The sequence below is a fragment of the Haemorhous mexicanus genome, chromosome 7, assembly GCF_027477595.1.
Source record: "Haemorhous mexicanus isolate bHaeMex1 chromosome 7, bHaeMex1.pri, whole genome shotgun sequence".
Lineage (NCBI taxonomy): Eukaryota > Metazoa > Chordata > Aves > Passeriformes > Fringillidae > Haemorhous > Haemorhous mexicanus.
In genome coordinates, this window is record NC_082347.1 from 32,834,006 (window position 1) to 32,905,021 (window position 71,016).

The following is a 71,016-nucleotide window of genomic DNA, read 5'->3' on the forward strand; positions in this document are numbered from 1 at the left end:
TGAAGAGTTCCCACTGGTAATTCACAACATTTTGTTCAAAGGGCCTATGACCAGCATTATTTTGTAGGTTTCTTTCATTTGCTGCATCCTGTCCTGCTCTCTTCCAGCAGCTGTGAGCAGATAGCAGGGTTGATCCAAACTACCTCCTCCAGAAGCTCCTCTTTTTATCTATCTGCCCCAGGTTCTTGTGGGAAGACACCTCTAAGCACAGATTAAATCAACATCTGAAGAACATCTGAGTCTTGGGCAGCTGCTTCTCTCTGTTAGAAACTTGGCTGGGGGAGGAACTGAAGGCAGTCAATGAGCAGAACTGACTCTGATCTGGATCCAGGTCATGAAAGCTCTGCCTTTTCTCAAAAGCCCTCTCTTACAAACAAGTAATGGAGAGTCTCTAGGGCAAAAGACAGCATTTCTTTCATTGCTATTAATAGTTGCTCAGAATTTGAAGTCCTGCAGCAATTAGGTGTCTTAATGCTGGACTCATAACTTTCTGGCACCTGCCTCTCTTAGGAGCTGTGTGTCTTCAAAGGCTGAGTAAGTCAGACAGGAGAATAGCTAATTTGGCATGACTAGAAATAACATGAAAAGCTTAGTAAAGGAAATGGCATTCCTCATGGGGATATCCATGAGGCAGCATTGTGAAGGAAGTGGTTGAAAGCCATGAAAGTTGTGTCATGGCAGGCTGAGTTGAGCAAAGCACCGAGGCAGGGAATGGTCATGGACTACTCACAGATGATCCCCCAGGTCCAGTGGCTGGATGGAAAATCTTGGAGCCTCATGAAACCCTCACTTTTTGGTGGCCTGGCAAGACTGGCAAGCAGGGGGGACATTCTTCAAAGTTTGGGTACAGCTAAAGTCTACCACAGGGTGATCCTTCTGGAGTTGTCAGCAGGGATTTCTCCTGCCTCTGCTTCAGTTCAGCTCACTCCCAGGAAGAAGGGTTAGGGTCAGCTGTTAACCTCTGCTGGCCTGCACTCCTCCAGAAGGCTGAGAGGCACAGGCTGCTGTGTATATAAAATTCTCAGTCTCTGAGGAAAAGGCACTGCCCAGACCAACCATTGCAGCTCTCCCACCCCCAGTTATCCCACAGCTTTGTTCCCACGTTGTAGCAGCAGAGAGGAAACAGTGAGCTAGACCAAAGACATTACTGCTACTTAGTCACTTTGGCCACCAAACTCCTCCTTCCAGACTTTTGTGGAAAGGTGGATTTTTCTGTAGGAATCAGCTTTTTGGTTCTCATCTGAGGGAAGCTCACTGGATGTGGGAACTGCCTTTTTGGGTGGATGTGCTCTTTCTTTTATCTACAGGTTAGAGATTCCTTCTAAGATCAGTGCATATAATGAACCAGACAAGCTGTGAGGTTTTTATTAATGAGGGAAGGGAATTTTACCAGAATAATTATACTTCATGTTACACATGTATTTCCACCCTATATGAAAGTTCTTATTTTGAAATAACCGTGTCCAAACAAAACTATACGGGTATTTTTAACATTATAATCATGTTAGTAAGTTCTGAGTGAAGACCAACTTTTAGACACCAGGGTTATTTTGTAGGGTGAAAAGCATTATTACAAATAACCATTATCTTCTGATTGCTAGCAATCCTGTGTAGTCTTATTCTATTACTTTTTTCACAGTATCACTTTTCCAGACTCTTCCAGAGTTATCTTTAATTATTTGAGAACCCAAGAACCTTTTTCTTTGTCTCATATCTGAAATACACAGCTCTCTTTTACAGGCTGAATTTTTTGACAATCACAAGTGCAATCCAAAAACATGACAGTTCTGAAAAGCAAGTGAAGAATTTCATTACACACAAGGCCCTTCAGAGAGGATATACAACATGTAGCTGTCCCCACAAGCCCAGCAGCACCACACTTAATAATTTAGGCTCAGCATTATTGTCAATATATTTTGCAGATGGCAACAGCTTATGCCATGTGAGAGGGAAGGGACATTTTCTAGCAGAGTGCCCTTATGTACAAGCTTAACAGAGTCCTTCCTTTAGAAGGACTCTGTTATTAATTAGAATCACAATTCCCCCCAGGATACTGATGCAGGCTGTGCTTGCAATGTGTGCAAAACCACGACTCTTGGAAATAGGTTTGGTGAAGCAAACAAGGGACACGAGGCATCCTGAAATTCTCCACCTGAGGAAAAATCAATGTTACTTTCCTTAAAGTGCTTACAAACATCAGCACCCAGCAGCCAGGAAACCTTATGAAAGGAAAGAGCAATAATTTAACAGATCATTATCTGTATTCCAGCATGGACAGAAGGTCAGTTTAGGTGGGCAGTGTACACACGGATCAATGCCCAGCAGCACCGGGCCAGGGTACATCTGCACAGACACATTCCCTGCCCAGGCTTAAGTGAAGCTGAGATGGTCCCTGCTGATGCATCCAAATGGCTTCAGGAGCCCAGCAGCCCCCAGCCCTCTGGCAAGGCAGAGGTACCATATGACTGTCTGCATCTGACCATGTAGGCACTTCCTGTGGTATGGAACGGGCTGTGCTGGCATCTGTGTACAGCACAGCCTGTGATGAATGCAGCCAGGAAAGTCAAGCAAAGGATCCTTCTTTTTTAGAGGCAAAGGCTCATGCATAGTCTCAGAGCTGTCTCATTTCCCATCCATTCCCCTTGGTCACTGTGTAGCCCTAAAAGGGAGCCTGGGCTGCACAACCAACTGGTTCCCAGTATGCAGCAATCTCATCCTTGGCATATTTTTAGTGAGAGGAGAGGCAGTTCATAGCAAAGCCACAGGGTCAGTAATCTGATTCTAAAATTCTTCTGAAACAGAGATCTAAAAAAAGTTTCAGTTACCCAAAATTCCCTGCTTTTTTCCCAGTTACATTCAATGGCCTCAAGGAAAGTTTGTTACTTCACTCCAAAATCTGCCTTCCCAAAGGGCAAAGGAAAATCTCCACTCCTCTAAAGAGTATCTACCAAAAGTCCACATTGAACAAATGAGCTTTTTTAAGGGAGTCAGTAGGAAACTTAGAAGAATAATTTTAATTTACCCCATCCTGTGGCCCATGTGGAGCCTGCTGGGCTTTGCAACACTTGAAGGTCAGTGTTAGTGCCATTTCTTTCAAGAGTCTAGCAAAAAACATTTCTTTCCAGCAGAATCCAGGAGACAGGACCCCAGTAAGAAACTGCTGCACACTGGGCTCTTCTCAACAGCAAAGATGCCTTTCTAGAACCCTGACTCATCTGCCCAAGAGCTGTCCCGACCATCAGACTAGAGTCTGTTTTGTGGAAGAAGGGAGTATGCAAGATGTGCTCTTGATCCATCTTGTTTGAGTTGGCCACACTGCAGAAATTAATTCTCCACTGGGCTGGATTTGGGTTTCTGCAGTCCAGTGGCCCAGAGACTTTATGAGGGACAGAGGTGCCAGTTTCAGTAACTGCTTCAGGCCCTTAGAGCTGGGAGAAATGATGGTACTGGAAAAAGAAATCAGATTTTAGCCCAAGTCCATATTGTGAGTGCTGGGGTTCTTTTATTTGGCCCAGTTGCATATCTGCTGAAGTAGAGATGGGTTCAAAGCAAAAGGCAAGAAGAGTTGTTAGGGGAGCCCACCACCTCAGCAATGGAAATGACAATAAACAATGGTTATTTCTTCCCTGTTACAGGTTTTGCAGGATGTCCTAATTACCTTGACATTATTAGTGCGGAAGTTGTGCTCTATCCACCCACTAAGTACAGGAAATATGCCCAGTGTGTAATTCTATCCTTCACCTCGCATGCCTCCGATGGGCTGGAGCCTGAGAGGAAACTGAATAGCCTGGAAAGGTTAGCCAGAGACAGAGAGAAATTAACCCTTTCATTTTCACTGACTGCCCTTTATTTTCTGAAAGTAGAGTTGGTGGGTGGAGCACAGGTGTTGCCTTGGAGAGGATTAGAGAAATCTTGTAGTATTAGATCCACCAATTTCTCATCATCACAAGGGGTGCTTGTTGTGCAGCCTGTGTGTTTCAGATATGTTCAGTAATTGAGGGAAATTTATTATGGTTTATTTCTTACTGGTTATTTACTATCACATCACTAAGGCTGAAATCAAGGCTGGAACTTCACCATGTCAAACTGGGAGCAGAGACACTGCACAGAGCAAAGAGTTTGCAGTCTAATGTATGGCATGTAACAGATGAAAGAGGACGAGCTACAGAAGAGAGGTTGTGGTCATTGTCTTTATTTTTCCCAAATATGCAAATTTAAAAGAAATATTAATAGTCAAAAGAGGCCTTGCAATTGAGGACTAATTATTTCCTCTCCGTGCCCTGGTTGGAATGGGTGCCCAGCAGAGCAGCAGCTCATGGAGCCTCTGATTATTCTGAGTGGATATGTACAAACCCACCTGTGGTTCTGTGTCTGAGCTGCTTAGAAGTATTTGCACATAAAAGGGAGATGCAGGCTGGGTAGTTGGTAAAAGAGCAGACAGGTGGAGAAGGTAATATGGGGAGGCACAGGATAACAACAGGTAAATTCTATTGGTGCAGATGAGTGTTTGAGTTTTGGCGTTGGAAACAGTAGGACTATATTCATTAAGGCAAGAGAGGCCACAGAATAACAAGCAAGAAAACTGTAAGTTAAACACAAAGGCTGAGCTGGTTTGCATGCATTTGAAATGCTGCTTTAATTTGTATCTATAGGACAACAAGGATTAAATGGAGATAATCTCTTTACAATGGTGTAATTGGTATAGGTGAGTCAGTTAGCATCAGGATTGTGTAAGTGTAGAAATAATTGTTTAAGTAAGTCATGGCAAAGGGATTGAAGGAAATACTGGAGAGTAGAGCAAGATGTACTCATAGAAATGTTTATTCCCTATTATAGCCACTTAGAGCAAGTCAGAATAACATTGCACTGTCTTATTTGCACACTGAGTTAAGGAACACAGAGTCTCCACACAAGAAAAAAAGACTTGGCTACGTTTATATTAATAGAGTGAAAAAGAGCTTTGCCTTTCACTGTTCATCCAGCCTTGATTGTCCATGAAGGAAAGGACAGGTCTATAAATTTCATGCATATAGCTATGAAGTGTCATTGCAGTGCTCTGAATTCTCCCATCTGTGAGGGGTCTGCAAGGGCAGGGATGCTTTTCATGGTCCATTTTGAGGACTGCCATAGGATGGACTTGCTATGTAGGAGACTTGGCTTTTGCTCTCATTTGTTCTGTGTGTTTCTCAGTCAGACATAAAAATAATTCTACTTGAAATTACCCATCTGCTCTCTGTGATTCAGGACAAAGCTACTAAAAAATCAATACAGATCTTTCTCCCCGCCTATTCATTACTGTGTACTTGAAAACTACAGTCAGCTCTGGAAGCAGAATTCTATTTGCACTTAAACACTTCCCTGAAATACTTGCTGTAGTAAAGTAGGAAATGAGGGAGGGGGAAAATGCAAAAGTCTGAAAACAGTATGTATCCTGAGAACTTCAGGTCTAGAAGTATTGTAATTGAGTTGTTTGTGGCTTAGAGCTTTCCTCAGCAGTAATTTCACAAAACTAGATATTAGGTTTACATGAAATGCTCACTTTGAAACCATGATTTGGATGACTTGTCATGTTATGATTTGTGGGTGACTTCCTTGTTTATTTGTTTCTTAAGGAAAATAAGTAAGAATTTTTTCTTTATCCCACTTGAAAAGATTCATGTTGAAAAATAAGGAACTTGATAGAAAAAGTGTAACATTTCTGAGCGTACTGAATTCCTCTCTTAAGTTTTCCATACCTCTGCTGCTAATGCAAGTAAGGATGCTTAGACAGGGGGTAGAAGGTGAGAGCTTGGTTGTATTCCTCTTCTCCAACTTTTAAAAATATCCCAGTATTGTTCTGAGAAATCTGCAGACTAAGCATCTTCAGATGATTCAGCTGACAAATTTATTTCCGTTTTCAAATTTGTTACTGTGAAAGGAAACAATGCAATTTTCTGGTTGCAAATTTCTTTTAAAGACAACTGACTCTTGCTTATTTTGTAACATTTGTATTTGCATTTAGGATCAATTGCTCCTGTCATCAGGTGGCTGGCACAACTGGAATAACAGGCTCCTTTCTGCCAGTTCCTTTTACTGATTTGACAGAAAGAGCTGCTGCAAGTAGTTGCAGCAGGTCCTAGAGAAGCACAGGTCACATTTGTTTTCCTGCTCTTCCCTTCCAGCAAAATGGGCATCACGGGAATGAAGGCTGAGGAAGTGGCTTGAGGAGGTGACACGGCAGCTTCTTGATGGCACCGTATGAGTGCCCTGGGATTATCCTCTAATTGAGGCCTCTGGGCTGGCGGAAGATGATGTGGTGCAGGAGCAGGAGCATGAAGGAGGAATGCAAGAGGTTTTGAAGGCTGATAATGTCTTCTGTGAAACCTGGAGAACAAGCGTAATAGGTTTTGACCAGACACCAGGGAAATAATATTTTAAAGCCAAGCAAACAGCTGGCTGACCCAGGAAGGATAATTAGCAAAGCTGAGCAAGAAAAAGGTGCACTAAGGCCCAGCTTGCATTATGCTTTGACAGACTGGGCCTAAATTTTTCCACTGTTTCTGTTCCCCCCTCTTGGCCCTATCTATTGTGGGGCCTGTTTGAGCTGCCAGATCTGAACACAGTCTAGTCAGGACATTTCAGCACAGACCAAATAAAATTCCCTACTTCCCCCTCCCATGACCCTTGCTGTGACATTTACGGCATTGAAGTAAATTGTTATTTTAAGCTGCTTCTGTACTTCCCTGGAACCCAGCAAGGGGAAGGAGCCTCTTTATGATGGCAACAGGGGAGTTAACTTTCCAGTAAAGCCACAGAGATTCAAATAAGTCCAAATTGTTATTAGTCACCTCAGGATCAGATCAGCCAGTGGCCATTTTGGGAATCCACAAGGGATTTTTTTCCAACTCTCTCCCCACTCCAATGGCTAAGTCACAACCTGCTTGAGGCCGTGCTGGCTGTGCACAGTCTGAGCTCAGCACTGGCTCTCAGAGCCTGACACGTAAACAGGAACTACTAGATTTCACTAATTCCTTACAAAAAATAGATTAGCCCATCCCTCTTCATAGCTACCAAGTGCTTGAAAAGATTGGGAAAAAACAAATAAAGTCTTTATTTACTAGCAATTTACTTCCCAGGAAGAGCACTTAACGGGCATGCAGAGAAACTGTGACACTTCTGGCTGGGGGTGAAATTCCCTATTGCTGGATTTTTCTCTCTTCTTTTTGCCATGGCCTCACTCTGGGCCTCTGATGGCCCAGATTCTGCAAAAGGTGGAGAATCCTGTTAAATCAGCACTTGTGTAAAAGTCTGGCCCTGAGCATCATGCAGGGCTGGGAGTACACAGCAGTGAGAAAGCTGTTTTCCCTCTCCTCCCTGGGGACCAGACTGCAGAGCATCCAGTTGGTCTGCACTGCAGTCCAGCAGTGGACTGAAGGGTATGTGGGCTGTGCTGTTTCGAGATGCTTTGAGTTAAACTGAGCCCTGTAGAAACAAAAGCCTTTTACTCCCATCAAACCATGGTCTCACACCTGACACTTGACCTCTGTGACAGTGAACTCCCCAAACCTCCTGGAGCCAGGCTGTCATCTTGGCTGGTCTGCCCACTTACGTCCTTCATTTGCAAGTGGACAGCTGATAGTGGAGTTAACTACATGCTCCTAATTTTCTCATATTAATAAATTCCTGCTTCCTCCCACGTCAGCTTTTCCTTTGCCGTCATCACATTCCCCACTCACTGTCCAGCCTAGTCCCAGCCCTCTGTTTATCAATATTCTGCTATTATTAGCTGGCCCAGAAATGCATGTTATAGCACTGGTGCCACTAGAGCTGCAGGGTGTATTTTTCTGTATTATTGACATCCTTCTCTCTGCTGTGAAAGCATCACCTTCTCTGGCACTTTCAGTCTGTAGTGTTGGTAAGGCAGAAATATCTTTCATCCTGCTTTTGACCAGTCCCCTTTCCCTGCCATTAGGAGAGATGGTGATGGCTTAACAAAGAGTGTGATGGAAGTAGAAGTGGGTTCTCATACCTGGTTTGTGGTGTCTGGGGTAGATAGTCTCAAAACAGGCTGAGCTGGCCACAGAGTGCACTGGCCCCAAAGCTGACTAGAAATAATTGTGTTTGTTCATGCAGGGCATCTTATGCTGACTGCCCTAAAGATGGGCTAATCCCCCAGGGTTCAGGAATGTGGAGAACTGAGAAACCTTTACTTTGTTGCTGAAGTAGGTATTTTCAGTAGTAGTTGTATTTCTTTTCTTATTAAAGGTACATGTAATAACATTACCAGCTTCCTTACTAGTGGTGTTGAGGACAGCTGATCAGAATAATTATTTTTAAGTAGAACATATGGTCACTTTTATGTCTGAGCATGGTTCCATTGCCACTTCTGTTTCATCCACTCTACTGAATTTTGCTCTTGACTTCTCAAACACTTTGCTCTAGCAGTTCTGTAGCTGTTGTTTAGGCAGGTAAATTGTTAAAATCTGCCCTTCTGTAATTTTCTAGCTGGAAAAGTGTCTCTCATGAGTTTTGCCTCTGGAAGCAGGGGCTAGAGGCTGAGACTTCATTGCCTTCACAGGCACTGCCAACCAGGTTTTGATTTTTTTTTTTCTTATGCTATTTTAACCCTGTTCTTTTCTAAACTATACCTATGGGAAAATATTTACACTTGGGGCTTTCCTCAGTAAGGGGTGTTTTTCAGAGCTGGTCATATCTCTGGTAATACCTCTTCTTCAACTGAAAAGGAGAAAATTGCTTTTCAAATGAAAAGTCCACAGGATGTAGCTCCAGAAAGCGGCTTGACAACCTTCACACACTTTATAAAATGTTTCTCAGCAAGATATAAATCTTTCTTCCTTGTTGCTGTTAGACTCCTGCCACAGCCATATGGCACACAGACACTTGGATCCGGTGTTAATCTGTTCTCCCCCGTGCCAGCATTACTCCTGGTGCAGCCCTGGGACTGCGAGGACACAGGGTACCACTGCAGGGAAGGCTGAAGAAGGGAGCCAGGGAGGGGGCAGGCACTGCCTGTCTTGCTCAGATATCTGCAGTTTCAAGTGGCTCTTCCCTCAATGAAGCCTAGAGGTGTGTGGCTCTTGTCATAGTGCAAGGCATTTTAGCAGCTACCCATCACCAGACAGAAAATCTTTTTTCCTCCCACAGTCCTGGTCTTTGTCACCTTTTCCAATCATTTACAACAGCTCCTTGAATGTTTTGAATGAGCTGTTTAAATTGTTATGCTAGAAAATATCTGTTCCTCCCTTTTTATAAATTTTATTTTATTTCACATTTTTCTGATCTTGCAGGGCTAGCAAGCTGGATCAGCTAGGGCATATGGCTGGGCACTGAGAGAGGAGCAGGATCTGTTCTCTTTGGGCTCACCCCACACTGTGGGGCCCCACATGACACTTGTCCCTATGCCTTGGGTGTCTGGTGATGCTATTGCAAGGCTGTGGATCCTTGCATGAGCCAAGCAACAACTGAGGTAAGTGTCCCACCAGGGTTCGGTTCTGCTTTGCAGATCCTCTCTGACAGCAAGGAGCAAATGTAGTGTGTGCTGCTGTCTGCTTCTCCAAGTCTAGGCCCCAGAGAGCTCATGGGCTTACACTGGCCAGTGCCCTGCTCCTTGGAGACCTCAAGGACGGATGCTGGCCAGTGCTCTGCTCTCCAAGAACCTGCTGACACTGCCTTTGGTCATGGTGAATAAGCACTGGCTGTGGCATTGGCACCTTTCCTGTAGACCTGTAAGACTCACATGACACCAAATTAATGCCACTGTTCTCAGATGCTTGTGTTGCACTCATCTCACCTTTCCCTCTGACATCCATTCCTGCAGCTCTCTGGGCACATCTGGCTTCTGCAGTCCTCTGGCCTTTTTCTTTTTTCCTAGTGTAGCCTCAGGATGGGGAGGTGAGCACATTGTGCAGCTCTGTGAGACTCTGCTTGGTGCAGGATCCTCCAATCATGCATGACAGAAATGGAGGACTGTCACTTGATAGCTGCCTGGAGGAACTGGTCTTACTGATCCAGCTGACCGTGCAGCTGGAAGAGGTTAAAAATTAGCTCGGCAGTAATATATGGGAGTATTTGACTTTCTGCTGGTTTTGTAAGTAGAACCAGTGTCATTCCAAGCGACCTGAAGTGGGAAAGGGCAGGGGGAGAGGGAAGAATGGGGTGGAGATGGGCAGGAACTGGAAATATTTGTGGCTTATTATATCAGACAAAGAAAGCCTTTGATTTTTGTAAAGGGAGAGATGCTTTTGTCAAGCTCCTCTGCATGTCTCTCTTGAGAGGGTTTTATGGATGTTTTCCTCCATTGCACCAAAGATATACTTATCCACTTAATTTTTAGTGCCAAGAATGTTGATTCTTCTCTTTACCATTCATGCACTGACACAGTGCATGAATATCCTCAAAGGACACAGACATGAAGAGGGGGCTCTATTGAACATCCCTGCCATGCAGTGACCAGGTGACTTCTCCTTATTTCAAAAACACTTAACATAGTGAGGCATCTTAAGCAAAACTGTCAGAGATAAACACAAAAATCTGTTCCCCCACCACACTTCAATTTTACTCCACAGGTAACCTGGCCCCATGCAGAGACCTGTCTGTATTTCTGTGACCTTGATCATGCTGTACTAATCTCTGTGTGTCTGGTTACAGAGCCTCTGCTGCTCAGAGGCTGTGTGCTTATTTTGCAGCCACTTGGCTATCACACAGGAGCTACAGGAAGTGCATTGGAGAATCACCAGAATTTAAATTATTTTCATTTCATTTTGCTGTCTGTAGTCACAGGGTAAAAGAGGTGAGGTCCAGTCCCAGGTTCTGCATTCTACAGCCAACTAGGTCATCTGGTCTGAACTAGGAGCACACTCTGGCCTGTCATAAATTTCTCTTTTGTGTATGGCAAGAGCCACTGATTTTAATTTGAGTCAGAACATGAGTTAACTGTGCAGTGAAGAAATATCCCCTGAGCAGCTTCTCAGGATGTCATCATAAGTCTACAGTTGTGGGAAACAGGGCAGTAAGACTTGAATTTCTGGTGTTAAAATTGGAGAGGAATGATATTGCAGGTTTGGTTTTGTTTTGTTTTTTTTTTTAATTCATCAAAAAGAAGTCACCTTGAAGGTCACCTTTTAAGAATTCTTTGGCTGTTCCTGACCAGATGATGTGTGAGAAGTAATACTGTTTTCTGTGAAAACAGGAGAGGAGAGGAGAGGAGAGGAGAGGAGAGGAGAGGAGAGGAGAGGAGAGGAGAGGAGAGGAGAGGAGAGGAGAGGAGAGGAGAGGAGAGGAGAGGAGAGGAGAGGAGAGGAGAGGAGAGGAGAGGAGAGGAGAGGAGAGGAGAGGAGAGGAGAGGAGAGGAGAGGAGAGGAGAGGAGAGGAGAGGAGAGGAGAGGAGAGGAGAGGAGAGGAGAGGAGAGGAGAGGAGAGGAGAGGAGAGGAGAGGAGAGGAGAGGAGAGGAGAGGAGAGGAGAGGAGAGGAGAGGAGAGGAGAGGAGAGGAGAGGAGAGGAGAGGAGAGGAGAGGAGAGGAGAGGAGAGGAGAGGAGAGGAGAGGAGAGGAGAGGAGAGGAGAGGAGAGGAGAGGAGAGGAGAGGAGAGGAGAGGAGAGGAGAGGAGAGGAGAGGAGAGGAGAGGAGAGGAGAGGAGAGGAGAGGAGAGGAGAGGAGAGGAGAGGAGAGGAGAGGAGAGGAGAGGAGAGGAGAGGAGAGGAGAGGAGAGGAGAGGAGAGGAGAGGAGAGGAGAGGAGAGGAGAGGAGAGGAGAGGAGAGGAGAGGAGAGGAGAGGAGAGGAGAGGAGAGGAGAGGAGAGGAGAGGAGAGGAGAGGAGAGGAGAGGAGAGGAGAGGAGAGGAGAGGAGAGGAGAGGAGAGGAGAGGAGAGGAGAGGAGAGGAGAGGAGAGGAGAGGAGAGGAGAGGAGAGGAGAGGAGAGGAGAGGAGAGGAGAGGAGAGGAGAGGAGAGGAGAGGAGAGGAGAGGAGAGGAGAGGAGAGGAGAGGAGAGGAGAGGAGAGGAGAGGAGAGGAGAGGAGAGGAGAGGAGAGGAGAGGAGAGGAGAGGAGAGGAGAGGAGAGGAGAGGAGAGGAGAGGAGAGGAGAGGAGAGGAGAGGAGAGGAGAGGAGAGGAGAGGAGAGGAGAGGAGAGGAGAGGAGAGGAGAGGAGAGGAGAGGAGAGGAGAGGAGAGGAGAGGAGAGGAGAGGAGAGGAGAGGAGAGGAGAGGAGAGGAGAGGAGAGGAGAGGAGAGGAGAGGAGAGGAGAGGAGAGGAGAGGAGAGGAGAGGAGAGGAGAGGAGAGGAGAGGAGAGGAGAGGAGAGGAGAGGAGAGGAGAGGAGAGGAGAGGAGAGGAGAGGAGAGGAGAGGAGAGGAGAGGAGAGGAGAGGAGAGGAGAGGAGAGGAGAGGAGAGGAGAGGAGAGGAGAGGAGAGGAGAGGAGAGGAGAGGAGAGGAGAGGAGAGGAGAGGAGAGGAGAGGAGAGGAGAGGAGAGGAGAGGAGAGGAGAGGAGAGGAGAGGAGAGGAGAGGAGAGGAGAGGAGAGGAGAGGAGAGGAGAGGAGAGGAGAGGAGAGGAGAGGAGAGGAGAGGAGAGGAGAGGAGAGGAGAGGAGAGGAGAGGAGAGGAGAGGAGAGGAGAGGAGATACAAGTTGCTGTGCTGAAAGACCTGATTATGCTGGACCAAGCACGAAATCTATTATGGAGGTATTAATTGCTTGCACCATTTATGTAGTCACACATTACACCTGCTCTTTCCTGTGGGAGTCAAACACCAGTAGTGTTTTCCATCCCAAACTGGATGTGATGCCAAAATAACGGAATTTGCAAGGACCAGGACTGAGCTGTGTTAAACCAATGACTTAACATGACTTAAAAAGAAAAAAGCCACACAGGAAAACCAGATTATGAGATTTGCCACCATTCAATTAAAAAGTTATCCTTTCCTGCTGTTCCTTGAGCACAGGGCTTTCCAAGTTCACCATTCTTTCCTGGGACAAGTGACTCATGAACCTGATAGGAAAATGCACCTGTTTTTAGCCAGAGGTTAAAGCAGCTCTCCAGTTACCACAGTAAACAAAGGATTTATTTCTGTCCTTAGCAGTTACCCTGCAAAGTCCAGGAACACAGGAAGGCTGGCAGAAGCCATTAGGTTTGAGCCAAGTTTGCTGAAGTCAGTAGAAGGTTTGTGATGTCTATAGTAAGATGCTCCTAGATGCCAGTGGGATTTAGCCCATGTCTTTTGCTTGATGGGAAATGGGAAAAAAAAGTTGGTGCAGTGATTGTGCTGGCAGCCAAGGACTCCAGGGAGCTTGAGGGTGTCTGCCACGGTGTGGGATGCACATTCCCTTCTCTGGCCCAGAGTTGTCAGTCTGTACTCTTGGCAAAAGAGCATCTGTCAGTCGCAGAGGTGTGATGGGTATCGACACATTTGAGACTCAGACTGATCAGACACTGCAGTAATGGCAATTGTAGAAGTGGCTAAAATATTTGGAAATCAGAGTGTTGGATGTATTGGCATCATGGAAGCTGAAAGGTTTTATGAGCCAGGAGTCACTTATTAATCCCAGCATAAGAAATGGGATGTGTTTGTTCTCCACTATGGAGAGCATTGAAAAATGCAAACACAGCATTAGCTTGTTTCAGGTCAGCACTCAACACAGTATAAAAACAAGATGGATTTTAACCTTTGTTTAACTGGTTTTAATTATATGCATGAGCTTCAAAGTGCCTAAGGCCTAACGGATGGTGACCTAAGGTCTGATTAAAAAAGCAACAACACCCTAAGCCTTAAAGCTTGTTTGTTAGACCATATGGCATGACTGGACCATGCAATGTTACAGGCAGACATGCTAGGAATAAAGCACCCTGTGCATTCAAAGCATTTGCCAAATTTCTACCTTTACTCAGTAGAATCTGAACACTGATCTTGCCTGCCCTCTGTACCAGCATGGCTCAGAGCTTGGCTAGGATGTGACAGTGGTTCCAACCATACTTCCCTGAAAAGTCTGCAGTGACTTGAGAGAGCATGTTGACACTTGGAAAAGAAATTGACCACTTGAATTCTCAGTTTGGGAGATCCATGTGGCTAGGAAATTCCAAATAACCAAATTTCAGGAAAAGAGGCAATCATCAAAGGCTCATTATCTTACTTTATTTTTTATTTAGTATTAGTATGACAGTATTGTGACAGTCATCTATTTGTGTTTCTATTTCTGTGATTGATTTCAGAGAATCCTGTTCTTGGGTCTGGATAAAGCACAAAATCTCTCTTCTTCCTTTGGATAGCACAACACAGCTTTGTGTCATCTGTGTAAAGGACACCAGCCCTTAGCAGCCTCCAGGAATCATCTCAGTGGGCTGACTGATGTCCACCTGCTTGGTCTCTGAACACAGCTCAGAAATGTCACATCCACATCCTCCTTGCCTGCTGAGTGCCACGCAGACACAGTGTGGCGAGGACACCTGATGGGTTGTGCTGGCTCTGTGCTCAGCAGGGTGAGATTTACTGCCTGTTGTGTGCAGCACTGCACCCATTAATGGCTGGTGCACGGTCCTGGGGTGGCTCCAATGCCTTACCATTTTCTGGTAAGGAGACCCAGTCCAAGATCCATTGATGTTGTGTGCTAGGCTGAGATTCCAGCTGGTGGTTTTGCTTTCCACATCCCTTGATCTTGGAAGACCCTCATCAGGCTTCTCCCTGGGGATGCTGGTAGTTCATAACCCTGAGGTGGAGAGTGTCTGGAATGCCAGGCTGTGTGCAGTATGGCCCTTACCCCCAGTGACTTGCTTGGGTCTGCCTTCAGTGCCTCGGCCATGGGATCAGAGAAGGACCAGCACTAACACAAGGAATGGGGCAGGACATCCTGACCAAGTCACAGTGGCCTCAGCCTGGTCCTGTTGAAGGTGTCATGAAACTGCCCTATATGTCTGATCCTCCTTAAAGAGTAATTCAGCATTCCAGAGTGAGCAGCTAAACAACAAATTTAATTTGATTTTCTACTGTGTCCTCTCTCTCATGTGCTCCTATTCGTCCATGGACCCCATTCACTCTCCTCAGCCTCCTGCTTCTGCTGTGGTTGAAAGTGTCCCATCATTCCATTTTATGCTTTTAGCAAGTTGCTTTTCATTTTCTTGCTCTTTATTGTTCTTTCACATCCACTTTATCAGACTGTGTTCTTTTGCATCTTCCTTAACTCCTTATCTTATAAAGAAATTATTTTTAAATCTCAGAAGTGTTACATGGTTCAATCATGTTGGCTTATTTTTTCTTTCTGCTTTGAGTATTTTTTATTTGATGAGGAGTCTGCTGTATAGTGTCCCTAAATAATCTGATGTTATCTAAAAGTGCTTTACTAGTTTTAGCTACTGATTTCAATGAATTTCATCACTTCTATGTGATTTCCCTTTTTAAAGTTAAACATTTAGCTTGATATTCAGTCTTTGTAGTTCTTCTGAGAACCTGAGTCACTTTCATCTTTCTCTCTCTGGCATGAACTGTTCTGACATTTATACTGTCTAAACCTGGTATAATAGTATTTTACCAATTAGCTTTTTCTAGAAAGTTTCTCAGATATATAGATTGCCCATATACTTCTTTGAATTCCAGCATTCCTAGTTCATCATCTCTTATTTTCAGATCACTGCCATTTGTACCAAAATGGTTTTAATGGATGTGATGCCAAAATACCAGGAATTTGCAAGGAGCAGGACTGAGCTGTGTTAAACCAGCAGATTAATTAAAATTAAAATTTGCGGACTAGCAGCAAATTTTTGTGTGCTTTGTGTGTGTGTGTGCATGTGCATATTACTTAATTAGGGCTTCATTTGCAGAGGCCTGTTTTTTCTGTTTCTACTTATCTCCATTACTTTCTGTTCTATCATTTTTCTTAAGAGAGGTTTGAGAGCTTCAACCAAACTGCGAATTCTTCCACCTCTCCCTTACCTGTCTTTAATTTAAAACTCTTTTTTAACTCTGACTCTATTAAGTCCCAGATCCTTTCTGTCTAATTTACATAGATGTCTTTTTTTCTACATATGCTTCACTTTTGTAACTTTCCCCTTTTCTGATAAACCCAGCAATGCCTATAACAATAGCCTTGCAAACTTCAAACGTTTATTTTGCATACATAGAACTATTTAATATCATTTATCATTCATCTCCAGGTTTTGAAGTGCTCCCTCATGCTGCTCACTTGTGCTCTTCCCCTTGCCACAGTTAATAGCACAATCAGTCATGCTGGAAAGTTACACCCAACCAATATTAGGAAATGCTCCCTCCTGCCTTGTAAATCCCTGGTGCCACCAGCAAGAGTGGAGGAGGAGAAGGAGGTGGAGGGGGCGGCATTCCAAGCATGTGGATTCTCAGGCAAGGGAAATGAAGCCGGGTACGTCACACATGCTGCTTGTCATGGTCACATTTACTCATGGTGAAATCTTTCCCACTGAACAACGGCTGGGATTCTCACCATTTGCTGTTCCAGTGGGAATTTCGTGCTCCTTGGAGATTTCACCCTCATGCTGCATTTTCACAGTACCTCTCAGGCAATAGAGCAGCCCCTTCCCTCTGCCCCAGCTGTGCCATTCTTCCTGTCCCTCCTTGGTGCAGGCACAGGTACTCTACGGGCCCAGGAACAGCAAGGAACAAAGTATTACACCAGTGTCTCTGTGTTGTTAAACTGAAGCTCTTCCACACCATGTGAGGTGGGCTCTGCAGCATAGACAGGCTTTGTGTTTACAGCATTCTCCTGTCCTTTAGATGCTTTCCTGCTGTAATGCACAGCACTGATCAAAACTGGGATGCACTGTCTCAGGAACAGGACAAGCACAGGATGAGGGACAGAGATGTGATACACACTCAAGGAGAGCAGGTGTGCCACCACTCCTGTTATCCTCTCTAGGTGCTTCCCAAGGCTCCCACCACGCCAACTTCCCTCTGATCCCTGACCACAACGCTGTGCGTCAGACGTCAGCCCAGAGCAGCACAGCTCTTTCCCAGGAGATAAGTGAGGGGTTTCTTTGACTACACAAGAGCTCTCCTGAGCTTTCCCATGCTGGGAGGGAAGGTGGGAGGGAGGAGATCCGGCTTCCTCCCTGACCAAGTGCCAGCCCCGTGGGCCTGCCACAGCACTGGTGAGAATATCCAGGGGCATTATGCAATTTGCAGAGGCGGTTTTTCATGCAGCCTGGCAAGGCAGCGTCTGATAATGGCTCTCCCTTTGTTTGTAGCACACAATCGAGCTCATGATCTTCTCTCCAGTGCAGGCAGCCCACGGTGTTATGTCCTGTACTGCTGTGATGACGAGAACAGAGTTGTGCCCAGGACAGGGAGCCCTGCAGCGCTTTCATCAGTGAATCACTGTTCCAAGTGCTCATTAGGCACAAATCATTAATGGTCTAAAAGGACTGGAATAATCTAGCTAGGCTCCCGGTGAAAGTGCAGCTTGTCTCTTTTTCAGGAGGCATGGGAAACCCTTCTTACATCTGTTTTTAAACTTTGAATTTGGCTTCTGAGTAATGCCACTGATTTCATTTTTCAAAGGTCACGGGAGAATTCTCTTCTGCTATCTCCAAAGGGCATGACAAATGTTCCTGTAACAAAGTAATGAATTGTTCAACACAGTGCTCTTAGCAATTACCTTGCCATAAAGGTATTTGCAGCAGGTACAGTAAGATAAACCAGTTTGCTTCCTATTGTTTTTCAAAAAGGAAAAAATTGGGGTAAGGCTGTAGCCATTTGGTGGTGAGTTTGAGGAATAAATACAATTTGATGTATTTGCTCAAAGTTTTACTGGGTCTTAAAAGATCCTTTAATAGATTTTAAAGTCTATAAATAGACTATCCCTTTTAGAGGTTGGAAAATGTATTCACTGCTGTATCCTATGTACCTATTTGAGTTGCATCCAAATTTAAAGTTTCCATAACATTAATTTAGCACCTTTTCTGAATGCTTCCTCTCATGTAGTCTTTATTTACAGGATCCTATATTCTTTTCCCCAGTATTAATCTGCCTCCTGCACGAGAGCTCTTTCACATTTTGGACTCAAAGTCCCTTGTAACACGGTGGGCAAAGGAGTCAGCCATGCAAGAAATTAAAAGCAAAGACTACAGTGTGTTACTGAATGCAAATCTGGGTTTGTTTGGCAGGAGGGAAACCAACCGTGCATCACCAGCAGCAGCATGCTGGCCTGTGGTGAGAAGTGTCACTGCAAATCCGGTTATACAAGTGTGCGCCTGCCTCCCTGACCTCTTCCACTTGGCAGTCTTCTCTCTGCATTTTTGTCTGAGAGGCTAATGTGGGAGTGAACAGTGGGAACAAAACTGCCCCTCCAGCCCCAGGCTGTGTCCAGTACATCCCAGTGCACATGCACTGGCTGGTTAGCTGGGTGGGGGCAAAGAGAGATTTCATAGCTCTGGCATGTGGGTAAGTAGAGTCCAATGCAATCAACTGAGTGTTTTTTCACCTGTTTGAAATAAAAATGAGACTAGGGACATGCAGCCACATTTGATGTAAAGGCTTTCTGTAAAGGGCAGATATTCATATCTACTTTTGCTGCAGAAGAGGAAGCAGTGCAACAACTCTCTGCAGGGAGTATCCCAGGAGAACCTATTTTCTTGGGGCTGGGGGTTGAGATGTAGACCCTGGCTGGAGAGAACGTCCATGCTGGATTTCCAGTTTCAGTTTGAAAATCTGGGTGACCTTTAGTGCTCCAGTAATACCTGTGCAAACTGAGCTCCCCACCCTGAACATTGGTTTACACTCAAGTAGTAAAAAGAAAAATACTGTCGTTAAAGCATCAAGAAATAGGTACAAAGAAGAAAAGTGTCTGTAGCTCTGCAACCAAGTTCAGCTGCATATTCTCAGGTTAATATACAGAGTTTATCACCACAGGGCACTTTTTCTCCTACCTGTTTCACAGTGTTGTGTCTGGGCTTTGCAATAACTGTTGTGTGGGGCAAACCATTCCATCTTTGTATTACATGCATTTGTGTCCAGCCTCGAAATGTTATTTCGTTCCCTGAGGTGAATGCTGTTATCAGGAGAATGAAGTGTCCCAGGCCCCTGGTAATTATTCATTAGGTAAGATGTAATGTGTGTGTGCAGGGTTCACAGCTACCAGTGGATCCCACAGGAGAGGTCTGTGAGCCAAGCTTATGTCAGCTTTAGGGTAGGGATGGGTGAGTAACCAGAGAAAAACAACAGAACTAGAAGATCAGGAGCAGTTTGCCCAAAACTTAACCCAAAACCTTTTCTTTTCATCTCAAGGCCAAACTTGCCATTCAGATCAGAAGGCTGGGAAAACTTGAGGTCAATTTGCACCCACATCTAGAACAAATCACAGAGCTGCACTGAGGCAAAGCAATGTTTGGGTCACAAACTTGTGACTGTTTGTTCTACCCATACTTCTTGAGGTCTGAAAAATACTTTAACTTCTTGCCTTTTTTTATACACTTGTTCCCCATCTGACACCAAGATTCCTGTTTTCCTGTTCAGAAGACTGCCTCTGCAATATTTATTGCCTGAAAAAGAATTGTTTGAAGCTTTAGTTGCATGAGTTTTGCATGGAGAATATCTGTTAGTGAATATAGGCACAAGCGAAGGAACAGCACACAAAAGCACAGTGGACATTATGCCAAAGAAATTAAGTAAGTGGGAAGATATTAATTGGCTGGAAGTTAAGAGTGGAGGTTGATGAGACACAAATCTCAGACAAAATCCTGTTTCTCTGGGTGGACTCCCAGAGGAGAGGCCTATGACTGGACTGGTTGATGCAGTAACTTGACACTGGTGGGATAGACTGGACTACAAGGCTTATTTAAAGTTAGTCCAATACAGTACAGGTGCTTGGCAGTTGTGGGGAGCAAACCTTTTCTTGCAGGCTCCAGCAGTGAGGATGTAACAAAGGGAAGAGCACTGGTGATATTAGAACTCTTGGGGCTCTGGACATTCTGCCTGTTTGGCTTTCCTTTTTGGCCATCTTCTGTTCTATCTGTCTGTTATTCACCCACAAAATTACATAATATATCACCAGCTAGAACTGCATCTGCCTGCTTAATGGATGGCTCATTATCTAGGGAGGGAAACAGAGAGGGCAGAAGCTTTTATGTGCCAATAGCACTGCTCAGATGTCCACGTGCTTTACAGGAGAAGGAAAGGGTGTAACACGTCTGTCCTAATTTATAGCCAGATGGCCTGAAAGAGTCAAGGTGTAATGAAGGTCAGCATAGCTGGAAGTGGGGTGGAGGCAGTGGAAGTTACTCTCTTGACATAAAAGCAATTAATTCTCCAACAAAGTCCCTCTCTCATGCAGCAGAACAGAGTGAGGCAGTCCTCTCTATATTTAAAAGTACTCCCACAGCTTTGATCTTTTCCATTTTCTGGAATTGTAAGCTTGCAAAGAGGGTCTGGCCTCATCTGGGATGATGTATTGGGCCATGTGGTGCTGGCCTTGCAGAGCAACATGGGCATGCCTGCTGTTCCCTGTCCTGCGTCATTCTGGAAAGCACTCCAAACACTGGTTAGTGCAGTAAAGGCAACATGCTGCTGCACTGCCCAAGTACCCTGCTTGCCTGGAAATGCCATCACTTCTTCTCAGAACTGTGGGGTTTTCTCCACTATCAGTCACAGAGATGATATTTAGCTATGAATGAAAATGAAAAAGCAAATGAGAGGGAACAGAGTCTCCTAGCAAAACTCCATCTCCATGTACCTTAAGATGTGGAAGGATATAACTGTATGGGATTGAAAGCAACCCTTTAGCCCTGCATACTCTTCAATGTCAGATATATTCCATTTCATAATCAGTAGATTATGGCAATCAAATGTAGGTTTTTCTTTTATTGATTGTTAAAATAAACACTTGTTTTGAGCTCAGGATAGAGCTGTGTTGGCACCAAGTATCAGACCCAGTTTCAGCAGAGCTTGTGGCAGATATGTACTGATTTAACCATATGGTGGGGGGGTTTTGTGCTGCCTGTGCTGGCACGAGACCAGAATACTGCTTTGGGTTCCCCCAGACATAAAAACCCATCAAGTTTGGCAGCTGTAGTTTCATTTCATTTCACCGTCTGACTAACCTTCTTCTTACTTGATTTTCTTTTATTTCCTCTATATGTTTCCCACAGAGAAAGTCAAAGATTCCAAGTTGCATTTTGAAAAAGTTTTAAGATTAACTTCTCCATTTATGTGAAGTGACCCTGGGTTTTGGCAATAAAACGTGCTGGGATTGTGGGTAGAGGGATAAAGAAGATTCCTCAGTGCGGGGTGAGTGCTGATGACTTTAACAAAGTCATGGTGTAATATGCTATTCTGCTGACTTTTGCCTTGTTTAATTACCTTCTGAATCCCAAGAAGCTGAACCATGCCTCACCAGTTCATTATGTCCCCTGGGTTTGCTCTCTCCAGCAAATAGGTGCTTTCCCTGCAGTCTCTAGAGGCTCTTTGTTGCTGTTCTGATACATCAAATGTGTTTGTTTTGCACATTGATGTTTATGTTTTCCACATCACTTGTGTTTTCCAATTCCTTGGAGTACTGAGGATGCTGCTGAATTGCCAGAACTGGCAATAGGATGCTGACTTGAGATTACTGTCAATGGCCTCATTACGTTAATGAAGGATATTTTAAGAAATACAAAAGATGTGGCATTTACTTTCTTGGGAGAGGGAGAGGGAGAGGAGAGAGAGAGAGAGAGAGAGAATGTGCGTTTATGAATGGACTTACACTGCAAGTCCCCCCACTCTCCAGCTGGAAATGACTGGCAGCCTCTCTCCACATTGTAGTCAGAGTAATAATGGCTTCTGATTTGTATTTTGGGGCTGCTCTCCGTGTGCTTGGCTCACCCGTGCATGCAAGACAAGTCTCTTCCTCCTGAAGAGCTCCTCACCTCCGTCGTGGCACATCTGAAACTGGCACAGCCTTCATAGGCACAGCAGTGGGACTTGCAGCATCACAGTGTCTTTGAGCAGTTACAAGTCAGAGCTGCCGTGGTCTCATTCCCCTCCTTCGAGCCAGCACTAGCATTGTTGTGGCTGGAAAATTAATCACATTGGGAAACTGAGCTGGGAGAGAAGAAATGCTGTGAGGAAAAAAGTCATTAATTCCCTTCCACTGCCCTTCTGGAGGAACACAACCAGGTGTGGCCAGGGCTAGGGAGGAGTTGGCACCTTAGTCCACTCTCTCCCTCCAGAAATTCTTGAGGAAGAATATCAAAGAGGAGGATATTGACTGCAAATCTTCTGTCTCTAATGAAATAAAGACTTGTGCACAGCCGGTATCTCTGAATCAAAGGGAGCAAGCTCTCTCCCTTCCTCCCTGTCGTCAGGCTATCAGAGGGTAGTTGGCATATCCCTAATTAAAGGAAGTGTGGTCCTTCCCTTAAGCTGGTCTGCTCGGTGGCAGTTCTGTAAACACAGATCACTAAGGTGTCGCAAATCCTATCCTGTTACCAGTATTCAACAGCAAATGAAACACCCTCAAGCTTAGCATATTATCATTTCATGAATTTACAATTAAGGATCTAGATAAGATTAATTACTTCCAAGGTGACTCTTTACAATTGTCTCTTTCTAATCGAGTTTGTAACCAGCCCACTGTGCCTTTGTCACCAGGAGAAGTCACAGACAATTTAACAGTTGGATGGAAAAGTTCATTTAACAGGCCTTTTTCTCTTTCTTTTATAGCTCCCTTAAGAGAATAAAAATCCCTAGCAAAAAGCACATCCAACTGATAGTGAACTTGAAAAAAAACTGTCTACAACTGCAGTATTTATTTCTGTTGCACCAAGTAAAAACAATTTAGGCATCATGTTCTTCCAAAGCCTCTGAGTCAATGAAATGTAGCAATATTGCAACAGAAAAGATCTGTACATGCTGGATAGAGTGACCAGATTTCTGACAGGGTTTTTTTTCCATACAAAATGCTGAGACAAGAGAAAGAAAGGAGTCTGTGAATTCTACCACAAAACATCTACCACAAAGCATATTTAATTATTTGTTAATCAGCCTTATGCCCAGCTGAAAGGGACCGACGTGGGTCTAACAAATTGCTGGCTCCCAGCTGAGGGGAAGACTGTAAAGCAAAACCCAGCATGCCACACGGAACAGGATACAGATGGGTGGGATTTCCCCAGAGGAGATGCCACTGCCTGAGAAAGAGCCCTCTTACTCCTGCTCAGTCAAAATGCTGCTGTCAGTGTGAGAAGGAGACAGACTCTCTGGTCTGGTATGGGCTGTATACCTCAACCACAGCTTGACCAGAAAGGCTACATTAATTCTGTGACTGTTCCTGGCCTTCCAATATACAGACCAGGAAGCATTATCTTTAGATGTACATGCTAAATTTATCCCACATGAGACAATCATTCATTTTTTCTTTCCCAAGGTAGCATTGAAGTTGATTAGTAATCACTGTGCTTGGGGGTCAGAGTTCAAGCAATAAAAAGGCTTTAGCTACACCCTTCAAAACCAACAAAAGCTGAGATTTCAGGGTGGTTGCTTTTGATAGGTGACCTGTTCTGAATTTTGAGGTTTCTTATTGCTCACATTTTTCACTCTGTGAAGCAGAAACCTGTGCTTTTACTTTTGGTGTTAACTCCTGTGGGTCTCAGCTCTTGCTCAAACTGTGGAGGAGATGGCCTTCCTGGAAGACACCTTATATCACAAGATCTGTGGTAGAAGCCTCATTTAAGCTTCTGAATTGTAATGCAAAAACCCACCGGAGTTAGGTGGGAATTGTGCAACTCCCTTGCAATCCTTTCCCATTTTCTAATGAGGCTCTTGTCTGCTCCCTAGTTACAAGATCACAAAGCAGTTCACATTTCTGAAATATCAGCAAACTCTCCTCCACAAAACTGAAAATGTTTTTAATATTAAAATGAGGGTGAGATTTTTCAAGTTTGTCTGGAGGAGCAGAATGACTTGGCCCCACGATGATGAGAAGAGACTGTACTGCTAAAGTCCCTGGGCAGTTCTGCTTGGGACATCATGACTGGGACATGTCAGTCTGTCACAGGCTGAGAAGGGGCAGCAGCAGAAGACTTGTGCTGTGAATACAGGCCATGAACATAGAGAAATCAGAGGGCTCCTGAGCTGGTCTTCTGTGGGTGCCTGACTGCAGATTGTTCAACTGTAAGTCAATCACTGTAGTTAGCAGCTCTGCCTGAGAAGCATCTGTAGGATGGATCCATAACTGGGCTTCATAATGCATTGGCAGCATTTTTTTACTGCATTTTGCCAGAGCACTTGCATCACATCATTCCCACGGCATGAGTTGTTTATGTCTGGAGGAGGACTAGCACAGCACTGTACCATGGTCTAGCATAGCTGAGTAAGTGGGTTAGTGTAAGCCTCCTGAGGATTGCTGTCCTGAAGGGATTCCTGGGAAGGCTTCATGCTTGTACCATGCTTTTAGATTATTTTAAATGAGAATTTTGAGGGGGCTTTGTGGCATGCAGTCTGTCTTCAAGACATCTGGGCAGTAGCTGGGTCAGCAAAGGCCATTGCAGAGATTAAAGACAATTAGTATTGGTGCATGAAGAAAACACTACTGAGACAACAGATGATCAAAGTATGACTCTGACAAATGGGCACCTCTGTACAGAATTCAAGCAGGGTCCTGCCTGGACAGTTGTGTTTGCTGTTGATATCTGGCACTTATTACATGTTGCTTCTCAACATATTATTGTTTTGCATCAAAGCAATTGCAGAACTGGACTGCTCTTCAGTAGGGGGGTAAGCATGCTGCCATGGCACTGTCCAGACACTTTGAAGTCAGTATCCTAGTGTTTAGGAGCTCCTCAAAGCCATAGTAATTTGTATCCTATATCCTCTTTTTTTGCAATTAACTACTTGATGAAATTCTCTGTTCTGAGTTATGTAGGAAATTTGGTTCCAGTTCATGCATCTCAAGTGCAGAAGAGACCTTTGAATTAAAATTTCTAAACAATGTTTTACAGCAGGAAAAGAAAACAAGCAGTACCACTGTCTTAGACTGACAATTCTAGACTAAGAAGGTCCAACACAATAACCACACTGAAATTACAGTAGCTGCCCCAAAATGAACACAAACAAGGCAATGGGAACTTCTCCCAGGAGTGAGAATGGGAACAGGGACAAGCAGGGATGGGAGGAGGAAGAGCATTTCACGTTTTTGGCCACAGCAACTCCATCATGATGTGTCATTTCACCCTCTGTTGTGCTATTGGGTTGAAAATAGCCCTGCTGAAATAAAACAGGCTGTGGTTTGGGCTTGGGTGGTTTTCAGTGTGCACAAACCTGGATCAGCTCCAGAGCACAGTTCCACCACTTCTTGCACTGGTCGCAGCAGAGGAAGTGATTTTGGGATGCGGGAAGCAAAGAGGGGGGAGTGAGACGGCAAGGGGGGATACTGAGCTGAAGGGAAAAGGAGTGGGATTTCTCAGCCTTGCTCACTCAGTGGTGATTTCAGCCATGTTGTACAGACCCCTTTCCAGCCGCAGCGGTGGCATTCAGCCGCACACGGCTCCTCTCGGAGGCCGCAGGGCCCGGCCCAGCGGTGCCTGTCCCGCTGCAGCCGCGCTGCCCCTGCCCTCCCCTGCCCTGCCCAGCCAAGGCCAACCGAGGCGCTGAGGTGAGACGGGCTGCGACCCCAGCGTGCAACTTCCCCTGGAAATGGAGGTGGTTGCCTCCTCCTCCACCTCCAGTGACAACTGCCAGACCCTCCTCACTCTGATAGAAGGGGTCTGACCTTTGGGACCATTGGTAGCATCTTCTGCAGCCAATGCAGAGTGCAATCTCTAGAGGTTGCACTTCAGTCAATTTAAGCTCCAAGGCTTGAGAGAAAGCAGTGACTGACATATTAAACTTTATACCTTACAGAAGGTCAGACTTAGTCCACTGGCCTTCAACAGTGATGTGGGAGCAAGTTCAGTTTCCATTTCACTGCAAGTTGCCAAAACAAAATATCCCCATCAGGTTTCTATCACAACCCTTATTGAAATTTAAGCTTTGATGCAATTGAACATTGAAGAAATTTCACCCTGCTCGTACTGTGGCTTACTTCACTATTAAAAGTAACTTTAATTTCTTACTGATGATTCCTATTACTGCTCCCAGCCTATGGTCCTTTATACATAACTGCAATATCTAAACATGGTTAGTTTTGCCTCATGCCTGTAAGAGAGAGGAGCCCCTTTCACCCCATAACTTGGGAAATGGAGGCACAGACCAGATACTTTCAAAGATAGTTGGGCATGCCCCATTCGTATCATGGATGCCCCGTCCATGGAATTGCTCAAGGCCAGGTTGGATGGGGGTCTTTTAGCAGCCTAATCTGGTGAAAGGTGTCCCTGATCATGGCAGGACCCTTGGAACTAGAGAATCTTTAAGGTCCCTTTCAATCCAAACCATTCTAAGATTCTATGATTAACTAGAGCCCTGGGTTTACATCCTTTCTTGGCCATGGACAATCTTCACTACCTTACATGTGTGCCTTTGATTTTTAATCTGGTCTTAAGTGACTACCTATGGTTTAAGGTACCAGACTCTCCAAGTTAATCTAAGTACCTAGGATCCCAGGCACTTTTGAGTAGCTCATGGGCATTTTGGACATAGCATCGGGTACCTTTTTGTGTTCTAGGAGGAGGAATTGAGGTCAGAAAACAGATCTTCTCTGGGAGCAGGGGAGAGGATCTGAGCTCCAACCTGTCTGAGAGTATATGCTTGAAAGAATGGCTGCTTAGGTACAGTGCAAACTTTATTCTTCTCTTCCTGCAAGTGTAAACTTCTTGGAGTTCATATATGTTAGGAAGGAAAGACATCTCATTTAATATACTATGTGTATCTAGAAAAAATGTCAGGGCCAGAATTTAACGTGTGAATCTGGGGAGAGAAGTCCCATTTGTGTAGCAGAGCAGGAGCTTGATTTTGGTTATGATTTCTCCCCACTAGCTGGTCCAGATAACTATATGACATATCAAATCAAGTAATCCTGCTTTGTGTAATATGTGAATTCATTTACCCCCATCTCTTAGGGCAAAGATATACACTGTGTCCTCTGTTAACCGTATTTTTTTAAGAGTTCAATCAGCAAGCTTCTGGAAAATGCTGAACTCTCGTATCTTGAACATGAAACAAGAAGGTAAGGTGAAAAAGTATAAGGTCAACCAAGCTCCATTTCCCCACGAACAGGCATCTTAGGTTATGAAGACAAAACACCAGGGAAGAGAGGATGCCAAGAGAGAGGGGAAACAGGTGGAGCAAATGTGGAACACATCTTGGCAAATCCGTTTGGGACAAGTATTAGCACTTCATCTGTAGCACATGGCAATGTATCACTGTTCCAGCTGCTGAGGCTTTGAACCATCTTGTGAAACTTGTTCAAAACCCTGGAGGAGGATTTAGCTCCTCAAGCTCCCCAACCTGTTTCAGGAGGGGTTCGTGGGCCGTCATCAATTATTGGCAGGACAGGGTGATGACCTAATGCCTGTGCTAGCATGAAGAGAAGCTGAGTTTGATCAGGCTTCTTTTTAGGAACTATTAGCAGTGTTTGCCTTTTTCCCTATAAGATACAAAGTAAAGATGCAAACCAACACACACACACACACACACACACACACACACACACACACACACACACACACAAACAAACACACATGCCGCGATTGACTTGTTTGGCTCTTAGTGCCCTATCCCAGGCACCAGCTTGCATGGCTGTGACACCTGAGGTGCTTTTGGGATTTCATGAACTGCAAAGACATCTTGCACTGTGTGGCATCCTCAAAAATCCCTGTTCTAAGCAGAGGAAATGTAAAGCTAGTGTGTAGGTGGTGAAAATAAACAGGCCAAGGAGAAGGGGAAGGTACAGAGGAAGAGGAAGAGGAAGAAGAAGAAGAAGAGGAAGAGGAAGAGGAAGAGGAAGAGGAAGGGGGAGAGGAAAGGGAAGGGGAAGAGCTTTTGGATGCCATTCAAGATAAGACGGCTGAATAGAGCCCCCATGGGAGTATGCCAGGAGAGGGAGAGCAGAGCTGCTGACAGACAAGTAATGCTGTGACAGGAAGCCAGTGCTGTCTGTGAGCTTGGAGAAGGAAGTGTAAGGGTTAAGGTTAGGGTTATAAGGTCTTGAGCCCAATGATTTTTCCTTGTGAAAGAGAACTTCCCTTCCTTAGTGATACAAAACTTCCCTCTTATCCACCTAGTCCACAGATTTCAGGCAGTGCCTGTTCAACTGAGTGACCTTTGTAGGGAGAATTATTGATGGTTTCATCTTTTATGTGCAAAGCAAGAGTGATACATATCCTAAAGGTCAGGAGCTGGCTGGCCATATTGAGGTTTCACATCTCCTGTGAACCCAAATGCTTCATGGTAAAATTAAATGGGACTCACAGCTGGGTAGTGAGGGTAGAGAGGAAGCACCAGTGTCCTGCTCTGGGAGCCTGAGCCATGAGATGGACATCAGCACTTGCTGTGGAGTCACAGTGTGGGATCACCTGGGGCTGGTGACCAGCACAGGCAGTGGATCCAGGATTGCTCTCTGCATTCTGTCTTCTGTGCCTGTTGTACTTTCTCTCATCCTTTTCCTCTCCACCCATAAAACCCAACCATGTACTTGTGTGTGCTCCAAATTTATTTACTGCCCCAACAGTACAAGCATGCCAGCACTACCCCACTTCTCTGGGTCTCAGTGAATCAGCTGGTGACGTGTCCCCCAGCCATGCAGAGCAGGAGAAAGAGCAAATAAATCAGTCTCTGTTGAGCTGACATTGACTTTGCATACTCCACCTCCTCATAGAAATATAGCAAAGAAAACATTTAATTTCAATAAATGTCCACAATCTAAATAACAGCTGCTCTGGGCTAGTTTAATTTGTGTTGTAGCTGTGTGTTTATTTAACATGTGACTTTAGGCTACAGCATTCACTACCCGTGGGTATTGCCACAGCAACAGCAGTAGCACATGCCACATTTTCTGCCTTCTGAAATGTAAAGCCCTGCCTCACAGAAGCCCTGGCTGATGGGAACCTCATCCTTCTGCATGATGATTTAAAAATAACACACAAGGAGCAGGCTCAGCAGCAAGACAATGCTTTTCCCCATGTCTCCAGTTTCCTGAGAGCACAGCTGGATGTTTTTAGATCATGTTAGGGATGTTCCAGGAGTTGTGGAAGGGGTGGCAGCATTGGGACTGAATACAGGAGATGGAGAGAGAAATGACTAAGCAACTATCAATTGTAGGAGGTGGTTCCAGTATCAATATATTATTGCACATTTGATCCTCTGCTGCAGATTTCTGTGTCATCATTTTGGTGCTGAGCAATTGTATCTTCACGCACTAAAAAAAGATGGTAAGAGGTTATGCTGACTCAATGTTTTTAAGGCCTGAGCAAAGTCAGAAGAAACTGAAGATGGTTACCAGCATCTGAATCATGTAGTGCTGTGGTTGCAGCAGCAGGGCTCTTCTCTTGTGGGGGATGCTTCATCATTTCAGACAGATAATTTGTGACTTGATCCAACTTTCAGTCATAATGGTAGAAAATTGGTAGGTCTTTTTGGAGCCTGACCTTTATGAGCATCACTGCAGAGACCTCATTTGCAGTCATCACAGAAAAACAATCTGAGGTGCTAACGCAGAATTTACTGTGTATTGCCATAGTAAAAAAAGGTTTGAGAAGCATTGATGTATCCTCTCCTATGCTGCATCTTCTCCTGCTTTGTGACCTGCTCCAAGACATTATCAACCATAGTCCTCCCTTGACTTCCTTTGGGGGGTCTCTCTCACAGGCTACCAGATTTGAGACACAAAAGGGCAAAACACTACAGCAGCTTCTGTACAAATCAGCAAGCAGATGGCAGGGGTCTCCAGGCCCTGTGACATCTGGGGTGGCACAGGAGTGGTGATGAGGGAGCAGTCATTATACTAGGGAGAATCAGATTATAATATCAAAGCAGTTTGTAGAACAATAACATGTGCTTTTTCACACAATTTGCCTTGCACACTGCGGTGAATGAAAAATGCACTTTAAATATGGAGATTGTATCTTTGGTTCAGGAAGCCTCTGGTATTTCTGGGCAAGTGTCACTACAGGCTTTCCTGTCATTTACATCTTCCCTAGGCATCTGTCACCGACTGCTGTCAGAGACAGGACGCCTGCCTTCAATGACCAGACAGGTTGGCTGCCCTAGGAACAGCCTGTCCCTGACACAGGTACAACACTCCACTTCAAAAATCACCATCTTCCCACAGCTCATTTGCAGTTCCCTCCTTGGGGGGAAGCTTTCAGTGCAGAATTTTGCTCAGTGGTGTCAAAGTTCATCCGTCACTGAAATCTTAATGCCATTGTAGTGGGATATTTGGGAGTAGGGAAAATCTTGCCAGATGACAGTGTGGGCTATTACTGCATGACCTGGTCCTGAGAAGGTGGTACCAAACTAGCCTGACCTCTCATGTGTGAATGGAGTGATGTTTTGCTAATGTGTCAATTTTCATATGTTCTCATTCCTCTGGAGACTTCAGACAATGTAAGAGAAAGGCCCTGCCTGTTCTGTCAAGGGCTGCCTAAGAGTCTCCAGGACACTGTTTGGAGATTTGCTAGATTTTCTTCCTTTTACAAGGAAGACAAAGTGCAACCAGGAAAGACTCGGTCACTTTGGAAACTGTGCCCTATGGTAAAAACCCAAACTTTCCTACACCATCATAGGTTTGGATTCAGAGGGGACAGTTTGGTGCACATAAACACAGATTTGGCATCAGTACCCCAACCCTTCTGAAGTGATAATTTCTCCTGGACTTCTCTGACGTCTCTGTTCTCCACAGACTCTAAAGATTGAATTGAAAACTCCACCCTCCCTCACCAATCCCCTGCATTTTGGGACTCCTAAAATATGGGCTTCTGAAGAGAAAGCAAGCTTCTCCATTGACACCTGAATCTCCTGGTGTTGCACAAGGAGTAGCATTAGGGGAAGAGCCAGCACTGGTGAACCACCACTACTTTTACACCAGCAAGTGCATGAGATACTGCCACTCACAAAACCACAGTGGTGTCAGTAGAGAAGTGGATGTTTCAGACATGGTAACCCTTGAACCAAGGCAAAATTCTGCTGCAAATGACATCTGTTGACAGCCTTAACTGGCTGCATCCAAAGTAATTTTTAAAGTGAAAAGAGCTTTTTATTATTGTTATTATTATTGTTATTATATTTGACAAAATAAACTCTACCAGTGGAAATCTTGCTCTAAATATCAAGGCATCTACAAGCATGAATACCTAAAAGATAAAATGTGATCCTCTTTTTCCAGTACACAGGGCCATCAAGCTGACCAGCATCAATTTATTGGCATTCAGCATTCCCAGATACCTGAGCTGTTTGTGAATGCCTGTGGATGTCGGATTTACTACTGAACAGCAGCTGAGCCAGAGAAACTCTGTTGAGTATGAAGTGCTCCTTTCTCCTGCTTCTCATTTTTGGCTGGACAGGCTGCTCCTGGCCAAAGGTGGAGCACCACAATGTAATAAGGACATGGACCTCTTAAGGCAGGTCCAGAGGCCATAAAAATGATCAGAGGGCTGGAGCACCTCTCCTCTGAAGACAGGCTGAGAGAGTTGGGTGGTTCCACCTGGAGAAGAGAAGGCTTCAGGGAAGGATTTCTATCACCTTCCAGGACCTAAAAGGGCTGCAAGGAGGCTGGGGAGGGACTTTTCACAAAAGGCCTGTAGTAAAGCATAGGACAAAAGAGTATTGGAACTACATGAACTTTAGGATCCCTTCTAACCCAAACCATTCTATGATTCTGTTGTTTATGTACTCTTTGAACTGCACTGTGCCAGCCCTTCTTCACATCAAGCATGTCAGCGTGTTCAGCTCACATGAGTCTGTCACAACTGCAAACTCAGGGTGTCCATGGATCCTGATGGGGAAATCAGGCTGCTGGCTGCAAAGGTGACATTGCTTGAAGGGTGCCAGCCTGGTTTCAGTGTCCTGGTTTTATTTGCTCGCCCAGAGGTTCCACCCTGCACTCCACCCATGGTTAGCACGGTGTTAATTACTGGCCATTCCAGTGGGGATTGCGTTAGGCTGAACGATTTACAGATTAGAGCAGTGTGGGTCACTCTGCCAGGGCAGGTGAGCTGTGGTTAGTAGGACGCTGTGACACACTGCCCCAAGCAGTATCCGGCAGGATTTGGCACGGCTGTGGACAGTGAGCTGTGCCAGGGCACAGGGGGGGCACGGCTGGAGAGCCTGGCTGAGCGCCGGGCTCGTGTGCCCCTTGCACGGGCTGCAGCAAACAACTCCCTGGGATGTGCTTGCCAAAACAAGCCTCAAGGGCATGGCTTTCGTAGCAGCTTTTAAACGAAAATGATCTCCCCTTGCCAAGACAGCCCAAGTACGCACAGTGATGTTTTTGTGGCTAAAGCCTGGGACAGGGGTTCACGTCATATAGGCACAGTACCAGCCCTGTCACTGCTTTCTGTGAGACCTTGGGCAAACCCCATGTCCTCTCCATGCATCAGTCTCCACACGGCTCTCGCTATGAGGGGGTCTGGAGGCTAGGCAGGCTATGGCATTGCCCAAGGACAAGGTGCCCCATGAATACTCTGAGGGATAGCTAGTGAGTTGTCCTTATCTGTTTCTTGTTTCTTCTTCAAAGTACTGGATCTGGCTGCAGTCTTTGCAGCTGGGTGCAGCACTACCCACCAGTGTGATCTGGGCATCCCTTTGTCAGGACTTGTTAGCCCACAGTGCTTCCTTACCCTGACAGGGGGATGGCTGAGACAGCCACACTGGATGCACAGCCCAGCCCAGGGCAGTGCAAAACTCTTTCTGTTCCTTTGAAAGCTAATGGAAAAAATGATGATAAGCTAAATCTAGATCTATGCAGCAATTATATGGGGTTCCAGACCTTGCACCTGTAGCATAATACATAGCAGAGCCAGATAACTACCTCGGCTAATGATTGCTCTGGACAGAATACAAATCACATTATGCAGGGTGAGCTGAAAGCCATTTTTCAGTCAAAGCTGATGAGCTTGCAAAGACTTTCCTTGCCCAGCTCTCTCTGACTGCAAGTTTGTCCTCTTCTTCTTGGAATCCTTCCTGTTATTTTTCTATCTTCCTGTTGCAGGATGCAACATTCATTACAATAATAGATCAAACTTTGAGTGGAAAAACTCTGCTTTATAGCTGTCTTCAAGATTTCCCAGTTTTGTTCCTGTTTACAAATCTGCAGCCCTGACCTCCCAGCTCACCCTGTCAGGTACAATGTGGTAATAACATGGCAAAACCAAATGCAGTGGGCCTGTGTACATACCCATAATTAGCAGGTAGGTGTTCTCACAGGATGCTTTGATGGGCAAAAGATAGAACAAGAAGACTGCATCCCATCCCTTACTGCAGTCATAGTGAATATATATTTAGAGGACTGTTTCCAAAAAAATCTCAAAATCAAAGTCCTGTTATTTAACAACAGACCTGAAGTCTTCAGTACTTAAATCACAACTAAAATGCAACTGTGGGCACCTAGTAATGAGTTCTTCTCAGCTACTGTTAATCACCCAAACACGAGATTTAAACTAGTTGTATAAATCCTCCTGTAATTAAAGCAGAGAAGCACCTGTAAAAAGTCTGTTTCATTATCCTCTTAGCTGCCATCTTAAAAAGGAGTAAGTAATTCTCTGGAGATACCTTAGTTTAGGACTTTACACAACAGGGAAAGATGAAACTCCTAAGTGCCATCCATGGGCAGAAGACGAATCCCACCCTAACAGCACAGCTCCTCTGGGAACTCAACCCAAGCTTAAAATTACTGTATCAATTTCTTAATCTTAAAAAGTCCGGTGCTTTAGAAGTCCTGAGTAGATATCCTGCTCTGGCTCTCTACACCTAAATATTTTCAAAATCTGGTCAGAGGTGGTCCCAGCAAGTGCTCCAGATGCTCTAATGAGATACACAGGAGGAAGCTGGGAGAAAGAACAGCAGCATTAGTACAAGCATTTTGGAGAGGTTTTTATTGACTGGATTTCTGTGGGGGTTTTGCTTGTTTGTTTCCTGTTACTCTTATGTTATCAGCATGGAAATACTGAATTATGTGACCAATGTAGCCAGTAAGACTAGCCACAACTATTATATAACGTCTGGTTGTAGCAAACATCTCAATAATTATTTCTTTGATTGCAGTGCAAACATATCCTGTGTACAATATGTGGGTTACTGGGTAGAGCTATGTCATGACTCAGGATGAGCCAATATTATAAGCAACTCTTAATGAAGGGTGGAATTTTCAGTAGTTTCTCTGTATTGACCTGTTTCTGTTCCTACTGAAGGTAGTAGCTGAGGAGGGAGGCCCTCAGGAAGGGAAATCTCATGATTTCTGGGGATTTGGATCATGTCAGAAGGTGGTGGGCAGGTATGAGAGGGGTTTTATTGCAGCAGAGGCTTTGCAGCATCTGAAGGACAGGAGGCTGGTACAAAGGGCTGCCTCTTGTGCTCCTGCCCTTCTGCATCTCACATTTCACCAGCCCAGGGTCTGCAGGTTATGGGTCAGAGCAAAGCAAGTCCCTCATGGGTGGTTAGAGATCAGCACAGCATCTCTGGCTCAGGAAATCCTTGGGCACAGAAGGGGAGAGCATGCTGGGGAAGCTTTGCTGCCTGTTCCACCTCGCATTTTTTCCTTGGGCAACTGCTATGGGCAGCTGCTTTAGACAGGATACTGGGTTAGAAGGGTCTGTGGTCTCTCTCAGGGTGTATTTTTTAATGCTGTATTCTGTTAGATAGTTTGAGACTCTTTCTGTATTAAAAATAAAAGCCTCTAATTCTCATGTTTCCTCTGGGAAAAAAAAAAAAGTTATTTTGGTATCCTGCTTATATAACTGTAATAAGTTTTGTTCTCCCTACCACCAAAAGAAAAGCAAAAGGTTTTTGTGTTGTATAAGATATTAATGAAAGGGGTTTCCTCTGAACAAAGAATATTTGGAGCATTGCTAAACTCTGCTTAGGAGAAGTTTGGTCCCTTCATTTGGAGACAAGTGATCTTATACAGTCTTTCTGAGCCATTACAAACCCACAACCCTCTGATTTTAGTAATGACTTTTAAAGACTTATTCTCTCACTGTACCTATTTTATGACATGAAAATAGCACCCAGCTCTCAAAGGAGGAGAATTAAGAGGCTTTATGACATTTTAAAGGGAGGGACATTAAATTGTGTTCCACCTTTCATTTGGAAAGGGAAAGCAGTACAGCAGCTTCCAGGAACCATAGCTCAGCCCCATTATGGAGAAGATGGCATGGGATAATTTAACCCATTTAGGGAAAGGTGACAGAAATGGAGAGGTAAAAGTGGGTTACTAACAGGTAGATAAAAGTTATACAAAGTCACAAACACATTCAGGAACAAAGCACTGGTCATCTGACAGCCTGTCCACCCTCTCTGCAAATATTAATCATCAGGTGAAAGAATTATTCTCATGAATCACTGCTTTGTAAGAAATTTAGAAAGCTCAGAGCAGTGATGGAGTGATTGACTGGATTTTGAGCTTGCCTACTCAGTCCTGGGAAAGCCACGTTCAGGAGAGGAAAATGGTACCTGAAAGGCCAAGCAAACAGAGTATGAGAAGTGGACAGTGCACTGGTTTTGAGTTGGGTTTTTTTTCAAATCTAAGATTATTTTTAAGAGTTCCTCTGCAGCTAAGAAGCAGAAGTGGTTTGGATTTTCCTATTTTGAAGCCTTCCTCTCTGCAGTCTAATTTAGGATGTTACTAAAGGATTTTTTTTACAAAAGTACATCAAAAAGAACCCAACAACAAGTGATCTCTGTCTAGTGTTGGAACAACCCCAGACAGTGCCACAGATAAAACAGGACCTTTCCATCTGTACAGTTTCACTGCTGTACATATTTATTTCTGGTAGTTATCTGTCTGGTTTGCCAGTGTGGCTCACATGCTGCTGGTGTGAACAGGAGCTGTCGAGGGCATGTAGGACACATCTTTCTCCATCTGCTTCAGTCTGTGAGCTGAGAGGAGCTCGGTTCACTCTGCTCTGCTGCACAGAGGTTTTCTCTGAGCTCATGCTGTTCTGGGGCTGGGGGAAAGCCTCTGGCTGCTCAGTCAGTGCAGCTGAAAAATGTCCCCCTGAGGTGTTCATGCCCTCTATCAGCAGCCTTTTGGGTGGGAAGGATGGTTTTGTGCTCCGCTCAAGGCTGGAGGAGGTGGTGAGAGGGCAGATTGCCTGGCTGAGCGTGTTCTGCCAGAGGTAGATGATAGCCAGGGTTTACACAAGGGCTAACTAGTGCTTTGTATTCTGAACCCCTAGGAATGCTGGAGTGCATAGCCCCATCCTGGGAAGGAGGTTGGATCCTTTTTACATAGGCATTACAAATTACCATTAGTTTTATCACCCCAAAATCCTTCATCATGATGTGCAAAGTTGACTTGGCAGCAGCCCAGAGTCTTTTCCTCATTCAATATGTAATTGCTACACCTTCCCTTTGGATTCTCCACTACTGCATTGTATGATTCTTGTTTAGCATCTTAGGTTATAAATGCCTTGAGACAAAAATGGTCTTTTGGGTCTGTGTTTATCCAGGATCTGGCTTCCTGCCAGTCTGGTCAGAGGCTGGAGTCCCTTAGTACCTCCACATCACAGAGAAAGATTAATCATAACAATCCTCAACCTCTTGCATTACTGGGTGATGAGTCCTCCCACACTTCTGCAGTACCAGTGCATACAGGAGATCCATTGGCTGGGTGTGACTTTACAGTGCCCCAATGCAGAAAGTCCAGACATTTTTCATGCATATTAAACACCAGGTATCATGTGCTGCTTTTGAGGCGCAGCACATCTCCTGTGCTGTGCTCAAGCTTTCCACAAGAAGCACTTTGCCAACTCAGAGAGTAGCCTGTGCTCTGAGCACCACAATCCTCTGGGTACAGCTGAGGAAACTAAGATGCAGGGTGGGGAGAAATTTGTAACCAGAAAGCAAGAGAGGAAAAAAATCCACAGTTCAGACCTTTATGTTTATTCAGATCATGCTGACTGCCCTGCAGCTCCCATCACAGTATTCTAAGTCCTGGGAGCCTTCCAGGTGAGGTTTAGCAAGCTGCCTGGAGCTGTGTGTAACATGGCTCTGACCTGCTATTGTGAGCATGGGATGAGTCCTCCTGGACATCCTGCATCAGCATCCCTGACTCTGCAGCTGCACTGCCCTAGCTGATGGTATCCCACTGGCCACACTGGCAGCAGAGGTGTCAATGGGGAATGTGAGGAATGGAGGAGAAGGCTTCTTGTTGCAAAGGTGCCTAACACAGGGAGCAGCTTTCTTGTTGGATGGGGATGTTGCAGAGGATCCAGAGGTCTGCTTTGTGTTGCTCGAGTCACAAGGGATCAGTGCTTGCAGGAATAAATGTGCCAGTGGCAGCATGAGTGTGTGGGAGAGAAAAAGTGTTTGGGGTGGTGCCATCCACCTCCTGCTCTGGCCTGGCCCCATCATCTCCCCCCATTTCCTCCCAGCTGCAGCAGAGGCTACTTGGCTGCTGCTGAGGGGCAGCAGCTGGACACTTCACCTCAGTACATTGCATATGTGCAAATTAAACAGCAGCATAAACAGGGAGTTGGCAGTAAATATGATTTATCTGCCACAACAGAGTCCCACTGAAAAGAAAGGGAGCCAATTGACAGGGCTCAGTCCTTGAGTTGGCTTCTGGCAATTCTTGCCAGGGGACTCAGTCTGGAATGTGCAGATTGGATTCACAGAGTCAGTAATACCAGGCTTAGTGCCTGGTTATGATCCTCCCCTTTACCACTTCCTACACTTCCTCCTGGGATGTGCCTGGATGAAGACAAACAGCACTGTCCACTCTGAAGGGCTCAGCTGGCTAAAGAGGGATGTTGATCCATGAAGTCTTTGGTCATCCTGCAGATCCTTAGAATGGCTTAATACATTCCTGGGCCTTTGTTTGTTTGTTTGTTTTGCCTTTTTGCAACATTTTCCTTTAATTCATCTACATTCATTTTTTTTTGTTCCAGGATCCAGGGATTTCTGTAGCTCAAGGAGCAGGGCCCACTGGAGGGAAGTCACCAGTCATTGTGTTACAGGATGTGGGTAGGAGCTGCAGTAACCCCCTGACCACCCCAGTGAGGAGCAGCTCCTACCTTTGAATAAGGATATGGGTGTTGCTGGGAAATGAAAGGTCATCTCCTGTTTTTGGAGGTGGAGGCTTAAATGGAGGAAGAAGAAGCTTACAGCCAACACCTTACTCTGCCTGCATTTAATTATCTAATGTGTCAATGCACAAATACCAGCTCTGCTGACCTCAAACATGTAAAAATCTCAAGTCAACTCATTTCCCCTTGTCCCCCAGTGTGGGTTTTCCATGCAAAGAGAGTACACTGGGGTTCTTGCTTCCTTTTTATGTTGAAGCCTTCAGGGAACATGGTTTGCATTTGTCTTTAATCAAAGCAGCTGCCTTGAGGTAACCTGTAGGGCCACAGGGGCTGGGCTTGCAGAGCATCTCACAAGCCAGTCAAAAGTCAGGTCCTGCCACGTGGGCACTGGGATGTTGTGGTTGAATACACAGAACCCTGCAGCAATAAGAAAACTGGGGGTAAAAGCCCTGTGTACCAGTGGAGGTGTGATGAGAGGGTTAGGTAGGGGGTCCAGCACAGCTGAGTGACTCACTGGTAAGGCAGCAGCCCTTTCCACTTCATGGTCTGAACACTGCTTCCCTGAGGACCATAGATGAGATCATATCCATGGCAGGAAAGCATCTGGATTTAGGAGTGTTGGGTTTTTTCTTAACCAGGATTCCTAGCACTTAGGAATGGCTGGTTCTTGTCAGAAATTTATCTCAATTGATCCAAGGAGTCCTTTGTAAATGACCAGAAGAAGTTTACTGTAATATGAAGCAATTCTCTATAGTGCAATCACCTTCTCAGGAAGCACCTTAAATATTTAAATTGACTGTCTCCTGCTTTACAGGCACTCCAAACAGTCTTAGGTGGCAGGTATGTGCAAAGATCCACATCCCCGAAGGCAGGGAGACTTGGGTTTGCTCAGGGGTGTTATCAGGGACCCTGAGGGTTTCCATCTATTCTCCAGTGTGGGGATTTCTCTTGTGGATTTTTGTAAGCATTCTTTGTACTTTTACATTTCCTTTTGTAGGAACAGTGAAATTCCCCTTTTGCTCACTCTTTTTGCTCACTCACTCATCTGATGTGGCATTGCTGTAGTTAACATTTGCTCTTTGGGACTTAAAACAGATATTGCATTACTTTATACCTAGACCCTCAAAGTATCCATTTATGTTAGCACTTCCAGGCTGATTTAACCAAGTTTTATCTGCAAATTCCAGTGTAGTTTAAATCCTGAAGCTGATTCTAAGGCATATTGCTGGTGATTTTGGACTGAGCCTTGGGCACTTTGAATGGGCAGGAACACATCAAGACACAGCCTTTGTGCTTAGTGCTTTTACAGCTCTGCTCTCTGTTAACCTGCCTGCACTTGGACCATGAGACTATTTCCTGAGCCCTTTTCTTGCTCATAATGCTGATGGATCAATAGGGCCATTGTAGCCTTCCACCTTATGCAGGTGCTTTTATTTAATACCAGTTAAAATGTTTAAGACAAAGCACAGAGACTGTGTACAAGTCCACTTGTACTGGTTGGGTGGGTGCTATGAATTAGTTGGCAGGTTTTAATCCAGTAAAGCCTAGTTAACACTGTCCTTGTGCCCTAAGCTGATTATGAAAAATAGGCATGCTGTGTCTTAGCAGACGCCTGAAATCAGATCAACCAAATGCAGTTAGACTGGCCAGGCAAGTTGTTTTCTTCTTCTCTTTCCCTTTTCTTTTTTTTTTTTTTTCCCTTTTAACTCCCCCAGTGCTTCCTCCTTTGCAGCCAAGGTCTGCTAAGGATGCAATGATGGCAATTGGCTGCCATCCACCCTCTGAGGTCACGGAGATTAGAGGAGCTTCTGGAGGAATGCTGCAAGCTCACGTGAACCCTTGGCAACTGCTGGCTCCTTCACCCTTCACCCTTGGCAGCAGGGACTGTACATCCCTGGCCAGGAGGAGGCCAAGAACAGGGTCATGAGGTGTGTGAAACTCAGAGGAGGTGGCTGCATCAAAAGCAGATTAATTCCTGCACCTCCATCAGCAATAAGCTCTCTGTGAGACAGGGAACAGTGGGGTGCTTTGCCCTCCCTCTTCCCTGTTTGCAGGTGTAGAGAAGCCTCCTGCTTCCTAGAAAGCACCAAGGGTCACACTCTTGGGTTTCACTACCAGCTCTGGACATGTCCATATAGCCACTGCCCCCTGTGCAGGAACAGGTCAGGACACAAAAGTTGCCCCCATTAACAGGGAGAGTCAGCAAGGTTTGAAAATCCAGAGCTCAAAGGGGGCCTCTGAACTCAAGAAGGAGCTTTCTGGTTTGGGACATGCCATTCCCCCTGGCCTTTACAGCTCATCAGTGGGAGAGTTTTCTGCAGAACCCAGGTATGATCCAGGACACCCCAGGCCTACAAGAAAGGTTTCCTGTCCTGAGGGGGCTCCAGCATTTCATGTCTGAATACAGGCTCTGTTGAGCAGTGCAGGAGAATAAAGCTCCCATTTAGGATATTGCTGTGGCCTAAGAGGCTTTAGGGATTGTTGAAACTCTTGTCTCTCGGGAAACCGTCTGGATTCATCTGTTGCCAGTTAAAGCCATGGGGCTGTGTGGAGGCCCGAGATGAGTGTTTGAAGCTCCTAACCTTGCTGCCCACCTTCAGGGCTGTGCAAGGGTGACGCAGGGGCACAGGGACAAGGGGACCCCTGCCACAAGGAGAAGCTGCCAAAGCCTACCAGCAGCCATGGAGCAGTCTGGACAGGCATCAGTAAGCAATGACATGAATTAGGGCTTCCCTTGCATGTATGGATGAGGGCTGAAACATCATTCCACTTTTTAGATGTTTTTCTTAGAGGTATTAAAACAACATTGAAGTAGGAAACAGGAATTCAACTGGGCAGAAGGAAAAAAGTAGATTATGTCCCTTCTGTGGTGCCCTGTCTAAGGAAGCCCCATGGGCTCTCTCCATCAGCACTCCAAAGGACAGGACCCTTGAGATGGTTTGGGCTTAAACGTGACCAGCTCCTGTCTGGGCTGTGGGCTGCTGGCAGTGCTGCAGTGAGAGGGTGGCCATACCCTCCCTGCGTGAAGGAGTGACAAGGACTTACCAAACAGGAGGTGTGGAACAGATTCAGCCTTCTGTGAGGCTCCAGGGAAAACGTCCTCTCCTCTGAAGAGGTTGTAGCCCTGCTCTGGGTTATTGCTCAGTGCGTTGCTGGCTGTTCCCTTGCTGAGAGTGAGGCGGAGACAGGTGGCTGTGTGCTGCATACCTGGACAGGGACTGCAGAACACCTCTCAGAGCCAGAGCTCTGTGGAAAGCTGGTTATCTTCAGGTGGTGGGCAGGATTTGAACCTCTGCTCCCTGCCCCCCACACACCCTGCCCAGGCACTCTATCACATGTGCATGGAGAGGGCAGCATGGGGTGCCCCTACAAAGCCCCACACGTGGCAAACCAGGGCAGCAGCTGTGGGTTCACATTGTTCCAGTGTGAAGCAAATGGTGGGGGTTGGTTTCTGGAGCTTTTCATTACCTGAGCCCTGCAGTGTTTGCACAGTACTGACCTCAGTCTGAGTTCAGCTCTCCCACAGAGCCTGAGTGCATTATGAGTTTGTAGACACAACTGCCTGGAAACCAGGTGCTCTCAGGAGCTTGTTGACTTTGCTGTGTTGTTCATTTTGAATACCAGGTTTAAAAGGCAACCCGTGGCTTTGTGCTTGTTTCCAGCTTCTGTTTACCGACCACATTCTTTCAGCTCTGAGAGCCTGTGTTTCATTCACCTTGATCTGCAAGTTGACAAACTTGTCCCCTTCCAGAGTGCTCTGTTAAGGTAGCCCTTTCACTGCAGCCACTCATTTGCCTTGTCTCATCTGCTTTCAGAGTCCAGTCTCCAATTTACCTTCCCCACATCCTTTTTGGTTAGTAAGTGTTGTCTCATCTGTGGTTTCACTCCCCTAATTTAATTCTTTACACAATTGGAGCACACAGAAGGCTAGACCACCCAGGAGATGGACCTGCTGCCCTTACTGGTCCAAGTGCTGCCCTGGAGAGCTGTCAGTGCAATGCAAAGGGGCCCAAAACATCTCATTTCTTTGGGCAGTTTTGTGAAGGAGAACTCCTTGGAGAGGAGGGACATGGCTTTTATGATGTGTTACTCTGCTCTCTCCACTGTGCTTCTCTGAGGAGGGGGAACTAGGGAGAGATCCTACAGATCTGGGAAGGTACTGAGGTACCAAGGAGACATCAGATGTACACTGAACTTTGCAGTGCCTGGGTGCTGGCCAGGGGGCAGCGTAGTTTGGGTGAGTTAGGAAAAGGCATTGTCTGAGCTCAAACACTCTGGGCAGTCTGGTCATGGGCAGCAGAAGGTGGGTCCTGTGGTAGATGTTTCATGCCAGACGCCAGGGCTCTGCCTCAGCCAATGCCCCTGAGGAACAGCCTCTTGCCACATGGGGCTTCACAGGGTCTTAACTGGAGGAGCACTCAGAGAGCCCTGACATACAACCTGCCCTAAGGCAGTGTCACTGCTTGCCCTTGTGTTTAGGTACATCCATCGAGGATCAGTGGGAAGGGGATGCAACCAGCAGGAGAGAGTTCTACACACAACAGAAAAACACAAATCTCAGCAAAGCCTGAGACAGGAAATACTAAAAGAGAATATAAAGCTTATTTGGATTTTGGGTTCTTTTGTGGTGTGTTTCTCCATCTAATTAATTGCCCTAATGAGGGTGAGGTTCTTATCAGACCCATGAGTGAGTCCACCTGGGAAGAGTTGGGGAGAAAATGGAGGGTTGATTAACATATAAAGAGTGCTAGTGAGAGGTAAAGATTGCTGTTGACCACAAGCAAATTCAATCAGGCTGTGTCCTTTCCTCTTTGCTTTCATGTTGAGTGTGGAGGGAAGCAGCATGCCTGGCTCCTGCCCTGCTGGTGGCATTGGGAATGAATGCTGCATCTGCACCAGTGATATGACTGCATCTCTCCTTACTACAATGAGGACTGAAGCTCTGGGAGCTGAGCTGTCAGTCCCTATTAATAAACAGGTATGAGGAACGTCTCTAGGCCCAGAACTGCAACAATAACAGCAGAACTGGTGATGCATGAGTTTGTTCTCTGTGCGAGTGTCCCACATATGCCCACAACCAGAGCCCAACCCCCCAGGTTGATTCTCAGCAAGAGCTGTGATCCCCTAGACAAGGAGGACCAAGAACCATTTTGCCTATGCCTTGAGAAATAGAAATCCGAGGTATGAATGGTGAAAGCTGATGGAAGTTCTTTCCCCTTTCTTATATGCTTCAGGATTTTTTTAAAGAAGGCAATCAAGCTGTCTATGATCTGTGTAATGCCAAGAGATGCAGCTGTGGGCTGAATGCTCCCAAACCTGCTGATGTTTGTCTGTGCTGCAGGTGTGCTGGACCTCAGTGGGTCAGGGGCAGAAAATGTAGGTGGTAAGTGGGTGTATAATGAAACCCCTGCACCCTTGTGCTGCTGTCAGGTTGCATCATGTTTGCAATCAGGCAAACAAATCAAGGGGCTGGGGAGCCCAGCTACTCGGCCTGCTGACTAATCTCCCCTCCCCACGCCTCTGGCTGCTGAGCCCTGCAGTGAGATTTTTGGCACACAAGAGCCCTATGGCTTGGTTTGCTAGGAGCTCAAAGGGGCTTGACTGGCAGGAGGAGCCCCCAAGTTGGGGACTCTCCACTAAACCTTTTTGCCCATGGTGTTTTGAGCAGGGTATAGCAGCAGCAAGAGGATCTCTAGAGAGTGTGATGTTACAGAATAAAAGTGTGGGTGGCAGGGGCTGTTAGCGTGCTGGCAGTAATTCCCAGCTCCGTGACAGTGAGCCACTGATATCATCACACATGCTGGGCCAGATCCCACATTCCTCCTTTTGCCTGAGTACCTGATGAAAGCAGTGGGAATTGCTATCCAAGATAATGAATGCAGGATCAGGTGGATGATGACACCCTGTTTTTCTTATCGCTTTATCTCTGGCACTGCTTCTCTCTCTCCACGTCTCTTTCTACTAGAAATGTTTTTATTCTGTGCTCACGAAGTGTAAGGAGAGCCCACTGGAGAGCTCCAGTGTGCATATGATCCCTGGAAAATCCAAGAACTTTTAGGAAGAGCACTCTTCTGCTTTATTTCCAGCAATTAAGTTGCATCAGAAGATTCACGAAGCCATGTAATGTCTTGTTGCTGTTGTCCTGGGCAAGCAATTGCTGGGTGCTCTGCAGTGAGGAGCAGCTGAGGACAGCTGTTGGTCTCAAGTGGGCTGTTTTCACAAGAGATACAAATGCACAACTTTCTCCCCATTTTTCTGTGTTGTCAGAGGGTCTGAACTGCACTCCTCATGTTTGGGCCCTGGGGCTATAGAAGAGCAGGTAGGGGACCATGGGGAATTGTGCTGATGGGGACCTGCCAAGAACCAATCCTCTGTCATTCAGACATGCTGAGGCTGAAAGAATTTTTCAAGTATATTGCATCAGCTGTATGTGAACCTCATCCTTTTAGGCTACAGTGGCCATAGTGAGGTGGAATTCTGACTCTGTGGTGTTTTAGGGGCCCCATACACTGTGAGGGCTGGAGAGGTCAGCTCCTTCTTAGACGATTGCTTGTGGCGCTGTCCCACAGCACTGCTTGGTGCAGAGACCAGCATCAGGAGCTATAGGATCCCTGACTCCAGTCCTACACATGATCACACTTGGTGGCTCTGATCCTTCCCCTCTCTGCAGGATGGTGTCCTTTTCCTTATCTATTTCCTTTCTGTAAGTGCTTTGATCTCTGGGTGGATTTAGTGCCAAAGCCAGGTGTTCCCAGATACTTTTTTTTTTTCATTTGCAAGTTATCAGTTACTTTGATGACATGTTGCAAGTTTGCCTTAAAAATATTGATTTAGTTGAGGACCGGTGTTGCAAGCAGGTGGGAAGATGCCCTGGTCAGCTTTTAAATACTTAGAGCTGTAAACCAGCTGCTTTCCTGGGAGAGCACACCCATCCCAGGATGTGCTTTCCTGCCTCCTCACTTCACAGTGATACAGGGGCCAGGCTGAGCTGGTAAAAACACCTCATTTGTAATATACTACAGCCAGCTGCTCTTAGGTTCCAACCAGTGTGTCTGATCATGGGACAGCCATGTGATCCCTGGGTCTGCACAAGCACTTCATGGTTTTTGAGGTATGATGAACTGATCCAGCAATTCCTGGTCCAAACCCTGTGGCTCCTACTTGATAACAGCATTTTTTGTTTTGAAGACATCAGGGTAGGGAAACTCCTCCACTTTGGTAGTTTTTTTCCAGTGGTTAATAATTCTTGCTGCTAAAAATGTGAGTCTCATTTCTCACATGAACTTGGTTGACTTCTGCTTCCCATTGCTGTCTTTCATGCTGGTCTCTTCCAGTGTGAGCAGTGGAAGTAGGCCAGATGACTGAGAGCATCTCAAGTTCAAATTCCAGTAATCCTGCAAAATTTTCTGGAGGACTGCAATTTATTTTCTCCAGGGAAGAGATGAACAAAATATTCTGCAGCAGCCGGTGAGAAATAACCCTTCTGACTTTAAAGAATTGACCCCCACACTCTCCTCTCTCTCTGCCTCCAACTGTTCTCCAATCATTTTCTGCAGCTGATTAAGAGGGAATCCCCTGCTGGAAGAAGAATCTGAAATAGAAAAATCCCTTTTCAGGAATGAGCACTCTATGGGTAATCAAGCTGGGATTGCATTGTTAGGAGGAACTTTACAAAAATCAGGCCCACAGCAACGCACAGCAAGAGAATCTTTTTAAGATCTGCAGAATAAGCTGGCTAGCAGCTTTATATAGAGATGCAATCCAGTTCTTGTGTTTGGAAGCAAAAGAAAAATGCTTCAATATAAGTTTAATTACAGTTTTTTTTACAAATCCTTTGCAGTGCACATTTCAGCTAAAACAACCTTGCAATTAATCTTGTAGACAAAAGCCTGATGTAACCAAAATCTGATGTAAAATCTATCTTTACTTCCATGTTCCTTCGTGAATTCTAATCTAAAAAGAGAAGAAAAAAACTTTAAGGAGCTGAAAGAGAGAATTTCTGTATCTGGATGTTTTTACACTGCACTCCTACAAGCCAGAGCTATTAGCATTCAACAGCAAGGAAATATCACCACAATTGTTGCCTGTTGATGGGCTGTATCTCCCACTGACCTGTGCTCACTGCAGAATTGATGAGATGATACTTGATGTGACAGCACCACTCTCATAGTGTCTCCTAATCCCAAATGTCAGAGTCAAAACTCCTGTCAATAACTCCTCTGGTTTTTCTCTAACATATCCAGCTAACATGGGTGCCTGGGAGGACTGGGAATCATTTGCAGGCAAGTATTTAATGAGTGTCCACCACCAGACAGGGTTTTTTTGTGGCTGTGTGGCCGCCCCTCCTCCTGCACTGAGCTCAGCGTGTCACAACACCTCCTGCCTTCTCAGACAACATCTGCATGGCAGCCAATGTGACAGGCTTCACTGTGCCTTCTCCTGGGGTGTCCAAAATGATCCAATTTAGGCTGACAGCTACAACAAGAATAAATATGTATTGTGATGATCCTGTCAGTTGAGACTGGACTGGAGAAATGTTTTCTGCCTAAGTGGTGAATTTGCAGACAAAGAATTGAAGCTGAACAAATGGATAGAGTTCCCTGCTGTGAAAAATTATAGGTACTAAATGGTCCTAAATCCTTGACCCAATTAAATGCTTTGGGGTTGGTTTGGGGTGGGATTTCTTTTTTCTTTTTGGTGGTGGAAGGCTTTTCTGCATGTCTGTGCACCTGTGTCCAGGTACAGCCCCCTGGAGGATGTCAGGATCAACCTGTCCAAGCCATCATCTGGTGTGGTACAAAGCTGCTTCATTTCTGGCTGGAGGAAGGCTTTTCTCACAATAGTTTCAAGACTCTCTCCATGCCAGATGCCTATGTAGCTCCCTGAGCTCCTCCGTCTCCAGGATGAATTGTCATCTGTGGTTGCACATTCTTGCCTAACTTTAGACAATGCCACAATTCTCCCTTTATCTTCCCAATTTCAACCCTTTTTGTCTTTTTTAACCAGAGGTGGTGGAAAAAAAGAGTACTTTCCACCCTCCAGGAAGGCAGGCAAAGAGTCTTTCTTCCATCACTGACTGCCATGTCTGACTTGTCCTAGAAGAAATTGTTCTATGTTTGGCTTTGGACATGGGTTTCCTCCTCCTCTCTGCAGGTCTGCATGCAGAGAGATATTTGAATCTTCCCCATAATTCCTGTCTTGGTGCATGACAGGAGGCAGGAGTTTCTGTATTTTTGGAGTGCAGAAACCATTGTTGTAAAGAACAACACACTGTACGTTGTCCTCTGAAGCAGGCAGAGCACTTCCAGCAGCAAAAAGCTGGAGAATCATGTGACTTTTCCAAACATCAGGCCCCACTTTTCCTCTTGTGGACCAGGGTGGATATGCAATGCAGGAGACTTTTACTTAAATGCCAAGTGAAACACAAAATGAGTATATTCATGTCTGAAGCATCTGAAGTGCTCCTCTTATTGAATAAAGCTCCAACACCTCCCATTTCCACACTGTCCCAGAGCACTTCCTGCTGAAGGCAGGCAGCTCTAAGCCCTGAGCACTTGTGCCTGCAGCTGACCAACGCACTGCACCAAAATCCAGTGTCTCAGATAGGGAGAATGGGCTCTGGCTGCCTCCGGCCCCTTCCTGGTTTCCAGCTCTTTCACAGGGTAAATTGAGCCTTTGTCCTGCTCAGCATCATGAGGCCAGGCTCCTGCCAGCAGGGACAATGCCCTCTTGTGAAGGAATAAGCCTGTAGGGAGAGGGCTGAGCTGTGCAGCACCTTCCAGCACCAGCCTCTGATGTGAATGGTGCCAAGGTGAGTGTAAATGGAGGGAGGGATGCCCACCTGCTGCTCCTTCTGGGGACTGATTGCCCCCAGTACCCATCCACACCATCTCCCTCTTGCAGGTTTCTGTACCTACAGCAAGAGCAGCAGAAGCAGACACATCTATCTCTCTCCTGGTGGTTTGGTTTTGTTTTTTTTTTTTTAACCTAGGAATTATCTTAAAATAGAGCCACCTACACCACACTGAGGTGAGTGGCCAGCACACGCAAATTCATCACTCTGGGCTTAAAGCTGCAGCATGGAAAGGGCAAAGAAGGGCCAAAGTTGAGCTGGTCAAGCCAAGGCCTCTGGAAATATCAGCAAAATCTGGGCCAATCAGAGAGAAATTCCACAGGCTTGTCCCAAATCTACTGTAGGTCTGCACTTGGTAGGGAGGACTCATCACACCTCTGCTCATGGTCCCTGCAGGAGCCCTGTAGTGCTCCAGGACACCCTGAGGAGAGGGCTTGTACCCATGATGGGGAGCAGATACTTAAACCTGCCTTTAGGAATTGGGGTATTGCCAAAATATGCAAATTCTGTGCTCTCCCTGCTGCAACGAGGATGATTTCTCCCCTCTTTGAAGACATCGGGAGAAGATGCACAGACAGTCTTGTCACACTAACCTTGTGACAAAGTAGAGTCACCATACAGGAAAGCCACGCTGAGCTGAGATTCTCCAGGCTTGTCTCAGCTTGTTGGACCCTTCTGGTGGTGTGGCAGCAAAGGGTCCACAGAAAGGCAGTTATTACTCTTCTCTGGGTTTAAACCAGATCTTAAGGATTGGAAGTCGATTGTAATTAATATGCTAGAAGAGTAAGATCCTCATCAGTAGATAGAAATGTAGAGGAATCATCATACAACATCTACGAAATGTCAGTATCAGGCAGCTGCTTCAAATCCGAAGTAGTGGTTTGGTGTGAAGTGGTATTTGATTGGGCATTAGAGACATACTAGTAGGAATGGCAGCAAAGGGTCCACCGCCTTTCTGTGGACCCTTTGCTGCCACACCACCAGAAGGGACCAGGCAGAGGTAAGCCCTAAGAAGGTCCATTGTTTGCACATCTCTCTCTGCTTTCCCTCTCTCCCTCTGGAGGTTTGTGCTCAGAGGTGTCACACCATGTGTGTGCTTCTTGGTGGGACACCTATAGGGGCTGGTGGTATTTCTGGCCAGCTAGAATCCAGACTGCTGCTCTGATCCATGTGGAAAAGAGTGCCTGTCAACATACATTCATAGCTCAACATGGTGCCAGGCACAGCCCCAGGAGCAGACTTGCAATATCACAAATGTGTTTTATTCCTGGAAAAGCTTTAGTTGTTCCTTATGGGTAGGCACTTCTGGGGTTGTTAGGATAAAAAAAGGAGCGGCAGCTTGAGCAGCCCGTTTTCTGTAGGCTCGAGTAGTAGGACAGGAATGCCATATCTGCACAGTGAAGAGTTTCTCTAGGACTGACCTCCCTTGGAGGAATGATTTCTAAAGGAAAACCTGGGTTTGTGTATCTTTAAGCCCCTTGGGTTCAGGTGCCCAAGATCTTTTCAAATAAGTCCAAATATATATTTTTGCCTTTCCTGGTAGATGAAGGATGTGTTGTAAACAACTGGAACTGTCAGTGATTCAGCTGGTAGAAGATGTGTCAGATGTCCCTATTCCCAAAGCAGTACTGCTGAGGTCTTGGTACATGTCCCAGTACCCAGCCTTCCCAACTGGGACACTGCCCCTTAATCCACACTCTGATGCAGCATTGCTTCCCAGAGCACTGTCTCTTAAGGGGCTCCTGAGGGATCCCAGGGATGCAGGAAAGGAAACATTCATATCTGTGCCACGTTCCTGGAGGAGGAGGAGGTTGGTGGGAAAAGAGATGAGCAACTGCCATGGAGGCTCACTTTTCCACCCACTCCTAAACTGGACTTCCAGTATCACTGTAAGCAATGCTGGACAAATGTTCTGGCAAGTGACAAATTGTTTCCCAGCTCAGCTCCATTCCCTTCCCACCTTTTTTTCCCTGTGAGTCAACTTCTGCCTACACAGATGTTTCCAGAGCAGCCCGAGTGCCCTCTTCGTTTTGCGCTGATGGGATGGTGAGTTTGCACTGAGGCACAGTTTCTACCCCTGGATTTCTAGATTTTCCTGCATGTGGGCAGAGAGCAGCATGAAGCTGAGTGACTGAAGTCCCTGCTCACAGTTCATGAATAATAAAGACTGGCAAACCTTGCAGCCCCAAAGCCACGTTCCATGGGACCTCCAGCACAGAGTCAGGCAGCAAACAGCTCTAGTGATATGAAATGTGATGTCTTTGTGCTGATCTTCAGCCAGAGGTTACACTCCTCACCCCAGAGCTGGAGTGAGGGATGGTGAGGGATGGTCCAGCCCCTCCAGCAGGGCAGCCACTGGCTCTGCTGGGACCTTTCTGCTGATGATAACTTGGCAAGGGAAAGCAAAGCTGAATCTGCCGGGTGCGAAAGGGGTGGAGCAAGCAGCAGTTTATAGGGGGAAATTTTCCTCATTCTCTGATGGACTGACTGTTACTTTCTTCACCAGGATTGTAGGATGGGACCGTCTGCTAGCTGTGGGCTATAAGGTAGCCCTACAGATCCTTCACTGTGAACAGTCTCTGTCAGAGCGGTCATTTCCCAGGACAAACTTCAGCAGGGCAGTGGGAGGGGCTTGACTTTGAAGGTTTTTTCTCTTTAATAAGCAAGAGACTCTTAATAAACCTGGAAATTCCCCTTTTAAATTTGATACATTGGCCTCTTCTAGACTCCCAAGCTTCAGGGGGAAGTAATAGGAAGTGAGATTAAATGAGCTGGAAGCTGAAGGATCACAGGACTGAGGACCCAAGCCCTGTTTGCTGGAGTGCAGCTTGCACACCAATGGGCAAGGCAGTTTCTGCTGCAAGAGCTCCTGTGCAAGAGCCTGTTTGCTATAGCTGCAATCAGCTGTGTCACCCCACAGACTTTTCTGTCAGTAGGAAACTGTGGAGAAGGCTTATAATGTAAGCAGCAGCATTGTATTGGCACAGGTTTCCAATACAAAGTTGACTTAGAAGAAACCAAGGTGCTGCAGTGGTACAACTGTGTGTTTGATAATACCAATACAAATCATTACTCACGTTCTGCTGATCTCAGATCTTGTTCTCCCTACAGGACAGAGGTGAGCAAAAACGTGGCAGGTATCAGCCATTATTTTTAACTTTTCTGTTTTTAAAGGAATGATATTGTTGCTGGTATTTACTTCCATTTTACCTTACCTTAAATATGATACCCTCTTACTCTGCCTGTGAAATACAGGGGTGGAATGCAATCCTACTTGCAAAAAATACTTTAGTGCAAAGAAAACTATAATGGGCCCAAAGTGATGGGGAAGTTTTATTTTATAAAGATGCTCAAGTGAGCTATGCCATCAAAAGGATACAAAGTCGAAGCCACATCCTGCCAGCTTGGCTAATCCATAAAAGAGCTTTCAGTGTTTTCCCTTGGAGTAACAGCTTTAAATTTTAATAAGCTGTAGTGTACTTTCACCGGATGTAATAAGCTGATACAAAGTTTAAATGGGGTTAAGTAAGTAGATACCTAGGAGAAAGGAACATAAAAGACATAAAGTATTTCCTCTCTGTTACAAGTTTATTTCACTGGGTTTATTTTGGGAAAAAATATTTGGTTCAAATTATTTTTTTTGTTCTCTGGATGATTCAGTGTCACGGGAGGGAGTAATATTTGAAGTAACCACAGAGCAATCTGAGCAGAGAGGATGCTCAGTAGAAAGAAAAAAACTTATCAAGTTATTAATTCAGGTAAATTTGCCATTTAATTTTAGGACAGTTACCAAGTCACAAGCATGTGTGCCTGAACGTGACCCACATAATCCTGTAAAACAGGGATTTGTAGGAAGACTCCTTGAAAGGTTGTCCAGCCCACCTGTACCCCGAGACAGGATCGGTTCTGTTAATTCTTTCTGGACAGAGTTTTGTTGAGCCTGTTCCTGGAGCTCTCAGTCATGGCAAACCTCAGCCACAGGGAGCTACCCCAGGGTGGACACTCAGCTTCCCTGCTCCTGCAGCAGCTGTCCTGCCTTCCCTTTAAGCCATTACCGGTGTTACTGCTGGGAAAGGCAATCTCTGCTTTGTCTGCTTCCCCTCCACTGCTCCCGGTGGCCCCAGCCTCCCTCAGGCCATTGGCTCCAGCCGCTTCCCTTTTCCCCACAGCTGCCTTCTAGACACCCTGAGCAGACCCAAATTGCACTCAGAAACACCATCCAGGGTGATGTCCAGAGGCAGACCAAAGCCAAGATCTGCTTTTTTATGTGTTTTCTGTTTGTAAAGGTGGGATAAAGAGATTTTTGGGTGTGGGATGTGCAATGCTGTCCTTGTGCTGGAGTAAATGAGGTGGTTTGTAGACTGCACCATGACCCACTGGTTGCCTTGTCCTGACTGTGTCATGCCTGGGGACCCCTGAAAACAAGCAGGGGCTGTGGGGTGGGAATTTTTCTTGTTACTGGCAGTGCTATAGATAACAGAGTCGTATGGGGTTTTACTGAATGTGTTTGTTTGCTTATATCTGTGTAGCCTACTGAAATGGCTCCAAAACATTCTCAGCTAAAAGCGTGAGCTGTTCCATTTTGAGCTTAAAAAGTCATTTCTGTACCCAGGAGCTGTACTCATTCTTGGTGGAGTGGGCATAGTAACACACTGTGCAGTGGATTATACTTATGTGATTATAGCCTCTAGGCAACAACCTGGTGCTTAAGAAATGAGTCAGTTAGAAAGACCAAGGCAGAGGGAATCAGATTCAGTGATTATAAGATTTGCTTCCAAAAGATCTGGACTGAAGTATACAGCATTCCTTCAATATGTGCTTGTCCTAATAGCCAATTAAACAGCACATGTAGGAATACTTTATGTTACTTGGTGTCTCACAACAGTCTAATGAAGCAATAAGCACGCACAAGGTCTTGCAGTGTGACAGGTTAGTTGGGTACAGAAAGGCAGGAATAGCTGGGAGACATGGGTGAAAGCCCAACCAGGCTGGTGATAGCTGTGTTAGTGCAGGAAGATCTGCCTATGCAGAATAGGAGCAGGTTCCTGGGAAATATATCCAGGGAAAGGGAAGAGACCGGATGAGAAGGCAAGAAATGCATGTGGGGAAGCAGTGTCAGGAAGAGAAAAGAACAAATGAGAACTGGCAAGTTGATAAAAGAACAAAAGGACTTTGTCTCTCATTAAAGGCAGCTAACTACAGAAAAAATTTTCCCATGTAAGCAATTACTGCAGCTACCTCAGGGATAGTATGTGGTTGGAAATGGGAAGACAGGTTCTTTACATTCATAACTGGGTCTGGCAAGTGTCCCACCAATATGGCTCATGGTGCTGGGGGCCATATCAGGCAAGCAGAGAAACTGAAACTTTATTGTGCAGATAGATGGATTCCCTGTTTTAAAAATTATCTTCCACCTGTATGCAGGGTTAAGCCACAAGCTAGTGGAACAGAAAGAACAGAGGCTTCTAAAAGGTGACAGGAGGTTTGGTTCATTCCTCTTTCACTGCTGACTGTAGCTGTTGACAGCAGCTTACAGCAGTCAGTGCAGTTGCAGTCACATAGCCATGAGTCAGGTAAAAATCAGACTAAGACTGAGATTCCCTTTCAGCCTGATTTTCAGAAATGCTGAGTGCAGGCAACTCCTGCCTGTGTCTAATAGTGCTTCTCACCCTGTAGAATCAGCTTTTGGCAACAGGTTTTGGGGCTGAGAGAAATTCATAACGAGACGAACGATCATGATCTGATCTTAGATCCCAGACTTTATTTCATGAGTGACCAAGTCATGACACCAATGAGTGTGACAGTCTTCTGTTGCCACTGCTCAGCTGACCTTAGCCCTGAGTATAAATTTCAGTGTCTTGAGTCTCTCCATTTACTGGCACAAACTTATCTCACTGCTTGTCCTGTAAGTGTTTTGACATCAGCCACTCCAAAATTAGAAACCGATGACACGGAAAGCTTTAATAACATTAAAGAAATGCCAATCCATCTTCTCTGCTGCCTTGTACTGTGCTTTGTTCATCTGAGGAATTTCTTGCATTTCACAGCCAACAAAAGGACGTGGATTCAGGATTGTTCCTCAGCAGGGATATGATGCAGCTCAAGCCCCAAACTAGGACCCCATGGCATTCAGGTTGCTCTCTATAACACCTCCCTGACCTATCTCCTGTATGATCTTTGGTCTTCTCCTCATTCTCCTTTCCAGAAGCTCACTGGCTTTCTCTCACCTTTGGTCTTGCTGAGGTTTGGCCTTAATTCTTTGGAGTTACAAGCACATTTGTAACATCCAGAACAGGGCACCCCATGTCTCAGCTGAGACAATCAAGCCCTAGAAACTTGGCTCCGCCTGTCTCTTTTGCTTCCCAAGAAATGGTGTTCAAGAGGAGGTGGTAAGCCTCCTTTTAAAACTCATTTTGAGTTTTATTCTGTCTAAAAGGCATTTTTTACTCTTGGGCAATACTTTCTGGATGCTGTTCCCTTGGGTGGAGGTCCAGCACCCCTCGGGAGATAGGGTGGCCACTCCCCAGCTGCAGCGAGAAAGTTTCCCTTTGCCGCTCTGAGAACAGGCAGAAACAAAGAGCCGAGAGGAGGTGGGGAGGGGAGAAGGGAAGAATGAGCTAGATTAGGGGAAACAGCCTGGGAGAAAAGGAAAGGACCAGCTGATCTGAAAGTCCCGATAAAAGCCCAAGACAAAGGCTGAAAGAGCCTGGGAGATTATCAGGGGAAGCGGGAGGAGGAGCAGAGAGATGCAGCAGAACCTAAGTGGGAATGATGTAAAATGCTGCAGGGAGGAGGGGAGTTTCCTACCTAAAGCAGAGAGTGGTTTTATTTACTCAACCACTTCCATTTACAGGAATCCAGGCCCTTTCTTTCTTCTGGCTGGGAGCACCCGACAAATGAAGGAGCTGCTCCAGCAGGAAGGAGTATCCATGTCCATCCCATAGCCCTGACAGCATCAGCCCCGATTGCTCATCTGTTTCCAAGTACAGCTGAGACATTTTGCTGGTGGGCAGAGAAGTCAGGGACACTGCATCCAGCACCCTGCAGCAGAGGAAGCATTAGTACTGCTGTTGTTAGCCTTGTTATTTTCTCCTAATAAAAAGGTGGTCGTGACTCACTCCATTAAGAAACAAAAGCAGAGTTGTAATCTACTGAAAGGCAGTTGTTTAGATGCTCAGCATTAGGTGTGTAAAAGGAAGAAGGTCAGCTGCAGGTCAGGTCTGGTGATATATACCCTGCCACCAGCACGGGCCAAACTTCAGGTACTCCTGGGAGAGCTGATTTTCTAGGCTGGGGTAATTTGTCCTGGCTTCAGAGGTATCACTTCAGGCAGGAGTGTGGAAGGAGAAAAAGCTCTTTTTCTCTCCCCTCCACGTTTCAGTTGGGTTTCCTGAGAGGAAATGATACTGTGACTGTGCTGGCCCCCTCCTTCCTCTCGGGAGGAAGGAGCACGCCAGCATCTGCTCACAGCATCTCTTCCCCTCCCTATGCCCCACTGAGACCAGTTTGCCAGCTGAGCTGTTCCTGGGGTCTGAGTCCCAAGGGAAGGAGGAAACAGTGGCCCCTGCAGCTGGGGGCTGAGAGGCAGGAAAGGCAGGTTGTGTTCAGGTGATGTGGAGGTTTCCTGTGTGAGCGGGACTAGGTCGCAGCACCCCTGCCTATGCCAGATCTCCCATCTAGTCCATGTGAAGGCTTTTGGCACAGCTGTGGTGATCCAGTTCTGACAGGAACCGTGCTGGCACGTGGGTCTCACCCAGCCATGTGGCTCTGACAATGCCCAGCTGTCTCCCAGGGTGGGTACAGGGCAAGGGAAGGAGCCAGGCTGCCAGGATGGCAGTGGCCAGGTGAAGGCAACACCCACACTGAGATGCGCTGTGAACATCTGCCCCTACCCACAAGATACTTCTATTTTTGTTCCATCTCATACCCTGGCTGACTCAGGGGTGGGGGGGGGGGGGGGGGGGGGGTCAGGTTAGAAGGAGCCAGATGGGAGGACTGTAGGGGAATTGAAAGAGGAAGAGGAGAAGGAGTTGCTTCAAAACCAGTAGTTGCCATTCTTTCAATCAGCTTTTCTTCACACAGTCTCTTTAGTGCTTCTCTGCTTCAGCTGCAGGCAATTAGAGGCAGGGATGGCACTTCCTGCCTGCTGTTGAGGTGAGCATTCTTTCAGGGCACCATCAGAATAAATGACACCCTGCTCTTAGATAGCCCCACTGTCATCTGCCTGGGCTTTAATGAGCTTGACTGGAGTTCACCCTTTTGCTTAACTTCTTCTAGGAATTTCCACTCATCATTTGGGTGCCTTTACAAAACTATCTACAATGAAAGGACAAGTGCCAAATTTCCTAATTCCTCTGCTTCTTAGCGTCATGACTTCTGGACACAGGCACAGTCAGCAGTCTGTGGTGTAAGTCTTGAAAGTCCTTGGGACACAATCTTGCAGCCACATGGAAAGGGACCCTCTCCTCAAACAGCCGTACCAGCAATTTTTGTATTTATTGAAGGTGGGCCTCTCATCCTTGTCCCCATTGCTTCAGAGCTTTCACTAATTTTGCAGAAATGGCGCATCTTGCTTTGTCCCAGTCGGCTACTCTTCGTTTGTTCCTTAGGCTGTAAACCTTGGGCTAAGTACCAGTATCCTCGGGGTTGTTCCCCAGGCAACAACCTGGGGATCAGTGTTCTCACTGATCACTCAGTTGCCAAAGCTGCCTTAATGCAAACCATGGCCTAAGCAGGGGACCCAGCGCTTTTCGGGGAGATCTAGGAGCGGGCAGCTCCCATCCCGCGAGGAGCAGAGCTCTCTCAGGCAGGTCTGCCTGGGCTTTTCTGGGGGTGAAGATACACAGTGAGGGGAGAAATAAAGGGAACTGAAACTCCATTCGCAACCTGGTGCGAGAAGTCTGCCCCAGCGCTGCCCTTCCTTCTCCTCCGTCCCCCTGCACGCTTCCCTACTCTCCTGACGCGCTGGGGAGGGGGCGGGGGTGATGTCGGGATGAGCCCCAGCCGATGAGTGGAGAATTTTTGCAGCGTTTTTCAGCTTCCTCTGCCTCCGATGCTGACCTACCGCCGCTAGGGAGGGAGGGGATCCCCGCCAGGGGGCGGCGCGCGGGGCGGGGGATGTCCATGTTTGGGAGGCGGGCGCGTCACTCCCCTTATATGGGCAGTGTCGTCACGGCCCGGCCTCCCATTCATATAAATGCCCGGCGGCGACAGCCGGGATTCCCTGCCCGGTCTCAGCGCGGCCCCGCGGTGCCTCCGTCCCTCCCGTCCCGTCCCATCGCCGCCGGCTCCGCGCTAGCACCGGGCACCCTCCTGCCGCTTTCTCCGCTCCCGCTCCGGCGGCGGCGGGGCGCGACCCTCGGCCGGCATGAAAGTCACGTCCCTCGACTGCCGCCAGCTGCGGAAGCTGCTGCGGAAGGAGCCCTCCCGCTGCCTGGTGCTGGACTGCCGGCCCTACCTGTCCTACTCTGCCTCCTGCCTCCGCGGCTCGCTCAACGTCAACCTCAACTCGGTGGTGATGCGGCGGGCCCGCGGCGGGGCCGTGCCGCTCCACTTCGTGGTGCCCGACGCGGCGGCCCGAGCCCGGCTGCTGCCGGGCGCCGAGGGGGCGGCGGGGGCTGCCCGCCTGGCGGCCGTGGTGGTGCTGGACCAGGACACGGGCCACTGGCAGAAGCTGAAGAAGGACAGCACAGCCCAGATCGTCCTCAACGCCCTGCTCTCCAGCCTGCCGGAGGCCGGGGCCAGGGTCTGCTTCCTGAAAGGTGAGAGGGGTCGCGGGGACCCGAGGGACAGGGGTTGGGGGAGAGCGGCGCAATCGACCCTCAAAAATCCCCTGGCTGGCGGCTGCCGCCCCGAGGTGCTCCCGTTGCCTCTCCTTCGCCCTGCACTGAACCTGATTATTGGTGGAGGGCAGGGAGGTAACACCGGGATTTTGTTTCTTTTCCACCTACTGGAAATAAATCCCGGATAGACTCTGCGGGCTGAACCGAAATGCCTTTCCGCTCACCCCCGCCAAGCGTTTAAGAGGCCGAGGGGGAAAGCAGAGAATATCAGTAAAGAACAGCAAAAGTTGTAGATTGTCAAAGGGGGAGAGACATCGGCGCTGCGTGGGAAACAAAATCAGCCCTGCGGATATGAGAGGCCACCGCTACTCCCTCTCCACCCGGTGACACACGGACGCCCGTGCTGGGCGCCCGAAACTCTGCGACCGATGCCCGCCCCTCCACCGAGGGCGGAGAGGTTTCTCTCCCCTGCCAGAGTCCCGATGTCGGGCACATCCTGACTCTGGCAGGGGAAACCTAGAGGTGAAACTCCGGGGCTCGCCGGGGAACAGAAATACCTCCTCCCCTCACGTGTATTACAGCCCTTCGATTGCGGTTCTTTGTTTTCCTTCCGTGTAACTCGGGCTAATAAAACGATAAATAGCATAGCGAGCATAGCAGCCTGCCCTTTCCCTGTCCTTCCGCCCCTGCCTCCCCCCACTTCTGGCAGCGCCTTTGTCCTTCTGCCCTCTCTGTTTTCTCAGCGCAGCCCCCACCTGCTCTGTGAGCGGGACCGTGGCGGGCGGGGCCGCTCCCGCCCGAAGCCCCGCACCCGCGGCGGCCGCGGGGCTCCCGCAGCGGTACCACGCCGAGGAAGGAGTTTTCAAAGCCCCCCTTGCCATACCATGAAGCCACAACAGGAAAGGGAGGGCAAAACCAGGCGATGTTTCTTGAATAAAGTCTGCCCCTGTTCTAATGGGCCAGGGTTAATTCACTTTTAATAAGCCTTTTATCACTAGTTTTTGACCTGAGGTGCCCAGTTTTAGCCTTCTGTAACGACGTCCCGCTGGAGCAGGGACATCTTCAGCCTGGGTATTGCCTGGTACTGAGATAAGGGGATGCTCCTCAGCTCTTTGCCACCACCCTAGTTCTGTCCTGCCACTATCAGCCTTTGCTGGATCTGACAGTCACCCCAAAAGCCCAAATTCTGCTGCTGGAGGGTAGAGATACTGGCACTGTGTCATTCAAATCTTTAGGGACTACACTAAACTAGAGATGAAGAAATATCTTCAGGGTCATGGTGGGAAGTCTGTGGTAAACTAGGGGACAAATTAAGCTCTGCTGACTCCCAAACTGCTTGTTTGGCCACATGATCATCCTTTCCTCTTCATGTACCAGCTCCATGCTTTGAAGTGGTGACTGTGGCTGCGGGCAGTTTATCCGGAGTGAGGGGTTAGTGTAGGCTCTGCTTTGTACATCTTGTGAGTTGTGAAGTGTCTTATCTTGAAAGCCTGTTGATTTGAGGCTAAAGACATTTCCTCTCAATGTATGAGAAAGTTTCCTGCTTTTCCTGCTGCAGTTTCCTTTTGCTTTTCTGGAAGTGCTTGGGGCTGCAGGCTCAGACCCATGACTCAGTGGGCAGCACTATTGATTCACTGGGGCCACTGACCCCCAGGAAGCTGTTGGCCTGGGGGAAGATCCTTGGCACAGTGGGGATATAAATCACCCTGGAACACTGCATTCTGATCAGGAGAAAGGGTCCTTTGGAGGCCTCTGCTACCAATTTTGCAAATAATAGGCTATAAAACCACCAGGAAAAATCCTCCTTGAGGTTTCCCCTTGTATTCCTGCTCTCCCTAGGCACAGAGAGCTGGGAGGAGATGTTGGCTACTTAAGTGCTAAGGAGGTCTCCTGGCAATAAGATATGAGGAGGTCATCAAGATGCTGAGGATCTGGTCCCAGAGAGAGCAGCTGGAACTGAGTCACTGCATGCCAGGCTCTGTTCCCTCCGTTGCTTTCTGGCTTGCAGGGCCACATCTTTCATCTATGTAGGTGCAGTTTCACGCTGGGTGAGCTCAGCCCCAGCACGGTGAGAGTGGTTGTGTGTCAGGGAAAAAAAAAGATAAAATAACAGATCCTCCCTTGGTGCTGATAACGATTTTATTACTTATCGATTAAAAGGGAAGTGCAGCTCAGCTCTTCCTGATGAGCAACTGAGTATTTGCAGAAATGACCTCAGGGAAGGTAGGCTGAGTGGGGAGGGGGAAGAGAGGAGATTGCTGGAGGATGGGATGAGCAGATGACTCACTGTAAGAATGGCCTGCAAATATCCTGATCCCCAAGGCTTGTAATTAACCATTCACCAGCTGCATGTGTTAGCTGCCCCAAGAGACACGAGACATGCATGTCTGCTGGAACACACATGCAAGTTTGGCTTGGGCAGATTTCTGTTTCATTCAAGTGTAAAAACAGCAACATAGGGTGTAAATGGGGATCGTGGCTGTTTATATAAACTGGACATACTTTTCCTATGTGAGGGCAGTGACTGGGGAGTTGTGGGAAGATAAGGTCAGCTACAAAAAACGAGGATTTAAAAGTTCACCCCATGAAGGGCAGTTGGAGATCAGGGAATCCTGTAGAGCTTCTTGTGTTTGTTGTTTTTTCACACTGTGAGTTGCTAGGGATATCATTGTTTTAACCCAGTAGTTGCGGATATCATTTTATCAAACACCTCCCACCACCACCATGGTCTCCACGGTCACTTGACTGCTTTGGACCACTGCCTCATGCTGTGAGCTCTGGGATGAGCTGGCAGAATGTGGCTGGGGGTAGGAGGAAAGGGTGCAGATGCTGAGTGCCTGTTTGCTGTAAAGTCACTCTCCTGCCCTCTGTCATGGAAAACAGACTTTCATCACGTTCAGTGGGCTTTGGACCGTGCCGGCCACTTGCAACACGAGAACTCCACGGCAGGAATGAGTAGGCGACAGCAGCACGTCATGAATTTGAGCACACAACTGCTCAAACATTGCAAACAATGAGACACCGGCATTGTGGGGCTGAACTGTCAGAGGTGGCTGCGCCGGGCAGCCCCGGCAGTGAGGCTGGTGGGGGCCCTGCGGCTGCTCTGATCTTCTGCACTTCCCTTGTTTCAAAATCCTTCCTTGCACCCGGGCACCCACACCGACACAGCTTATCAGGGTGAAACAGTTGCAGGTGAATGAATCACAACGGCAGGCTTTGCCTTCCAAGCCTTGTTTACTTGTGGGCCACACCGAAGGATTATTGAATGTTCAGGAGCCATTAATTTCTGCTCTGAGAAAGCACAGGTGGCAGACATGTGGCACACTGCTGACGTTTCCGGGCTGCTTCTACTTTTCAGAGATGATGTTCTTCCATGCAGAATATTCCCAGCCTGGAAACAGGCAACAAGTTAGCTGACGACAAACTTTGAGTAACAATGTAATAATAGGATTAATTCCTTTTCATTAGCAGCACACAGAATGAAACGAACACAGTACTTAACCGTGCAGAATATCTCATGTGGGGCTATTCAGTTGACAAATGCTGTCACAGGATTTCATTAAGTTTTATAGCTGTTATTTAAAAGATTGGTTTCAGTGGGACCATCTTCATTACTTCACTGTCTTCATGCATTGTGATGATTAATGAGACACATGCAAGCATCCCCCTCTTGTGTTTATGTCCATTTAAAAATGCAAATAAAATATTCTGTGTGTTGTAGTGAACATATTAATGACAGGTTTAGAAATCTGAGTACAGAAATCGCTGCCTCGAATGCTGGAATTAGTGCTCATGTATAAAACCTGGGGGGAGGGAGTTTAGTCCCCACTGTACAGGAGTTAATGGTTGCTAGACTCAACAGAATTACATTTGCTAACAGCTTTAGTCTGGATTCACTGGGCTTTGGCAAGTTAATAATTGTCAGTGGTATCAGGTTTTTCCTTGGTTGCCCAAAGTCTTTTAAGCAAACCCATTTTCCCAGAGGAGCACTATCCTTCATTGACACTCCCCTGGACTCATTGCTGGGCACTGCTATCCCACTGCATTGCTGGAGCTTCCTTTGTCCTTCACTTGAATTAAACCAGTCCTCAGGAGGGCAAATATTCATATTTGCTTCTTTTTGTTGTTTCCCTAGGGGGATATGAAACCTTTAACTCTCAATATCCTGAGTGCTGCGTGAATGGAAAACTCATTTCCCCAGAGAGGACAGAAGGAGAGAGAAACCTTGCCAGCCACTGTGAGAAGCAGAGTGCCAACCACAAACCTGCTTACGACCAGGTGTGTGTCATGGCTGTGGTGGGTGACCTTCCCCTTGGGATTTCTCCCTGCTGCCACCAGGCTCCCTTGGAGGCTGGCAGGGTGTCAGTGGGCCTGGTGCTGCTGTGGGCTGTGAATAAACTGTCACAGTCCAAGCTGATAGCCTGTGAGCTGAATAAGTTGCCCTTGTGTGCTGCTGGTCAGCACCACCTCCACCTGGCTTCAAAATTAGGCAGAAGGGGCAAAACACTCATCTAGCCCCCAAAACTATTTATGAACTCTCTTATCACACACCCAGACAGCGTGAGCCCCGGAGGAGACTGAGAATAGGCAGGGGAAAGGCTGCCAGGAGTGTCACTTTTCTAGCAGAAAAAGGAGCACATTTTGCCCATGAGTCCTCTGAGATGTCAGGAGGAATTTGAGGCTGGCAAGGGGCCAGAGTCTCTGAGAAGTGAGACCCACTATTGGGCTGGGGAAGTGGGGTTTCCACAGGGGAAGTCATGGTGTGCCCCCCCAGCCCGGGGATGATGTGTGCTCCAAGATGTCACCCTGCGGTCAGGACGCTTCCGCCAGGGCATGCATTTCCTGCTGCTCAGGGGAGTCCCCTTGTGATGCCTCTCTGCTCTCCGGGGAGCACCTCCCACTCCAGGTGCCCTCCTGCCACCTGGCTGGCTGCCAGCTGTCCCTGACGCATGGGAACCCACCATGTGGGCAGTTCAGGGGCAGCGGAAAGGCAGTTTCTTGCAGCTGGGTGGCGGCAGCAGCTCCTGTGCATCATGGAAAGTTACCTGCCAGCTCAGAAAGCTGTGTCACATGGTGGCTTTTCTTTGCCATCTCGTCATCCAGCCTTTGCTTGTGCTGAGGAAGGAGGAACTGAGATGACGTCTCAGGGTGGGTGATGCAGCGGGTGCTGTGCTCCAGAGAGGTGTGGGGTGAAGGGGGATGGGGAGCCTATGTCCAGTTTTTTTCTTTGTTTCACTTTTGGAGATGTGACCAGAGGGGCAAAGCCCTGGCTGAGCCAAAGCAGCCTCTTCCTCAGTCCTAATCTTCCTCCCTGCTGGATGTGGCTCCCTGCCTTGCTCAATTTCAGTAAAGCCTCAGTGGGAACAGGCACCACCTATGAAAGAACTTTGGGTGCACTGCAAGGGGCAGCACTTGGAAGGAAGCCAAAAACATCCTGCACATGAGTAGGTTGGGTCTGACTTTGTACCTTGCAGATGTGGACAAGAAAATGAAAACATTTTTCCTGCATGTGCTTGGCCATGGGACTGATTCATTTGCCCTTGCTGTGGGACCCACATCCAGCAGGGAGGAAGAGGAGGAGAGAGGGAGGGAGCAGGCACTAACCTCAGCTCCCTTGGTCATTCTTGGGTCTCAGGACTTTTGAAAAAAGAATTTCATGTTTCTGCTCCTTCTCTTCCAGGGTGGTCCAGTTGAAATCCTGCCTTTTCTCTACCTTGGTAGTGCCTATCATGCTTCCAAGTGTGAGTTCCTCGCTAACCTGCACATCACAGCCCTGCTAAATGTCTCCAGAAAAAGCTCAGAGTCCTTCAAAGACCAGTATTGCTACAAGTGGATCCCAGTGGAGGACAGTCACACAGCAGACATCAGCTCTCACTTCCAGGAAGCCATAGACTTCATTGGTAGGTACAAATGAACAAATTTTCAGATCTTCATATATTTTAAACTCATTTAAAATGTAAAATCAATTAAAATACATTTAATTAATTTTAAAATACAATACACATTGAAGTCTACTGAATTTTGTAAAGGAAAAAACCCAGTTCCTTGGACTTGCATGCCAGAGTCAGTAACAACCAGGTGAAGCAGAGTCAGCTTATGGCCTTACTGTGCTGAGATATCCCAAAGGTGGGGTCTTAGAAATCCATTGTCCCCCCTTATCAGAGAGCTCTTTACATTCCTCCTTTTGATCATGTTGGTATCTCACCCTTTAATCAAATACCCCAATGCAAAAAAAAATGAGGAGGCCTTTAGAAAAGTTTGTGCTATTCCATTTCAAATCTTCCTGTGTTCAGCTGAGTGGGTGAGTGAACGTGAGCTGTGCCAGGGAGCACCAGAGAGAGGATTCTCTCTGAGAAGCACAACACGGTTTTGTGGGGAGGAGAAGCCTTAGCCTGGGTGGAGATCATGTTGAAATTGGTACTGTTGCTCTCCAGGAATATTCAGGAGAGAAAGAGAATGAAACACAGTTACAGACTCACTGGAGTCATTGCTCAGCTGGGTTTGAGTCCTTCAACAGTGCAGGCAGAATTACAAAAACCTGACCTGAGGGTGCTCTCTAAGTCCTTCCCCTACCCAGACATCTCACACATTTGAGGGAAATAATAATTTATGGCACCTTTCCGTGCTATCCTCAACCCCTTCTGATAGATGTCACTTAGAAATTTCCCAGATTTTGAGGACATCTTTAATTTTTCACTTTCTTTTAAAATTGGGCATGTGGTGTAGATGCTGGGGATGACTCAAATCCACGTCTTCCTTATTTTGTGCAGTAGCTAAATATAACTGGTCGTGGTGGCAGTCCCCTGGCAGACAATTGAAGGCAGGCAAATGATAACTTCCTCAGCTCTGTGTGTATCCCTGAGCACTACACTCACAGTTATCCATAAATTGGAGATTGAACATGTTGCTCAAGGCAATAGAGCAAAGACAAGTCTATTTTTTGAACAGTGTTTTTGTGTGGAAAGGGCTTATTTTAAGCACATTCTCTTTAATAACAATCATTGTGTTGTGTGAGTAACCACAGTGGCTCCTGTTGTGTAAAATGGGTGCTTTGCATAAGCCTTTTATATCCTGACTTAAGTTCAAGCATCCTTTAACCAGGCTATAATTAGCAGCTGCCTACCAGGCTTGTGTGCTTTGTGGTGAGGCCCCAGGGACTGAGCTCAGCCTCTCCACCCAAGGGTACCTCCTGGTACTGCTGTTTGCTGCCAACTGGCCAAGCAGGGAGTTAGGATTTTGAAGAAAAATCCTGTTTTTCTAGCAAAGATGATGACAGCCCCTGCAGTTTTTGAGTGACCAGGTAGTGGGAGGGCTGGCCAGGCTTAGCTTTACACAACATTTTGAGCTGCAGGTAGAGAAATGCAGCTACAACCTTGCCTGCATCACAATGTTCTTGAATATCAGTTGTTCCAAAAGAGAAGCAGGCACGAGGAAGGAGACAGGGATGGACTTTCCTAAAAAATGCAAAAAGAACCAAATCAAGATCCACAGATTCTGAAACCATGCTCAGGTCCGTCACAAGCTGGGTTTTGTCCTCCTTGTCTTTTAATCTCCATGTCACCTAGTGCCAAAGAGAAGAGCAGGCCTCTCTTTGCTGTAGCCTGGCTGTGTCCCCCCCAGCCCTGGCTGTGTCACAGTGTCCTCTTCACGCCCCACAGCAGCTGATGTCTGCCATGGCTTTTCCCCAGATCACGTCAGGCGAGCGGGCGGCAGGATCCTGGTGCACTGCGAGGCGGGGATCTCGCGCTCCCCCACCATCTGCATGGCCTATCTCATGAAGACAAAGAAGCTGCGCCTGGATGAAGCCTTTGATTTCATCAAGCAGCGCCGGAGCCTGATCTCACCAAACTTCGGTTTCATGGGCCAGTTGCTGCAATATGAGTCAGAGATCTTGTCTTCCACCCCCAGCCCCCCTGTCACCTCGTGCAAGAGAGAAGCTGCCTCTTTCTTTGCAGAGGAACTGACTTTAGGCAAAAGCTTTGAGGGCTCGTGCTTTGCCTTTCCTACCTCAGTGTTGAGTTCTGTGCCCATCCACTCTCCTGTCCACCAGCTGAAGCTCAGCCCAATGACAGCATCTTCGTCCTGCTGAACACCGGGGGGGCCTGGAGCTGGTGTGGTCCTGATCCAAACTGTGATCCCAACAAGAACATTTCATGAATGTGCAATAGAGAAGCTTCATCCACTTACTCTGAGATGGAGTGGTTGTCATGGGTCATGCTTCCCATATGCTGTGACTGTAAGATGCAAGAGGTCTAAGCATGGCAGGTTTTCTGAACTTTTATTGTCCTTTTTAAACAAAAATACAAAGTGCTTTTTTAGGGTTTTAACCACACCAACGTGCACCCACTACTGTATTTCCAGATTCCTGGGGAACAATGAGAAATCCATTTAGTATGTTCTCAGTTCCCATCTCCTTCCAATCTTGTTTTTGAAAAGACCCTTACTTAAAGTTTCAAGCAATAAACAGCAGCAGCAGGGAAGCAAGCAAAATGAAAAGCACTACCTTTGCAACCACAGAGGTGGTGGGAGTGAATATTTGTTCAAATCTTTCTCTGGCTTTCCTCCTTCCCTCTCCTGTGTCATGTTTCAGGTAGCAAAGGGCTGGAGTGGGGAGAGGGAGCACCTTTTCCAGGACACTGCTGCACAGCCAGGTGAACTGCCCCTCTTGTGCTCCAGCCACTGAAGTGTCAGGTATTGTCCACAGTGTAACTGGATACCAACCCCGACCAGTGGGTCCATTCAGGTGTGACATTTCCTGTACTTCTGTATTTGCCTTTGTACTGGATGTGCTTTTAAGGAAAGCATTTAAGGGACTTAAGGTCTGTCAGCTACCCTGCTGAGCTATTATCCTCCCATCTGTTTTTTAAGAACAGCCCTAGAATACTTGAATGTCACAACAATCCTCATCACATCCACATCCCAACTGTAAAACACTGTAACTGCTGGACTTCACACCAAAAAATCCTGACAAGCTTTCAGCTCCAAAACAACTTTTTCTCCATCCCTTCCCAAGTGTTCCCACTGTGTATCATGTATGGTCAAGTGGTCTTTTTCAGTGTTATGTGACTTGCTTAGAGTGTGTGGTCATCTCTAGTCAGCCTTTGTCCAGAAAAAATTATTTCTGTCTTGCTCACATTGGCTTCTGTGTCCATAGGGAGTTCAGAATGAGTGTCTCTGTCTGTTGACCTTTTTAGTATTTTTTTAATATGTAATATGTATGGGAAATGGCAATAATTTCCAGGAGATCTCGTGAATGTGAAAAAAAACCTGCAATGGTTTTTATGGTGTGTAAAAAATAATAAAGGAAAAAAAATGCCAGGAAAATAAAGTTGTTTGTTGTACTTGGATTGATCTGGAGAGCTTGGTGGCAGGAGAGGTCACCTGAGAGATACACCATGGTGTAAGAAGGTAGAAGAGATGGGAACGTATCACTGTGCTGTGTGCTGCAAAGCCACCAAGGTGCATCACTACAGAGGGGAGAAGGTGAGGGGGAGGATTGTTTCAAACAGAATGACATGAGTCACGGTGGCGTCACTTCCCAGCAGCCGGGCAGGCACTTCTGTTTTGATTCATGCATGTTTTATATAAGATTTACCATCTTGCTGAAGATGAAAATCTGAACCAGGCACGGCCCCCACTTCCTTTCAACCCACGACAAGGGATCCTACTTGCCTTGGTCCTTAGAGCAAAGCTTGTGTGTGACATGCAGCACCTCTGGGTGCCAGGAGCCAGGGCATGTGGGTCTTCTCACTTTTTTAAATGAAAAAAAAAAATTAAGCTAGAAGAACCAGCACATCTGATGCATTTCATACCCCTTTTCTTCTTGAATTTTCTAGGCTTTTTCTGGCTCATCACTGCAGCACATTTATGATCTGCAATTCCAAATTAGCGAGTTGAAAAATCTATGGCAAATATCTGGGTTACAGAGCATGTGTGCACATATGCATCTGTTTGTAACTTCTTACCTCCAGGGAAGTAAATCTGACAGATGAGAAGGTCTTACTGGAGATGTGCCTTGGATTTCTTACCCAGCGTCAGAGGGACGTGTCAGCAGCCCTGCCTGGGCTCAGGGAAACATGAACATGGGAACCAGCAGCCAGGGAGGTAAGGCAGATGATCTAGTAAGAGCAGATCAATTAATTTTCTGAAAGATCTAATTGGTCCCTTTGGGAAACTCTGGAAAGGGCTTTCTGCCTCTCACCCCTCACAAGCACCCAAGCAGAAAGGCTGTTGAGCTTAGTGAAAGTGACCATGTCCAGAGTACTGAGACCTACAACCTGGATAGAAACAGCAGCCAACAGTTCTCATTAAAACTGCACTGAACCCTTCTGGGTAGACAAGCAGCTTCACTGGAAAGCTGAAACCCCCAGCAAAGTCAATGATGGAATATTTGCAGGGCACAAGGCAGTGGCTGAAGGGGTTAACAGAGGGACTGGTGACCTTGACCTTTGACCAAGGCAGCTGGAAAAGATCACAGGCAATGGGGAGGAGCCAGGTGTTAGCAGAGAGGGAAGGGAACCGCTTTGTGTTTGGAAGGGAGCTCTTATCCTGGGCTTTAAGCACGGTGTGTTGGTGGATAGTGTTAGCAGGGGGAGATGCTGGGCTGGGATTCAGCAAGGACAGAAGGCCACAGCCCTGTGGGAGCCTGAAGAGGGGTTGTAGTCATGCCTGGACACATGAGACCAATGTTTATGCTCCTGCTCAGGGCAGGGGTCCCCTCTTGGCTGGAGAAGCCCAATTCACATCTTCTTGCAAAAGGAAGTCCCAGCATCCAAGTCAGAGTGGGATGCAAGTGCTGCCTCCCAAAGGGTTTTGTTCCCATGCTCACGCTCTGCTACTTCAGTGCTAGTACGAGATCTCTGATTTGAGCACTAATATATGAAGATGAGTGTGTCAAATCAGGGTAGCACCTACCTGGGAAAAGGCAATGTGTTTGAAGGCACATATGCAGGGCAGGGCCCATGGTTCTCTGCTTCCAGACAGCAGCACCCAATAGGTACCTTCATCCTTGGGGAAAGGAACAGTTCCACCCATGTTTTGTGGTTTGTGCACTGAGGAAATTCACCAGATTTAGTAGGATGGAAGATTTAGGAGGCTTTTATAGCCCAAATGAGCTTGGGTTTGAGTGGCTCATTGCTAAGGATGGAAGCTCAGATCTGGCAGGTGTGTGGGGGATGTCAGAGCTGAAGGGTGGAAGGTTGAACTGGCTGGTTCAATGTGTCTGTGTCCATCTGCCAGCTAAGCTTCATAGAGGAATAGGGGCCTCAAAACCAAAATTCTGATGGAAAGTAGACACCCTTGTAGCTATAACAGCAAAGAGAAGGCTGCTATCAGAATGCTTTCAGACTTCAGAAGAGGCAAGTGAGGGAAGGATGGCAGGACTACACTCTGAGGTGATACCAGAATCCACAGGAGATGAGAGGAAATGTCCGAGAAAAGGGGATTTTGCAAGTTCTGTTGCCTATGGAAGTTCTAGTTCAGAGCTGTGCTGGGATGTGACATCTCTCCATTCACACTCCTGATGGTGCACCCTTGTGTCCTGGACAGCTGGGTGCCTCTCAGGACCTGTTTCAGATCCTAGGGGATTGAACAGGGCTTGTGCCATGCAGCTTTTGGTTCTTGCTTTTAGGCTTGCAAGGAGCAGTTATGTTGCAAGCATGAGAGCAGTTGCTCAGCCTCTGGCTCTGCTCTGCACATGCTGCCTTTCCTTTCTGTCTCCAAGAGAAAAAGCATTCAAGAAACTGCCACAAAAAATACATATCTTTACCTTATTGCAAATCAGATTGTGAAGAAATCTAGGGTGGAGTTGGATGAGGGGGTGTTGTCCTTAAGTGTCCCTAAGTGTCTTTTTAGTCCATATATTTGCTGGTGTGATTTGCAGTCTATTCTGGTTACAAAGCACAGGCTTTCTCCAGCTTCTTCCTGCCTTAAGATCTTTCCAATAGGTAGAAATTGCATCCTTACCCGTAAAAGCCAGATAAAATTGACCTGCTCCATGGGGAGTTGGTCCTGAGGTGCCCATCCCCAGTCCCTGAGCACCACAAGGTAGGACAGGTCTTCTCAGCTTCTTGCCTTATGGTGGGAGCTTCTTTTTTTAGAAGACAAAGCATGAATGAAGAAGGTATTCTGCAGGCGTTGTCATTTGTATGCTAAAAACAACACTTGCCTTGCAGGGAAGTCAAAGGTCCAAATGTGCCCCTAACATGGAAAAAAAAAATGTGTGAGGCCCCAGGTATGGTGAATTTGACCCTCCATCTCCACTTTTCACAGCTTCATGTTAATTGGAGAGTAGACACACTGCCAGCTCACTCTCTGGGGAGAAAAAGGCAGGAACCAATTTGCAGAGCCACACAAATATGGAAGTAGCTTTTTTTTTTTTACGTGGGAGGTGTTACCAGTACCACACATTACGGTTTCTTGGCTTTATCACATCATAGGCTTTTACTGAGACATGAGTAAGTTTGCTAAATAGGAAATATGAAAATAGCTTGTGAAATAGGTTGAGTCATCAGAGAGAATCAAATGGAGTTCTGACACCAGGGCCTCAGTTGTAAACCCCTACTTTATTTTACCATTGCATTAGAAACTTTGGGGTCATTTCAATTTTTTATTTCAGCTTTAAATTCAAGGTACTCTGACACCTAAGTAACGCTTTCTAAATCTATTCATATTTTCCATCAGCAGTGGTGATATATCCCTGTGTCCTGCCTACAAACACTTGCCGGGAATGTAAAAGTTACCAAGACAAATGGCTTCTGCAGCAATAGCTGAAATGCTCAGCGCTTCTTCCAGCCTTGTTCAGCTATTGAGAAGTCTGGCCCCTAGACATCCCTTTCATATACTAGCCTATCAAAGTCACTGGCTGTTATTGGTAGCTTCTGGGAATCCTAGCAGGACACCAAACAAACCCATAAAGGCAGCAACTCAAGATCAGGAGTGACTGTGGTAGATAGAAAAGGGGATAGAACCTTGAAGGGCCTCAGGGACAACACTGCCTGGGAACTCCCATATTTCTGTCAGGGATTGTTCTCATCTCCCAGAATATGACCTGTGCAGGGCAGATCATGGGTGGCAAGCATCTCTAGGACACAAGCTTTCCTGGGAGCCATGGGACCCACAAGACACACTCTTGTATGAGAAGAAATGGGAAAGACCTTTAATATAAATCCTGCCCCAGCCTCAGCCCATGCTAGCTGCAGTCACGACTAGGACTTCAGAACAGGCACTACATTAAGGTTTGTGATCTGCTGGGACTGTTAGAGGCTCAGAAATGAAAGGCAA

At 46.6% G+C, this 71,016-nt stretch overlaps 1 protein-coding gene and 1 long non-coding RNA gene across 2 annotated transcripts; both read left to right on the top strand.

Annotated features, from left to right (window-relative positions):
• The first annotated feature begins 12,586 nt into the window (after positions 1-12,586).
• Positions 12,587-15,741, top strand: LOC132329586 (uncharacterized). Its single transcript, XR_009487107.1, has 2 exons — positions 12,587-12,678; positions 14,203-15,741. It is a non-coding gene; the product is annotated as an uncharacterized LOC132329586 (long non-coding RNA).
• A 41,439-nt stretch (positions 15,742-57,180) lies between these two features.
• DUSP5 (dual specificity phosphatase 5) lies at positions 57,181-67,063 on the top strand. The gene is made up of 4 exons (XM_059851950.1): positions 57,181-57,714; positions 61,871-62,013; positions 63,416-63,635; positions 65,424-67,063. Exons 1-4 carry the CDS (start codon positions 57,321-57,323, stop codon positions 65,822-65,824), a joined length of 1,158 nt encoding a protein of 385 aa, XP_059707933.1. The 5' UTR covers positions 57,181-57,320; the 3' UTR covers positions 65,825-67,063.
• The last annotated feature ends 3,953 nt before the right edge of the window (positions 67,064-71,016 follow it).

Excerpts from the sequence above, each read along its gene's own strand:
- DUSP5 (XM_059851950.1), top strand. The coding sequence starts at position 57,321 with ATGAAAGTCACGTCCCTCGACTGCCGCCAGCTGCGGAAGCTGCTGCGG. Across the intron at positions 57,715-61,870 it reads CAGGGTCTGCTTCCTGAAAG|GGGGATATGAAACCTTTAAC; the intron begins GTGAGAGGGGTC and ends TTGTTTCCCTAG. Across the intron at positions 62,014-63,415 it reads ACAAACCTGCTTACGACCAG|GGTGGTCCAGTTGAAATCCT; the intron begins GTGTGTGTCATG and ends CTTCTCTTCCAG.